The sequence below is a fragment of the Gasterosteus aculeatus genome, chromosome 18 (genome assembly GCF_964276395.1).
Source record: "Gasterosteus aculeatus chromosome 18, fGasAcu3.hap1.1, whole genome shotgun sequence".
Classification (NCBI taxonomy): Eukaryota; Metazoa; Chordata; class Actinopteri; order Perciformes; family Gasterosteidae; genus Gasterosteus; species Gasterosteus aculeatus.
This window is the reverse complement of record NC_135706.1, coordinates 2,848,608-2,913,855: the sequence shown is the minus strand read 5'-3', so window position 1 is coordinate 2,913,855 and position 65,248 is coordinate 2,848,608. Positions and strand designations below refer to the sequence as shown.

General features: G+C 40.7%; 3 protein-coding genes across 4 annotated transcripts; 2 read left to right on the top strand and 1 right to left on the bottom strand.

Annotated features, from left to right (window-relative positions):
- The first annotated feature begins 494 nt into the window (after positions 1-494).
- stxbp6l (syntaxin binding protein 6 (amisyn), like) lies at positions 495-8,525 on the top strand. The gene is made up of 7 exons (XM_040160909.2): positions 495-807; positions 1,353-1,520; positions 2,561-2,688; positions 2,777-3,086; positions 3,175-3,273; positions 6,909-7,021; positions 7,131-8,525. Exons 2-7 carry the CDS (start codon positions 1,367-1,369, stop codon positions 7,143-7,145), a joined length of 819 nt encoding a protein of 272 aa, XP_040016843.2. The 5' UTR covers positions 495-807; positions 1,353-1,366; the 3' UTR covers positions 7,146-8,525.
- Positions 8,526-11,331: 2,806 nt separating this feature from the next.
- On the top strand, positions 11,332-28,233 carry gjd2b (gap junction protein delta 2b). 2 transcript variants are annotated; one of them, XM_078092971.1, is made up of 3 exons: positions 11,332-11,639; positions 17,962-18,355; positions 27,774-28,233. In XM_078092971.1, the coding sequence occupies exons 1-3, from the start codon at positions 11,569-11,571 to the stop codon at positions 27,816-27,818; spliced, it is 510 nt and encodes a 169-aa protein (XP_077949097.1). In that variant the 5' UTR covers positions 11,332-11,568; the 3' UTR covers positions 27,819-28,233. The 2 variants fall into 2 exon arrangements, with proteins under 2 accessions (XP_077949097.1, XP_040015785.1); XM_040159851.2 differs by lacking the exon at positions 27,774-28,233 and having other exon boundaries at positions 17,962-20,577.
- Positions 28,234-43,165: 14,932 nt separating this feature from the next.
- Positions 43,166-63,774, bottom strand: meis2b (Meis homeobox 2b). The gene is made up of 13 exons (XM_040161436.2): positions 63,353-63,774; positions 62,885-63,108; positions 62,213-62,354; positions 62,076-62,126; positions 61,755-61,805; positions 61,487-61,633; positions 58,243-58,357; positions 51,902-52,041; positions 49,554-49,630; positions 48,289-48,347; positions 47,908-47,997; positions 46,888-46,984; positions 43,166-43,948 (listed from the first exon to the last, which is right to left on the bottom strand). The coding sequence occupies exons 1-12, from the start codon at positions 63,362-63,364 to the stop codon at positions 46,926-46,928; spliced, it is 1,167 nt and encodes a 388-aa protein (XP_040017370.1). The 5' UTR covers positions 63,365-63,774; the 3' UTR covers positions 43,166-43,948; positions 46,888-46,925.
- Positions 63,775-65,248: the final 1,474 nt, after the last annotated feature.

The following is a 65,248-nucleotide window of genomic DNA, read 5'->3' as shown; positions in this document are numbered from 1 at the left end:
TTAGTAAGGACTCATCCTGACCTCCCCCCATCGTGCACTGCTCCTCAATAAGAGCCTATTCATGCGATGTCTCATTCTCCCTCGGATGGCATCTTTGAAGGTCATCGGTCTGACTTACTGTCAGGATTTGCAAAGGGAGGACTCAAACGCAAAACAGGTTTCAAACTAAAAATGACATTAATAACTGCTTGCCCTGTGTTTCTGTATCTGCTAAATCTCTAAATAGACAACAAAAACGACTGTTTCAGAGTTGTTCCCGGACTCTATAGGGCCATTGTACATTATTTACGCTTCTAAAAAGAAGCAGCATAAATCTGGGATTTCTGGCATTTGATTGGCTGAAATGCAACATGTCAGATCATTGGCACTAGGGAGTGTTTAGAAATTATTTTCAGAATATTTTGTGATGAGAAATTATATTTATAGTTATTGTGCCTATTCTGTACCTACCATTCCCTTTTGTGATTCTTCAACAATGAACAATTTGAATATCCATAGATGGATAGAAGAGCACAGGGCTGACTACGTTTTAATGGGTAGGGAGGGTCTATGAGACAGCCATTGTCTGTTTTCTGACTCCCAAGCCTTAAACCACGTGCAACCTCCTCAAATGGGATGGATTGTCTTTTTTGCGCTTTCAGAGCAAGGCACGCAGCTTTGTTTGCATGGGGATACATTCATGACAGAATCCTGGGACACAGATATTTCTATAACGGGCTATTGATCTAGTGTTGGAACTAATAAGAAAAGCAGGCAGGAGGCTGCGAAAGAACCCTACAAGAGTCGGAGGAAACGGAACAAGAACAGGTAGGCTAACCTGTCGGACGAAACATGAAGCAGAAATTGTAAAGATGAATATATTTGTATCTGCATTAGCCTCTTCACTATTTGCTCCGATGATTGGGGTGGAAACTGATTATTTATATGGATTATATGGATCGCTCATTGATAACAGAACAAAGTAAATGGTTTAACTCACTTGTCAAGGCATGTTTTCTTCATAACAGTCAGTCATATTACTTTAATATTGTGAGAACTGCAGCCAGAGATGAATTAACATTGATTATGACTTTTTTTATTAAAACGTATTAATTGACAAAACTGTTTTAAATGTGTATATATATATATATATATATATATATATATATATATATATATATATATATGTATGTCCTGAAGTGCAAATCGGTCGTCCGACCTGGCTATAGGGGCGAAAGACTAATCGAACCATATATATATATATATATATATATATATATATATATATAGAGAGAGAGAGAGAGATATTATGCATTATAATTGTTGCTAAACTACATAAAGTCATTAAGTACACCAATGTCCATCCTGTGAAGGTCTCAGGACTACAATGACCATTCAGTCTGCTATCAACAACGAGGTCTTCATTCCTCATGATGAGCGCCTGTTAGTAGCAGTGGAGGTGCGTAGGAGGAAAAGGAAGAGAATGTCTTTCCTGCCTACTGGAGCCAAAGGAGACTACGTCACATTCATCTGTGTTTCAGGTTAAATCTGACTTTTAAAGACTTTCGATATTCGGTGAAAGTTAGATAAGTCTGTATTGCAAATAGTTTGTTGTTTACAGACATACAGCAACGTCATTAAGTTCATCATGTTAGAAAGAGCCTCTCTCTTCAGCAGACCGGTTTGAGGCTAGAGGTTCAACTCCCTAATTCACTGGCTGATGTTATTCATTAGAGCCTAACTTTGAAATTGCGGACAAAATAGAAAGTTAAGCAAAGCTGAATACAAATGAATTACAGTTATTCCATGCGTCAACGTGCAGCCTTTGTACACTGATGTGTGTGTGCGGGCAGATGTGGAACTTCCAGTATTTTTGAAGTGTGCAGTAGGGAATGATCAGCGTCTTTTTGCACCATTCCAGTCAGATACTAGCTTCTGCATAGTCCTTTGTGTTTCTTTTGTATTTTATAAGTTTGCTCTGACACATTTCTTAAGGATGACAAATTTTTCTTTTGGTAACACATTTCATCGGAATTTTCTTTTTTCATGATTTCCTTTATTTATTTACCACCTAGTTATACCAATAGGTCGAAAAGTACAAACGTGATATCCTCGCCATTTGCCTATATATTGATGTTTTATTTAACAGGTTTAGTTATTCAGAGTCAGTATCCCCAAACATCATATCAAATTTCAGGGGTAAGTAGTGGGGAGCTTCAGAGCTAAAAGCTGATGACAATGATGATTCATTATAGGAAGGTCAGTTTAAAGATTCTATTCTTCAGCACTTCTGTACCATTGCAGCTTTCCAACCACCCTACCTCCTGTTTATGTGATTGACCCTTTTGATATTGTATGCTTGCTAAATATGAGATTTTTATTCACCATATATAACGGTTTATATAAGATCGGTTACTGATCAAGTTTTCCCAGACAATTCTTGATGAATTGCCAAGGTCAAAAAAGTCAAGATACTTCAGTATGTCCATCCCTGTGTATTTCGTGCAGTTATTAACTTATATTAATATTATTATTGAAGGCTTTCATTAAGGATATCATATTTTGTATATGATTTACCTAGTGACCAACACAATACCACATCAGCTCCTAATTATAAAGGTGAAGCAGTTTGGCTCCTCTTCCTTCACCCGAAGGTCCCAGTGGACTGTAGAGCAGCTCCGACAAGTCAACGGTATCAACCCCAACAAGGTCAGTAGCATGTGAACATTCTGTTCTTATCTATGGTGGTCTATCAACATATCAATTTTCTTCTCCTGTCTGTATCCTCCTCTTCCAGGACAGCCCAGAGTTTGACTTAGTGTTTGACAATGCTACGGACCAGTGGGTGGCCAGCTCATCAGCAGAGAAGTGCATCTTTGTCCAAATCCTGTACCACGCCTGCCAGACCTACTGGGAGGGGAAAGCAGGACGTCTGGGCAAGGTGGGCCACCAGCGACGAGCTAGTCAGTGTGCTCGCCGTAATGTCGGATGTGGTCCCAGTGACTCCGCACCAGTCTCTGCATCCAGAACCCTCAAGGTCCGACGGCAGAGCAACATTCCTCCAAGAGAGACAGAGTTCATCAACTGCCAATCCAAACTAACAGGAGGTAGTTTGCTATCATTCTGGAGATTCATGATAGGCTGGAAATAATTTAGTTCACATTTAAATGAGCCTGTTTCAATGTGTTATTTCAGATTCCTGCACCATGAATCTGGTCATCTACCGCTGCAAAGCCTTCTTTAATCGTATGAGGAGTAAAATGGTTGCAAACCAAAATCGATCACAAGTTCGAGGTAAAGCAGTGATCAAATGGGGGGATTTAAGTCATGCATATAGTGATGATGTAAGTCCATTACTTATGGTGAATACCTTGAAAACAGCCATGTTATTTTTAATTTGCTTAAGAGAACTCTACAAGCTGTACACATGTTGCAATATCCTCTGTCTCATGAACCTCACATCAGCCCAGGATTTTCTTTATTGGGAAATAAAAAAGAAATAAGCCTTAGGGAGCGTGACAGAGGAGTGATCCGTCTCTCAGGATGGCCAGATGTGTAATAGGTGTACATAATGAACTAAGTAAAATAATTTCAATTTCTTCAATGCATATGATACATTTTCAGATATTAAGGAGTATTTCAAATAATGATGGAGAAATAACTTCTACTAATGATAACAGCCGCAGTGGATATAGTAGAATAATGGTAATCAAAGCAGCAATGGTTTCAGCAAAAGCAAAATAAATGTGAGTACTATTGATAATGATAGAAGCAGTGGGTGTCAGGCAGCACCACGGGAACAGCCACCACTCAGATGTAACCACCATCCATGAAAACCTGTCAGACAAAACAAAACAAATACTCCAGGGAAAATGTCAGTAATGTGCTTTTTTGTCAACAATATATGAAATATCAATGGTAGTAGGATTTGCTGTCAGAAGATGGCAGGAGGAAGGACCAGAGTCCAAATGTAGCCATGATCCATGGAAAGCAAAAGAGAGAGATGAGGAGAGTAGAGCTCAATGTTTTCTAGGAAGTCCGCTGGCAGTATAGGCCCCCAGCAGAATTGGGGCTGGTCCAGGCTGATCTGAGCCAGCCCTAACATTAGCGTCAGCAGAAATGAAAGCATTTAGCCTAATCTTAAATGACTTTAACAGACGGAGGACTTGATTAGGGCTTTTCTAAACAAGTAGGACGACTGTGCTCTCTACTCACCTACAGTTAGCAATTTTATATGGTCACCCCTGAATGGATAGCATAGGGTAACTTATAAATACCTTCTCCCTCAAGCTTAAGAAAAAGCACTCATGCAGCCATTTTGAGTAAATTATAGCACAATCCTCTCACCCAGATCAAGAATTTGGGTATAATTCACTTCTCTGCTGATGAGCTGACCACCCACAAATGAGGTGTCTAAAATGACACATTCTGATCAAAGATAACTCCAAAAGTATTTAGGGTGGTGCTGGATGGCAGGACATCTGCATAGCAAATACAGTGTATGTGTTTTCTGTTAATTTTGAGCAAGGGAACCATATATGAGGTCACTAAAATTGGTCCGAGCACAGAACCTTGTGGAACTCTGTGACCAACATTAGTAGTCATTGAGGTTTCATCGTTTACAACAGAAACGGGGATTGATTTGATAGATATAACTTAAGCCAAGTGCGGTTTCATTAATACTTAATACTAATAGTTAAAAGGCAGGAGATTCTTAATTTATTCTCTAGTAGTTAGAAGCTTATCATTAAAGAAGTTTATGAAGATACTTATTAGATAATGGTCTTAAAGACAGGTTCCGTGGAAATGATTGCGGTTGATTTCTTTACAATTTTAACTTTTTTTACTTTTGTCTTACCAGTTGACTATAACTCTATAACTCTTGCTGCGGCACACACACCTCACAGACCAGAAACTTTCAGTAACACACACACACCCACAAAACACCCCGCGGATTTATTAGAGCAACACGTACTTTAATAAAATCTCTTTCCGGAAGACATAAGGTGATATATCTTCAACATCCTATTGAGGAAAAACACCCCCTTTGACATATATCAATATGGGGGAGTCAAAGGGGGGGGTTTCCTGATGTCTCCCACATTCCTCCCCTTTCCTGCCGTATTTAACATGTCCTTTTGCTGGCGGCTTTCCTGTCACTCAGACTTGGCGATTGCCTACATCTACCTACCCACCCTTTCTCCGAGCACCTAAACACACACACACACACACACTTTATCTTGTTTGCTTATGACTATGTTACACTATTCAGCCGTGTTTGCGTGTGGCCAAACAATACTTTGCTGCCTGTTTGCTGCCTGTGTGAAGTTGTCCAGCTCTTTCCTCACTCCCACAAATATGGAGAATTAGAGACAATGTTAATACCAAATACCCAAACAAGTATGAGCGTGTGGCCAAAACTGTCAGTGGGTTTATATACAATCTTACACAAGACAATCAAATCTAATATTGAGACAAGGCAGTAATAAGGCTGTCATTATCGACATCCACATAAATAATAAATCCCCCACAATAATAACTTTATTGGTTTTAAATGGACCTGTATACAGTATATTAATGCTGCTGTACCAACATCTTTGTCCTCGCAGGATCAATAAAGTAACTGTCTATCTGTCAATACATCTAAACTTAAGAACTCTGACGTAGGAATTCTTAATACGGACCTGAGGCCCTGTACAATAGAATAAAGACAATCTAGGAAAAACTACAAAGATAGTAGTAGGTAGCAGGGCCACGATAGACCAATGGTGTCTGACATAGGTAGCACAACTTATATTTGCGTGTGAGTGTGTGTGTGGGTTAGTTGAACAATAAAGTAAAGGTTAAACACTCAAAGCAAATCCTCTACGCCGCAGTACAATACAGAAACCTGACTGGATTCTGTATAAGGTACATTTAACTTATATTGATTTAAATGAAGTTAGTTACCAACCTAACTTACAGAGATTTAATCTAAATACAACTACTGTAGCATTGAAATTGTCAGTATGATTTGGGATTCAAACTGACATACTTCCTGTCACAGGTTTCCTCCGTACCTTCACTGTATATACAAATGAATCCTCCACTGTTTTGTCCACTCTCCTCTGTGTGGCAGAGGAGGGGAAGGTTCTCTCTGTGATGAGGCGGTCAGATGAGAGGACACTTTGTTCATTTCTGGGCGGTCGACACAATAGGCGGCCTTTAAGAAGACCAGTGCTTTGAGACAGACAGGCAGCGCGGCATTGAACCCACTGACCGTGTCATCGGATGGGTGCTGTGCCTGGCACTAAGTTACGGTTCAACAGCATCTCATGCTTACACAGTCATGCTGTGAAACGCAACTTTGCAATTAAGGAAAGATGAACAAGTTTAAAAAGGAATTTCATTGTAGTTGCACTGCGGTCATATGGTGACAGCTAACCTTGTCCCAAACTGATTTGGAGCAACACCCACTGAACAGTAGAAAGTTTGATCATGAAAAATAACTACAACCCGAAAATATAGGGAACTGTTGAAGTAATAACTGTAGTCCTAACATATTTTGTGATTAGGTTTTACATCTTTTTTATGTCTCATGCAATATTTAGCTCCTCAGAATGTCTCCTCAATCCTCGAGATGCATTTTAAGAATTGAAATGTGCATCAAGATAGAGCTCTGAGATGGAATAACCTCATAGGTGTCCATAGCAAGTTTAGCATGCAGCTCGGCTCTCCTCACTTGCTTGGGTATTGTCTGGCTGGTGCGGCCAGCTGGTGCCAGTAAACATAAAATGAAAATATGAAACATAAATTAAAAGACAGCATATAATTCTGAGTGCTCGCATTAATAAGTATCTTCTTCTTGGATATTTGTTTTCTTCTTTTATGTGTATGAACAGGTCAGCCAGGGCCATGTGTCACATGTCATGTGTCTGTGGGTAATGTAGTCCACAGGGCGAATGTGCTTGGGGGGCAGCATGGAGAGGGACTGACTCGTGCCGAGGACAAGACAGTGGAACTGATGCACAAAGCTCAGCACTTTGCAGACATTGTTCACAAGGTGACATAAATATTTTTTCTATATAAATATATATTTTGAATCATATATGTGATCCATATAGATATATTGACTGTAGTTGTTCTTCTTTAATGTTTTATTTTCACTGCAGATGGCCCTGAAGTAATCAAAGTGGGGTCTGTTGGAGGACGAATGGAATTCTACGGCTATTGAAGATGAATCCCGTAACATGAACACTAACAAGTCTGATGCAGGCTGAGTAGATACAGTGAACTCGTCATGACAGTGTATAACTTCAGATTCAGTTGTATAAACCTTTAATTTAATGTTACTTACCACTTTTTGTCATAATTTTGTGTTTATCTGTGTCTTGTGCGTATTGTTTGTAGACAATGCAGGGTTAGGGTCAACCTGTCACTTTATATCTTGCCTACCGGTCTGTGTCTTTTTAGTCTCTGTCTTCTGGTCCATGTCTTCTAATCTGTGTCTTCTGGTCCGTGTCTTCTGGTCCGTGTTTTGAATAGCTGAGATGTTGATTGAAACAGTGCGTGTAGAATTTGTGGTATCCAATTTGTGAGTGAGGCCAACCAAGCTTAGCGTTTGGCCCAAATATAATGTGTGTGATGTATTAACTCAGTGATCCTGTATTTTTTAACATGTACGGCAAAAAGCAGAACTCTGCTGTTTCTTTGGAAGTAGATGTAAATTGTAGCGCTTACATTTGGGCTGTTTTAGCCATAGATAAGGGCTCTCATCAATAGCTGTTGTAGTTGTAGATCGGCTTATTTGATGAAATCGCACTTTCTTGTTCTTTTGTGTCTAAAATGCACTCATTATGAGTCGGTTTAGATAAAAGCAGCAGCTGAATGACATGTAATGTATCAAACATGGACCAATTAAAATCGAGATATTACTGGACATTTGCGCAACTGACGTCACTACGCCAGCTACGTTGTAAACATTTTACCCCCGAAATTCAAAATGTCCACCGATATCACAGATCTGAGACGAGTTTTAAAACAGTAATTTACGTGTTCACGAGGAAAGAGCAGCGGATGGATTTTATGTACAAATAGTCGACCATTGGTGAGTCTTATATTGAATTGATAAGTGTGGTTGAATGGATGCCGACTACATTGAGCAGTGCGTGTTTTTATTGATGCTGACTGACAAACATAATTGGCCGCTGTGCAATTTATTAGGCGATAAAGTCCGAGAGGCTGGACTTTGTCATCAATGTTGTTACAATCGGTTTCGAAAGCTAGCATCGCCCCAAACAGACTATGTTTGCGATGTTTCTTTCCGGCGATCGGGTGTTAACCTAAACAACAAATCAGGTAATCTGGCTTCCATAACTTAGTGCCTTCCCTCTTATTGACATCACCGCATGTCACTAATGTCCGTAGGACGAAGAAGACCAACATCAAACAGTAATTTCGCTACTCACTCAATTTCAAATATATTTGTTAATCGGTCTGAACTATTCTCTATTGTAACTGACTGATCTAATATGTATTAGTCTGATGAAATAAACTTTTGACCTTTTTGTTGTATCTATGTACATTTTACTCAACCAATAAATGTGAGGTTTTGATATAAACATGTTGCCAGGTGAAGCAGGCTGTCATGACACAATGCCAACACTGAAGGTAGGCTGAGGAAGAGTAGCATATGTTACATACAGCAATACTTTTTAAACATACAATATGCCTTTAGAACTGGGGGGCCGCGGTCCGGATCCGGACCCAGAAGCAAAAAAAAGATGGTTGACATTTTAACGTGACAGTGGACTTTTTGACCGGCGCAGACCAAATGCATTCGAGTTAAACCATCCCACGGGATACTTCAATCAAGAGCGACTCTGCCCAAATGACAAACATTTATTACACATAACAACATTGAAATAGTGCACGATCTTTGGCAATTGAACTCCATCCTAAACTAGGATAATCAATAATCCGGTGGTGGTAGTAAAGAAGGGAGTTGATGAAAACCAAGGCTGCGTGAAGAATGCCTGATAGCTGCTGGAGGTGCTTGGCGTGGAGGAGGGTCGCATCCGGTTTTGCGCTGAAATGACACCTAGCAGCAACAACAGAGAGAATCCCGTTAAAGGTTTGACTGCAACTATATGATTTTAGACACACAGCGCCGCCTCTGTTGGTTGTATACACATGGGTTTTACGCTTGTCTGCAATGAATGGACAGTAAAAGCACTGCTTATCCTACCATTCCTTTGTATTTGATTATGCATAACAGCTATCTGTCTGCTACTATAAACATCACAGAGCGTTACGTCCCAACGCTAACTAGCATCACACTAAGGGGATAGCAGATAATGCTACCCGGGTTATCACTTCGCCTCTGGGAATTTGACCTGATCGTGTTGATAGGTTAGTTGCTTATGTGCATGGCCTACTCTGTGGAAGACCCGGCACGGAACAGATGCCGGTAAATGCTGCGCCCCTTCGTTCTGCTGGGATGTGGAGGGTTGACTAGTCATACCGAGGGTTAGCCGCGAGAAGACCCGGGGCCTATTTAACTGTTCAATTGTTAAAATGTGTTGAGATTTATTCATAATTTGCTGAGACTGTCAATTCCAAATGTGAAGCAGAAAATGGAAAATTCAAGCTTTTCTTCTCGTTAGTTTATTTTTTCTGAATTGAAGCACTTTGTTTGAACATTTTCAAATGTATTATTATTATTATTTTTTAAATGCAGACCTACTTTTAATTAGTTAATTGAGAGAACATTATTTATATTTTAAGTCACATATGCATGTTCAGTTCTTTGTTACGTGACAGTAAATATTGTCAAGAGTTTTAGAATCGTACTGAATTAATTTGATTTGTGTCGTGTATTGACCAAATACAAATGTTGATACAACTCTACTCCTCTATTTAATCACACTAAGTAGTCACATTATGATCATTATGATTTTTCTCTAACTGGACCTCTTCACATTTTAGTTGAATACTCCTGGTTTAGATACAGCTAGATGACAAAAAGAAGAGGATGTCAGTACACTCAAATGGACGTTGCTCTTTCTCATTTACTTTTCAAAGATTTTCAAGATTTTAGGCTGCAGCTATATGCTACATTTTTATTCATATTTCACAAGAATGGGGAGGACTGAAAGCCTGCATAGATCTGTGTTTTATTGACCTTAATGAAGGCTTACATATGGAAGTGTATTTTTGTCTACTATTCGAAGAAGTTAATTTTGTAACTAAAAAGCTTTTCCTGCTAAAAGTGGGTTGGAATACTGAGAGCTAAAACTTGAAATAATTTTTTTAAGTTGTTGAAAATACAGAAATTCGAAGGGCTGAATCAAATTACTAAAAAGTGCTGAAGATACTGAAATGTAGCAGTAGGAGTAACTTTAGTATTAATTCCCGTAGAAATACCAGTAGTTGTTTTTCGTCATAGTAGTAGGAGTAGTAATAACAGTTGTAGTATTACTGTTGTTTGTATACTGTAAAAAAGAATTTGAACAATAAGTCATAGTAACATAGTGTTATTTACTTCTTATAATCATCATGATTCATACAATTACAACTTAATTGTATTACGTTTTCAGTACTCCAACTCAGGTTTTTAAGCCAGTTCAACAAATTGTAAATTTGAAATGAATGCTAAAAGCTAAAATTAATTTGAAAGAATTACCGAAAATACAGAAATGGGAGAAGCTGAAATTTGAAAGAATACAAAAATGAATATTAAAACATTGATTATGATATAGACATAAGAAAAACTTTAATTATTTTAAAGAATTGCTGAAAATACAGAAATTGGAGAGGTTGAAATAATTTAATAAATTTGCTGAAAATACAGAAGTTGCAGGAGCCGAGCAGTATCAATAGCAGTTGAAACACTAGAAGTAATAGTGTTAGTAGTAGTACTAGTATTATCAGCTGTAGTACTGATACTATTAGTCATTGTAGTAAAATGAGTTGTAGTTGCTGTATTAAAAGCAGTAGAAATACTACTAGTAGTAGGGATAGTAATAGTATCAGTTGTAGTATTACTAGTAATATTAATAGTAGTTGAAGTAATAATAGAAGTATAAATACCAGTAGTACTTTTCTTATAGTACTCCCTAGTAAGAGTAAGACTAGTAAGAGTAGTAATATTAGTTGCAGTGTTACTACTACTGGTAGAAATTGTATTTTTGGTAAGAGTCATTTTAGTATTAAGAGCAGATGGAGCAGATCTAACTTTGGGTAGATGGATATGCTACTCCGGACAGTCGTCCTTTGCTGGCCTCTCTAACCAACCGTATTACGTAAATAAGTCTACTTAAAGCTGGATTAGTGTGGAGTGTCACACTGTGCTCCAGTCGGTCCCACCTCTTTCGTTGTACAACACAGACGCTGAGCAGTTCCCTGTACTAATCAGCCTCTGACGTGAGGACAGGAGAGCTCTGGCTGCCCATAGAGTAGCACAGCAAGGGACACAAACACCAAGAAAGACACATTTGTGCTTTGACTGGAGATCGTTGGGGGGCTCGGACACATGGGGGGATTAATAAGATCCACGTTTTTTTCCATCATTATTTTTCTCTGTGTCTGATCGTCTTTGAATAAGCAAAAATGGGGGAGTGGACCATATTGGAGCGCCTCTTGGAGGCGGCTGTCCAACAACATTCTACAATGATCGGAAGGTAAGTGTTGGGAGAAAAGAAAGAAAGGAATGTATCTACTTGTCCTCTTGAAGAAGAGTTTTAGAGTCATGTAGGAGTCACCGATTCATTGGACTGCATTGCACCGATTCATTGGACTGACCAGTGTAACTGACATCTGTCAGTTACACTGGTCAGTCCAATGACATCTGTCAGTTACACTGGTTTGGTTATTCAAAGCAGTTTTGAAACATAAAAAGACTGTGCTTCCATCTTTGATGATAGTGTTGATGAGCTTTATAATTACAGAATGCTGTTATTTCAGCACCAGACAGCTCCCACGCAGCTCAAGTGCCAAATATCTGCCAGGATCTGCTTTCCCCTGCACTATTATTAACACATAGGTCATAATTATTAATAAGACATTATTTCCAAAAGGGTTTATAGGTTGAGAATGTATTCGTGGTTATTAAATATAAAAGAAAATGGATTGTTCTAGTGAATGATTTAAAACAGTCTCCTGTCAATTTGACATAACATGGCGTAAGATAAAATTAATGTTGTTATTAGTAATAATTAATAATGCAAACCAACATATTATTTTAATACATGTTAAATAATCACACTTATTTCTGTTGGATGTTTTTTTTATTGCAGGATATCTCTAAGTGAAAAATTACATTTTAAGAAAACACAAGTCAACAATAACTATCAAATGTCACTCGGAAATGGATCACAGTGAACACTGTTGTGTTGTGACCTAATCAAAGCAGCGTATTACAGCTAACCGGGCAATTTGTGAGTTGCGGGAATTATAGCTAAGACATATAAAAAGGAACAACCATTATCAACTGCATTTAAAGAAGTGTTGATGTTATGTCAGAGACAAAGTGAGTTGTCGAGTGAGAGAGTAAGTTACTGATGGAAAGTAGTCACTGCGTATGGTAGCTCAGGCCATCTGTGTATGGGTGAATGATGACATGTAGTAGTGAAGTGGTCTTAGTATCCTGAAAACTAAAAAATAGATATACAAGTAAAGTAAATTTACCATTCAAAGCGAAAACAGAAGGACCTTCAGTCAGCAACAAGCTCATATTAAGTGGGAGCAAACCTGTGGTCTGAAACCCTGTGCGCCCATAATCCCTGTTGTTTGAGCTAACCTTCTGTTAGCTACCTGTCACACAGTGACAGACGTAGGGCCAGCCCACTGTGACCGGGCATTGCGCTTTGTGCTGGCCAGATTGGTCGCTGCAGCCGCCGAAAGAGTTTCTCATGGAGCCGGCACACACTGGCAGGGTGCGTTACGTTTGACATGTTTGAAGAAATTTAAGCCTCCATTATAGCTCTACATTATTAGATTTTAATGTGATTCTTTACAAAAAGGTTGGCAGGTCATTCTCTCAGACAGCCTCAGATTGGGTGCTGATCCCCTTGATTATCCTCTATGAAGGGAAACAACACAAGAAGAGAAATAGGGGATGTGGATATGTGGATATTTCAAAAGTATTACACAAATAAATTATTGGGATTGTTAAAATACTAACGTTTGTTAAAAAATTGTCATGAACTGTAATTGACTAATTGCAAACCATCCTCCACTTCTTCTAATGTGATCGCAACACATATTCTCCCTCTTTAGCAGAGAGCTTGGCATTTAGAAATGTGCATTTGATTCCGGTCAGGTGGGGAAGTGCACTACATTGAAGTTTCACAGTTTTAACTCAAAGACAGAAGACGGAGCTTCGAACGGAATGTTTTCTTTTGCGCATACAGCTGTGGTACCAGCTGCTCTTTGCCTTGTAGCCTCTTGTTCAGGGTGTTGAGATGATCGGTGAGATCAAATAAAAAAGCCAGGTCTCATGGAGAGGTCTAGTCTTTTCTTTCAAAAACGTGTCGATGTTTGATCTCAGGGAATAGTATCTCTGCAGCATAAGGACTGAGCCAGCGCACTTCACAATGTAGAGTAGGTCCCGTATTCAGCATCAGAGAGGAACACAAATTATTTGTGGTAAAGCCCTCGTGCCTGAATTATGTTGACAGTTTTCACAACGTGTTCAACTAAGAAGTGCAATACAGTGGAAATAGTCCATTATATTCTCGCGACTCTCGCTAATGAAGCTCTGAACACGGGTTCTTCTTAGGGTTTCATTATTAACCAGGAAAACAGGCTACTGTGGGCCGCAGCCTGCGCCGAAAAACAGACCAACCACCAGATCACCAGAACTCCAACAACGCCACCGCGTTCCGTTACTCCAACCCACCCCCAACATCACAACCACACATTCCCAAAGATGATTGACATCCCATCGTGAGCCCTTCACTGACCTTATAAACTCAGTAAATGTGATACCTCGCTCACAAAACATGTCGGCCCGTTACAATATTTTTAGACTTTGATGTGGGCCAATTAAAAATGGATGGCAGGCAGCAGTTGGCCTGCGAGCCGTAGTTTGGACACCCCTGCTTTAAGGACATAGTTATGCAGGCAGTTTGAAACACATTAGTCACACGCTAGTTCTTAGACGTTTGCGTAACTTCGATCACGAGGCAAAATTTCTACGGAAGCAACTTTTGAAAAAGCAACGGGGGCTGAATACAGGTTCTGTCACGGGGGAAGCTCTTGAGGAGACGCAGAGTTGAGGTTCAGCTGACGCTTTTATTGTCCAACAAAAAAACACAGGGAAGTCCCTGGGAACAAAAAACAAAGAGAGATGAATGGGGAAATGCTCTGGCAAAACAGAGAGCTGAATAGTTACCAAAAGAAAAACCAGAATCTCTTACAGAGGAAATAACAAAACAATCAATCAAAAAAAGGCTCTAAACTAAATTAAGGAGCTGTGGAGTGATAAACAGCACAAGGCCAACTAAGGAGACCACGAGGTGGCTCGGTACAAACAAAACTGTGACCTGGGCTTGATTCTTTCCTGAGGCGGGTGTGCAAGGCGAAAGGACATGACACACTGGCACAGGACAAGAGGAGACGCAGACTATAAGTACACATGAGGGAAGTGTGGGAACAGGTGGAAACAATCAGGAATCAGGGAAGACAATCAGACTGACACATGAGGAAGGGCAAATAACCTGAAACGAATTTCCAAAATAAAACAGGAAGTCACAAAACAAACATGGAGACAGGACAAAAACCCAACTTGACATACAGGTGTGACTGGTTTGGATGGGGGACAGGCTGAATTCAACATGTTATGGTGCTTAAACAAGAGGGCTAACACATTGATAAATTAACGCATGCTTAAAGCAAAGACTAAGTATGATACTGTGTAATACAAAGAGCTGAAAAAAGTACTCTGGCATTGTAATAAGTTACAGATGAGTAGTTATCTTGATTAGGATGTAGTAAGTAAAAATATTTACTTAATATGTCCAGTGTGTGACTATTTTTTAAACTATTTCTTGCACTTGAAAATGGAGAAAGCACAAATCGATGCTGTAGCTGGTTTCAACACAATCTTTTACATCCAAGGGTTCTGAGACGTCTGTAAATGAGGGTTCTGACACCCCTGCTGCTATCATTATTATTAGTTCTATCTATATAATACTGTCATCAGAAAACTACATCACCGACTTTGCTTCTTTCCTGAAGGCTTTGTGCTTTCCCTTACAGGTTTCTGTGGATGGTGGTTGTTCCTGCAGTGGTCCCGCCTTACACCTGGTGTACTAATCTCAATATTTGAATAATTTATGTCGTAGAAATAAACGTACTCTACATATTTAAGTTGTTCCTTCTGTACACACCTTCACGTCTGCGGTTCTCCCTCAGGTTTCTCCCAGTTGATTTTTTTTTAGTTTTTTCTATGCCAATGTGAGGGTTTCGGGACAGAGGATGTTGCATGTTTACACTGTAAAGCTCTCTAGGCTAATTTGTGATTTTGGGCCACACACAAAAAAAGATTTGAAATGAAAAACTCTTTGATACTAGAGGAATCTGCCATATCTGCACTTGAGGGGTGTTGCGCACTGTCTTCCCTTTACACAAAGAAGGGACAAGTGACGATGAGAGAGATGGAGCTGATTTCAGGTATACTATTCCAGCTCAAGTCAGATCTTATTACAGAACCTGAAAATTAAGATTTAGAAAAATGGGCTACAAACACATAATTCTAAACTGTTTCTGCACTTTTAATTCCAGTGCATTTTCCCAGAAATATATTTTATTTTTGTATTTGTAAGTTACCAGCGAGCAATTTATCTGTTGAAAAGACGTTTAAAAGATGTCTGTGGCCAATGTTGAAAAGACGTTGAAAAGAGGTTCAAAAGTTTTTTCAACATCTATTTGTAGAAAGTCCATGTGTGGAGAAGTTAACGTGATTTTTAATATTGGCCGTGAACTTACAAATGTGAGCGTTGTTTTTTTCTAAACCTCTAAAATAAGGATATAGCACAAAGTAAAGGATGAAACATTTCCGTACTAAAAATGGAGGATTTTGCATTCATTTGCGTTTATTGGTTCATTTAATATATATAATATAATATCTAATGTCTTAATTGAACTTTGTCTGCATGTTTGTTGTCTATCATTGTGCATTTAAACTAACAATGCTTTAATTAAAAGGACATGTGAGGAACCCTCCAAACCAGCAGCAGGACTGTACGTCCGCTTCAAAGGGACTCTGAATTGTAATATTAACATAAATATTTTCCAAATGTGGATTATTAAATATTTTGTCTCTAAGATCTTACATATGTGGTAAGATTTCACCTATCTAACTGTTGCATCAATGATGATTGTACCATAGATATTAAATGCTATAAATCACTAATGACGTCAGATAACTGTAGCCTCGTTGAACACTATATCATAGACATGAAATACTATGAGGTTAAGCACTAATGATGTCACCTATGTTACTGTAGCCTTCAGAATCAGAGCATCATATATGAATTATTATATAAATCACTAATGATGTCACCTATCTAACCCAAGCCTCTTTGATCACTGGATCATAGACATTTGACCTGTAATTAGTTTGTGCATTTATCTGTACGAAGGCTGCCAGACTGATTATCGTCCTCTCGATGTTTGAATAACAAGAAGAAAACAGTAGGTGTGGATGTGGAATTCAGCTCTAATTTGATATTAACTGATTGTTACTGTATGAAACCTCATCTGTGCTTTATGAAACCTTCATAAAGCTAATGCACTGTAACGTAATACAACAGCCCTGTAATACTGTCGCGACGAGCTATAGTAGTTTGAGTGAGTCGTATTATGCCTATTTCTTAAGTCGTGCGTTTTATGTTTTCGCCAGCAGCGGAACTACTTTATAGTCACTGTGTATCTCATCGTTATTAGCGAGTAAGTTCTAATATCGATCATATTCCTTAAGGTTTTGGAGATGACTCGTATTTGTTCGGTACACACAGTATTGCTTATCTTCCCCCCAATATCTAACGCGGATGATGGTGAAGTAGGTTGTTAAGACGATACATTTGTGATACTCATTCTAACACTTATTGAGTTAAGGAAGCTTTTGATTAGGTTCTCACCCGGGACCTATATGTTTGACCTGTAACCCCTCCGTCGAGTGAGCTCGTCCTTACATACCGATTAGGTCCCTAATGCCCTTGGGGGATGACTGGTACCTCTATGTATCAAGATAAGGGCACTCACCGGTGTCTGCAGGTTTCGAAGCGGTGTTCTTGTCATTCAGCCCCTTGGAGGAGGCCCCTCAGTGCAAAGGAATCACCTGGAAACAAATGGTCTTTTGTTCCCCAAAAAGGAGAACTTTTATTTATATAAAAAAGCGAAAAGGTTTACAAAAATTGAATAGAAAACAATAAAAGCAGTTCTATCTTTCAAACCCTAAAGGGTAAAAAGGCAGTCCATCAATAGTTAATGAGCTAGATTCCCCGTCTTTGTGTGTGAGCAAGAAAACAAGAGATAAGCGCGCTGTGTGTTAAAACATGTTGGCTTATATACTTTTTTAGCAGAAGCAATGCGCGTCACGGGGGTCTATTTTGCGTCGATCGCAGTTTCGGTTCGGAAACTCAATCAAAGCAGGTTTGTGCGTTATTTGCGCTACGAAGCGCTTTTCAAGAAGACATTTTCACACCTTAAAGCAGGTACTTGAAACGGCTTCACACTTCAAGGCAAGTTCATGAAACGGCTTCACACTTCAAGGCACTATTTGCGCTACTAAGTGTCTATACAGGAAAACAGCTTTACATATCAAACAGAAACATTCTTTTTATCTTTTTTTTTTGGTGCACAAAGCAAAGCATTATGTTTTTGTAAGGGGGAGAATGTAGTTAGGCCTCATGCTAATGGATTGCAGCTCAATGTCTATAGTACATATTTTCTGTGTTTAAAACTGTTCTAAATGTTTGTGGCTGAAATGTTCCCCAGGATCCTGCTGACCGTGGTCGTGATCTTCCGTATCTTGATCGTGGCCATCGTGGGAGAGACCGTGTACAACGACGAGCAGTCCATGTTTGTCTGTAACACCTTACAGCCAGGCTGCAACCAGGCATGCTACGACAAGGCGTTCCCAATCTCCCACATCAGGTACTGGGTGTTCCAGACCATCATGGTGTGCTGCCCCATCCTCTGCTTCATCACTTACTCAGTGCACCAGTCTACCAAGCAGAAGGACCGGCGCTACTCAACAGTTTTCCTCTCCTTGGACAAAGGCATGGATTTTATGAGGAGAGACAACAGACGGCTCAAGAATACCATTGTGAACGGGATGCTACAGAACACAGAAAACTCTAACAAGGAAGTAGAGCCGGACTACACTGAGGTAAAGGAAATTCACAACTCAGCCATGCAAACTACTAAGTCAAAGATGAGAAGGCAGGAGGGCATCTCCAGGTTCTACATCATCCAGGTCGTGTTCAGAAACGCACTAGAGATAGGGTTTCTGGTGGGTCAATACGTCCTGTACGGATTCTATGTCCCTGGGGTGTATGAATGTGATCGATACCCTTGCATGAAAGATGTAGAGTGCTATGTTTCACGGCCAACAGAGAAAACAGTGTTTCTCGTCTTCATGTTTGCGGTCAGTGGTATTTGTGTACTGCTGAACTTGGCAGAGCTCAATCATCTTGGCTGGACAAAGATAAAAACTGCTGTCAGAGGAGTGCAGGCTAGGAGGAAGTCCACTTATGAGATCCGGAACAAAGACTGCCCCAGGATGAGTATGCCCAATCTTGGGCACACCCATTCAGGTGACTCTGCATATGTGTAAATGCTTGTTAAACTTCCATGAAGAGGCACAGCTGTGTGGAAAGATACTTATCAAGGCGACAAAGAAGACAACATTTAGTCTTTTTAGTCTTTTATTTGGGGTTTAAAAGGAGAAAAGTCACTAATGAAAAATCTGTTTTATTGTTGTTTATTTCTGAAAAGCGTCAACTGATCCACTACATGTAGGTCTAAACCTAACTGCATTCAGCCACCAGAGTATTTGTCAGCAATGATTATGGGTGATAAATCTCAGCTCATAGTTGGCTTTTCTATTCATCTCAAATTTATTGAATCGGGTCAGAGCTCTGTTAGGTCAATCAAATTATTCACAGTAAACTGGGAACACATTTCTTTATGACGTTGGCTTTTTGAACATACATAAGTCTTCACTACATATGCTGGAACACTGGTAATAAATAGATTCAACCATGGACACATGTGCAGCAGAGGCATATCTAGACTGTTAGTCCACAATGTACATCATGTTCCAAAGCAGCTGCTTTGCTCATTATGCAAAAGGATAGTTTATTTATTTATGTCATATTCACATCATATTGATGGAAAGTAGCAATGGGAGATATTTATCGTCCTTAGACAAATTAAGGTCATCATGGAATATGTTGATTGATGGTTGAAATCCAGTTTCACAGTGTGCAATGTAGGTTTTATCAACTTAAAATAGCGTTCGGGAGTTCAGAAATCTATACGTTTGCGGTTTCAACCACTTCTGTATTATTGAACAGTAAGTGGGATATTTTGGAAGATCTAAGTTTCACAGTCACTGTAGCAATTTAAATGCTAATGTGTATGGCGGCAAATCACTGTCAAAATTTGAGAGCGCATGTCCGTCTCGTGCGAGATATTTGCTCGCTCGCGGAACGTGAACTTCCTCGCTCGCGAGGCTAATCTCTGCTCGCGCTCGAAAGTGTTTTCTGCGGGCTCGCTGTTCTCCTTTTTGACAGTGAAGGGGTGGAGACAATCACCATGGTCTCTACATCTAATTGGTTACAAACCCCGTCTTTGGATTGGCTGGAGTTATGCATTCACACAACTAGCAAATATCTCGCGCGAGACGGACATTTGCTAGCGGATGTTTGATTTACGCGCGCCCATCAACCTGAATTGCGCTCTCAAATTTTGACAGTGATTTACCGCCATAAATGTGGAAACTATTTCAAGTTGTAAACGGCAGTAAATACGATACAACATGAAAAGAGCCTTAACTCTCCCTGCTCGGACAAAGTCATATTCCACACTTGCACACTTAGAATTTGATAAATCCAAGGCTAATCCCAGTGTCCGGTCAAACTCTCAGACATGACAAAGGCCTGAATGGGTGAATTTAGAGAGGTAGACATTGAACACAAGGGAGAGCATTGATGTAAGAATGCACATAGGGGAGTGTGAACGGGAAGCCAATAGTTTTTTGACCGTTTCTCAACCTGATGTGTCTCAACCTGAACGGGCTGAGGCTCAACGTATGGTATACTGTTACATTATGTGTAATGTAATGAATTTGACAAAGTAACCATAATAAATGGATCAACGGTTCGAAAATAGAGCGCATTGGACAATGAATTGTTTTGTAGCCTAGAAAATGTGTCCAAAAAGGTTCTCCCATTTGCCTTAAGTGGCTTAATACATTGGATGGAGTTAACGCCACTACACTACAACTCGAACCACTGGCTTCACTTGTATGGATCTTGTTGGCTGGTCCATTCCAGCTGATCATTGATTCAACAGCTGATAGACATTGGCCCTTTTTCAATACCGAAGATGGCGAGAACGGACTTGCGTAATTGAGAATTGAACTTGATGACGTCACCACGTTAGTTGGTTTTGCTAATACATTTTAATACGGTTTTCTTGACTGTTAAGTATTTTACAATCAAGCTTATGCCGCATTTGTGTACATATTGTAAAGCCCTCTGTGGCAAATCTTGCGATTGTAGGCTAATTGAATAATCGTGGCAAAATCTAACACCGCCACCGCTGCGAGGGCTAGGCAAAAAGCATGGCATAATAACGGTTCGGAAAAAGTATACGGTAGACTAGTTTTAGGTGCCTCATCACTCAGAGTCTACTGTTATATGTCTGCTGGCAGTAGGATTCATGGAATCAGCAGTGAGTGGCAGGTTCCCCTTTTGGAACGGCACAAACCGATCTCACTTGGGCACGTAGCGACATGGACCCGCCTCCTCTTCCTCATGCAAATTCCACGAAAATTGGTATCATCACGGTTTGTCGTAAATGTATTCTCATTATAACAGTTTTGTGCATCCCTGAAAAAGTCTGGAAATAAAAACACAGCAGACTGACGACTATTATATATGTATCATATTTATGCGTATATTCACTTATAGAAGTTGGAGTGTGTGGGTGGATCCAGAAGTTTCTTAAGCGCAAAATTAACAGCAAGGCATGCAGCGGCTTCCCGGATGTCCTCTGCATTTCCGACACTACAAAAATGTACAGTCTACGAGACAGTATAAGAACTCACATCTCATTAATGCACATCACTAATTTGGCTTCTTCCCTGGAGTTTCTGTGCTTTCTTGCCTCACAGGTTTCCATGGATCATGGTTATATCTGGACCTTGGTCATGCCATGGCCCTACTAACAATTACCGCTTCCAACACCATTATTAGTCCCGTTACTATTACTGTCAACAGTGATGCACATCACTAACTTTGTTTCTTCCATAGAGTTTTTGTGAGCTCACCTCACATGTTTTCAGGTTGTGGTTCTATCTGGACCCTGCCATGGCCCTGCTTACACCTGCTGCTGCTGTCATTATTATTATTAGTCACATTACTATTACTGTCCTCATAAACCAATGTTAAAGACTGCTTCTGTTGGGCTTTCTCACTGTAATGACTCAATCACAGACCCAGGTTGCAAAAAACACAAGCAAATTAATTTTTAACTTTCAAAATCGGATTTGCAAAAAATCCAAAAAAGGACAAAACACAGAGGGTCCAAAATCAGAAAACGCTTTAAGCTGTCGGTACTCAAAACATGCAGGTTCAGGCGTAGGTCCTTCCCAAAAAACGATTAACAATCCGACAGGGAACAACAGAAAGACACACCCATGTATAGGAGGGGAAACTAACAAGACACAGGGGAAACAAATCAGGCACACAGTCAAGGAGATGATAGGGGACAGGTGAGTGACAACGGGCCGGGATGCACCAGAGGGCAGAGTTTATGGACAATGACAGAAACACAAACGCATGACGAAATGAAGAAACTGGGGGAAACACGTGGCATAACAAAACACACAGCGATCACAATGAACAAATGTCAGGGATCTTAACTGCATTATATAACAGCAGTATTTGTGCTTTCCCTCCCCACAGGTTTCTGTGGATGGACGTTGTCCCTGCAGTGGTCCTGCCTTACACCTGCTCTCAATATTTAAATAATTTCTATTTTATGAATCGAAGGAACTGTACATAAATGAGTAAGTTTCTGTACACTCTAACAAAAAGCAATCAAATTGAACAATGAGAAATGCAGTGTCGTTATCAACGGGGGGAATAGTAGAATTACCCACAATAATTACCTTGTCCGTATTTAATGACTAAACTTGATAAGACATAAGAAAATTCAGATAGATATTTAGAATACGGACCAGGGGCCCTATACACTTCAACAAAGAATACTGATTAGGTGCTAAGAACCCAAATGAGTCTACTTAGCATCAAAAATGACTGCTACCACCTCCTCTGCCTGTGCTGAGATATTCTCCATTTGACAGTCGGCAAGAAAAATGCTAGATTGACTGAGGCAGTTGAACCGACAGTAGGGAAGCGTTCACTTTTAAATGTAACTTTAAGTAATAGAATTCATTCGAATATCTAGAAATGTTATAATATAGTATAACACATTTATGAAATCAGTTAAGTTATGTGACGTTGGTAATCGATGTTGTGTTTTACATATTCTGTAATATTTTACAGTTCAAATAGCTTGTATTCTATGCAAGAAAAAATAAAAAAAGTCCTTGCGTATGTTAGGGATTTAAGAAAGAAGTGCACCCCTAGTGGTGGATTTATAATATGTGTAATAATGTTTAGTTTTAGAATTGTAGTTTGTGTGTTATTAGATATTAGTTATTACATTAGCATGTTAGATGAAGTGAATGCAATACGGATCAAATATAATTATAGTCATGAGAGTCATTAAAACACTGTACACATTAATATTCTGTCACGATGTAATGTTAAAACCTGGGGACGGATGCTAATTGCCGTCCTTTATGGATTTCTCCCAATTTTATCCCCAAAGAGGGTTTTTTGGGAGTTTTGTCTCCTGTCGGGTAGTGAATGAGCAAAGGAGGTACGACAGACCATATAGAACTGAGTTAAACACAATGTTTAAAATGTGATGTTATTATGCATGCTATGTTATGTTTACATGATGAAGCTTTAGGCCAAAAGGTGTGAATGATCACACCTTTGGCCTAAAGCTTCATCAGCTTCACCATCAGATGGAGCCAGGATCTTATAGCAAGTTTCTCCCATGCCGTTTCTCTGTCTTTTGCTGCAGTAGTGGTGTTGCTTTTCTTTCTAATTACGGGTTCATACTCTTTGTGCACTTGCATTAATATTTCCACCTCAATAGGGGTGATGTATGCAGACAGATTGTTTGTGGTTGTTGCCATGGTAAATCGTAGTATCCATTCATGCTGCCTTCATACTGTGGTGGTGCACGCGCTCAACTCTGAGTCAACCTACTCCGACCTACTTGACCCCTGGGGTCCGTTTATAGAAGCAGGTTTAGTGGTTTAAGGTTTGTTAACCCTAAGATGAGGGAAAATCTGGCTGTTTCAGGAAAGGAGGTAAATAAATGTGTCGCGTCCGTGTCGCGTACAGATCTTGCGACATGCCGATCACATCATAGGCAGGTGGCGACAGATCTTGCAACCTGCCGGTCAAATTATGGGAAGGCGGCGACGGATCTTGCAACCTGCTGAGCGGATAATGGGAACATGGTGATAATCAAAGAGGCATGGCAACGCTAAAACAATAAAGGGACAGATGTGTCGGCCGTGCATAAACAACGATCGGGCGAACGGTTTGGCCGGGGTGAAGGGGGGACTTTTGTCAGTTCGCTGGTGCTCTCTCTCCGCTGGCTGTGGTCGGCTATTAAGACATTGCCCAAATTACCCTCTTCGACTTTGTCAGTCTGGCTACAGTGCTGAAATGAACACAGAGAGTGACAGCTCCGTTGAGCCGTGTATTCCTTTGGACCTCAGTAGTACCGACTTTATGAATTTCTTCAATGATAAGATTCTGACTGTCAAAGAGAAAATTGATGGTCTCCTGCCTTCAACCAGTGCAGTCCTGCCCTCAGATGTGGGAACCTTGGATGCAGTCTAAATCGTCTACTTGTCTCTTGGATCCGATTCCGACTAAGCTGCACAAGGAAGTTTTTCCTTCAGTTAGCAGGTTTTTATTAGATATCATGAATCTATCTTTTTTGACAGGGCATGTATCACAGTCCTTCAAGGTAGCTGTAATGAAACCACTTCTTAAGAGACCTACTCTAGCTCCAGAGGTGCTAACTACAGACCTATCTCTCATCGTTCCTTCCTCTCGAAGATCCTTGAGAAATCCGTCGCAAATCAAATTTGTGACTTTCTACAAAACAATGCTTTATTCAAGGATTTCCAGTCAGGATTTTGAGTGTATCATAGCACAGAAACAGCAATGGTGAAAATACGAATGATCTTCCACTTGCATCGGACCAAGGACTCATCTCTTTTCTTGTCTTGCTCGACCTCAGTGCCGCATTTGATACCATAGACCATTGTATCTTGTTGCAGAGACTAGAACATTTGATTGGTATCAAAGGAACTGCACTCAGCAGGTTTAAATCCTTTTTTTCGGATCGATCCCAGTTTGTGCTTGTAAACGGAGAATCCTCGAAGACCACCAATGTTAGGTCACTGTGTCCCACAAGGTTCTGCACTTGGACTGATTTTATTTACTCTCCATATGCTTCCTTTGGCCGATCTTATCAGGAAACACAGCATAAACTTCCATTGTTATGCAGACGACACTCAACTGTATCTGTCGATCAAACCAGAAGAGACCAACCAGCTTGTTAGACTTCAAGACTGGGATACAGCAAAACTTGGATGACCGGCAACTTCCTGATGCTAAACTCAGAAAAAACAGAAGTTATCTTGATAGGCCCAGAGCGCCTTTCAAGCCAGCTGTCGCGTGATACAGTTTTTATGGATGGAATTGCTCTGGTACCCAGCAGCACCGTCAGGAATCTGGGAGTTCTCTTCGACCAGGATATGACCTTCAACTCGCATATAACGAAGACTTCAAGGACTGCCTTTTTTCATCTACGTAATATATAAAACATCAGGAACTTCCTGTCTCAAAATGATGCAGAAAAATTTGTTTGTGCGTTTGTTACTTCTAGACTGGATTACTGTAATTCTTTGTTAACAGGCTGCCCTTGTAAATCTCTTAAGCCTCTCCAGTTGATTCAGAATGCTGCAGCACCTGTATTAACAAGGACTAAGACAAGGGATCATATTACTCCTGTATTAACTTCTCTGCACTGGCTCCCTGTTAAATCAAGAATATAATTTAAGCTACAGGACACTTGCTGGTGAGCACCGTCTTATCTTAAAGAGCTTGTAACACCGTATTGCCCTGCGAGGCAGCTGCGCTCCATAGATGCTGGGTTACTTGTTGTTCCTAGGGTTTTAAAAAGTAGGATAGGAGCCAGAGCCTTCAGTTATCAAGCTTTTACTTCCCCACAGGCTTCTGTGGATGGTGGTTCTATCTGATGGTGGTTGTACCTGCAGTGGTCCTGCTGTGCGCCTGGCTTACTACTCACAATTACTTGAATAATTTCTGTCATAGGAAATGAATGTATTATATTATAATCATTCTGTACACATGGCATCCATTTTAGTCTGTCCCTCCTCTGACGTTCTCCCTAAGGTTTCTTCTCTTTTTTCCCTTTTGGAAGGGTTTTTTCATTTTTTGGGGAGTTTTTTGTAGGTGGGTATCCGTAGATGGGAACAAGCAGGGGTCAGAACCCGGGTGGAAATCAGGGAGGCAAACAAATCCAAAAAAGGAGCAGGCAGGGAATCTGGGGGCAAAAGTTGGGGGCATATTTAAAATGAATTGAATTGAATTTCTAAAGCATCGCATTAAGACATACATCACTTTATTTAAGACGCGGTGCTACTTGTAGGTTGCTGTGTTGTGCCTGATTCTCAATAAAGTTAGAAAAAATGATTTACGGCAAACCCATGGTCGTGAAGATACTCATTATCATGTCATTTGAACGAGGAGGAGGAGGAGGCGGGTCCCTGTCTCTACTGAAAAAGGATCCTTCCACCGACCACCGGAAGAACCTACCACCGACCAATGCAACCTGCCGTTCCGAAAAGGGAACCTGCCACCGACCACCAGAATCTGCCGTCCGGACAAAGGAACCTTCCACCGACAACTTTTCGCAACCGCTGTCACTCCGTTTCAGAGCGAGGCACACGTTTCTCACAGCTCTGCATACAGCAGCTTTACTAATATTCTAATGTTGTAGGAAACTGCAAAAAAAGTAATACTACACAAGAATCCGCTCGGATGTAAGAGCATGTCCACGGGACATTAGTTATATGAGCACGGGTGAGGTTATGTACATATTTGATGGACTGTGAAGAAAAATGATACCATTCAAACAAGCAGTTTTCTGCAAACAACAATATATCTAATCGGGACCTCAATAATCTCTCCCGACGTGTCTAACACCCTGCGAAGTAAGCCACACCGAAGTTTATTGATTTCCAAAACATGAAGATTTGCATTTGTGACTGCCAATTCAGTTTCATGTGTTCCTTTTCTCTCTTCAACTTTTACTCTTGAACTTCCATGAGATGTTTCCACAAGCACAGTCCACCAGAGCTGCCTTGTCGACCTTGTAATGCGTGCAGATGATGTTGACGAAATCTTTGATATATGTGTCGGGTTCGGAACTTGACGGGACATTGGCATTGATTATCTACCACCAGACACTAGCTTGCTTAGGCCAGTTCTAAAGTGAAGCTCGACTCATTTGGAAACTATGTTAGCTAAAATAACCTAATTTATATTATGTCTTTAGACTTATACATTTCTTTTGCACAATTTCTTTTGTTGTACAGTACAAATTTTGCAATATGATCTAAAGATTATTTGCAGCTTTTATACATTTTGCATCATAAATCAGGCAATAACTGTGACAAGTCAAAACCTCTCTTGTATTCAGAAACCCATAACAACACAGCTCTCACACTGATGAAAAAAACATTAATATGATCACTTTTGTACATTTATCAGGTCTCTTTCACCAAAAATAATCACTTCACTACTGTACACATCTATTATGGCAATCACTCAGTCACTAAACGCAAATAGCAACACTGTATGGTACCTCTGTCAGACATGGATGCCTTTCCAAACCTAATTAGAGTTCCACATTTTTCAAAACACTAAAAAGGAAAAGCGTAAGAGATGTCCCTTAAATGGCTGGTTGAATCCCCAGAATCTCACCCGAGTAGTGTGAAAGCCCTACATTTTACCATATTTGACTATTATTTTGCAGAGGAAAGTGGAACATTAAGATTCCACAGCCAAGTATGTTCCAAACAAAGTAATTTGGGTTCTTGTTAATGTCATGCATCAAGTTGGATTTACGTTAAAGTAACGTGTTGGGGATAAATGAGAGTCTGTGTTAATAGGGACCTGTAAGTGAAAGTGAAGTATATGCTGGTTTACAGCTATTTACGTTGCCATCTTCCACTGCGGTTACATATCATGTCACGCAAACGGATTCTTATGTCCCACCAGGAGGACATTGGGTTGTTGCTGCAAATTATTGTTTTATTGATTTTAGCATGGTTTGTTTTAATGATTTTAACATGGTTTGTTATGATTTATTTTAATAATTGATGATTACAGGAAGCGCTGGCAGTGAAGCAACTGCCCAACAGAATCGCAGGATGACAGGACCTCCCCTCCCCAATTATTTCAGCAAAAGAGCATAAAGCACGACATGAGAAGAAGAAAAAACGAGGGGAAGGAAAACGGCAGAGGACGAGCAGGGCAGTATGCGAGCAGGCCAAAGGGAGGAACAGGGCACCGCACACAGCAGAGAACGGAAACGAGCGGAGCAGAGCACCCGGGGAAAGTGACGTGGGACCGACAGATGGTGTCCATGAGAGTTTCAATGGCCCAAGACAGATGAGCGGCTAAACCAGCTTGACTTGACAAAACCTTTCGATGGCCAGATTTTTTCTAAAGAGTTGACCTCTTTAATTTCTTTTAGTAATTTTTTCCAGCTTGGTTTTTAATATAATTGCAGTAAATTTGGAGTATTTTATGGGTTTTTAGTTCATAATAAAAGGATCTTTTAATCTTGATTTCATGTCTTGTGATCTATGCTAACTTTTTCCCATTTTATATAAATTTGTATTCGATTTCAATAACTGGATTTTAAGTCCCCGCCTCACAGGGCTGACATATGGACCATGCAAATGGAATCATACTCTATTTGCCATAACTGCAATCCTTATCTTGGATCATACTGTGGCCATTTGCAGACACATTGCATCACTATATCCACTACATAACATTAAATGTGTTTTCCTTTGATATGAGGTCATTTGAATTAAAAATAATGGTAAATGATTCTCTTATTAATAGGATATTTTGGCTATTTTTTTTATCAGTGAATCATAATCATCATAATAAATCATAATAAAACAAATTTTGTATGCATACCATACTATAGAATAGATAAAATAAATAATGGGGCTTTCTCTTCATTCATAGAGTCATGAACCAATAACCATCATTTTTATTTTGCTTTCAGTGTAAGAATAGACACACAGTTGGGACGTACTGGCGCAGGGGGTAGAGTGGGTGTGCTGGGAACCACAAGGTTGGTGGTTCGAGTCCTGGCTGCCCCATGTCTAAAGTTGAAGTGTCCCTGAGCAAGACCCCTATTTGCTCCCTGGGCAAAATGTGAAAAAGCCATGGGTTTAAAGTGTAATGTTAGTTGCTTTGGATAAATGCGTCTGCTAAATGAACTGTAACGTAATGTAACATATGTGTCAGGCTTGATATATCACCAGAGGGCAGTATTATGTCACTACAGTTTTTCTCAGTCATTGACACACAAAAAGCAAAAATTTGGCACAACCTGCACTTCAAGTACCAATCACTCCCTAATTTGCCACTACTTCACACTCCCTCATTAGACTTTGACTTCCCTTCTTCACACTCTGATGTCAATTCACCTTGTTGTCAAAACACTTCTCACAATGTTCAGTTGTTCAGCAACAACCTAGCACACACAAATATTCAAATATCTAAACATGCAATTCTGTTGAGCAATTTGCAATAAGAACTGCACCATAAAAACGCATTGTTTTTTCTTGGTGAACAATGGCGCACTTCGAAGAGATCAACAACCACAGAAGGAGAAGCGTACGAGTGAGAGCAGGAACTGGAGGAGGGCAAGGAGGACGGGGCAAGTGGAAGGAGGAGTAGAACGTAGAGCAGTAGGAGGACGGAGAGAAGGAAGGCCTGAAAAAATAGGGCTACAATGAAACATTTTACAAAAGGAGAAATAGCTTCTCCGGAGTCATTGTCGTTCATATGGTGTGTTCCGTTTGTATGATTGTGTTGTCAATTTTGCACTGTAGTGTTCTCTAAACACTTGGTTGTGTGCAGCAAATGCTTAGTTGTGGGTACTCACTGAATGGTATGTGTATATCATTTGCTGTGTACCAAATGAAAACACTTCCATTTTGTGAACAGTTAAGAAATGTTATGGCAAAGGGAATGTAAAGTTATGCATTTTGTGTGTGAGGTTTCCAGTTCGCTTTTGAGAAAGTCATTATTCTTTTGAGGAACGTGCGTTAACAATTGTGAAAAAACTGCTGTGCTGCCATATCAAACAAATTTCTGCCCTTTCCGACCCTAATTAAAATAAGTTGTGAATGTATTTCTTTCAGCAAACCCCAAACAAATTCAGTTCACTTGCCTCTTGGAAATCCCTCCCGTGTCCAGACTGTGTCACTGTTGTCCTTCCAATTAATTCTTACACTAGTCTCACCCCCTCCAACATGGCAGGACAGAGCAAGTTGTGATGGATGTGACAATAACGGGAAATCAAACCAGGGATATGCAACGCCCCCGTCCAATAGTAGCATTTGTCACTGCTCTGGTCATGCAGATTGGGCCACTTTTGTCCCTTGACTAAGATTAATGATGCCAAAGACTGGGCATGTCTTTGTCTCCCTGTGTAGCTTCCCTGAGCACAGCAAACCTTTAATTGAACGTATATCAGATACAAAATGCACCCCAATGAAAATATTGTCTATTGCTTTCTCTCACATTAAGTGGTCCATGGTAATGGAGAGGTGTTTGTTTTCAATATTTTTTTCACAAGAGATATTCTTAAAACAATAGCACATACATCAACAAAGGGGGAAAGAGAAATAATATACTGTACTCAAAGTTTGATTCAAGATGTTTTATGAAGCACCTGCTGAGTATTTGGACCACAGTCCAATATACTAGGAGGACCACATCCAGGTTTGTAATAAAGGAATGTAATAACCTTAAACATCATGCACAAAAAATGGATTTTCGCTGACATATGTGGTACCCGCAGCATGCTCAGATGGATGGGGGATTGGGCCGTTGTGTAAGACTTCAGGGATGCAGCACATTCCCTTGGTCATCCATCATTCCCTGACACATCCACTTATAACAACCACACATTCATACAGAGGCGATCTCCAGATCAGCAATCTGGAAAATCCTAGACTACAAAAGCCTTGGATTATCCCTGCATCTGTCTATAATCTGTCTGTGTATTACACATTGCATATCACTTTATTCTGTTTGAACCAGTTACACACTAATGTTGAAAATTATTCTACTAGTAAAGTGCACAAAAATACAAAACATCGCCCACATTTGTACCACTATAAGCACAGTGTCTGATCACACTTTTTGAAAAATACACACAGTGATTTGCAAAACAGATACTTATATAGAAGACACCACACAAGGCCGATGCTGCAGACTGATGAATATATATATTTTTTTCTCCATATACTCAAACTAGTCGACATGGAGATTCACAACAACAAACAAGTCCCAGTTTTCATGCATCAGACAAACGTAACATTGTATCCAGTACAGAAAAAAAAAAAAAGCTCAGAATACAGTACAGAAAATACTACACTCTTCGTCTAGCTGGACCCCCCTCTCAACCTCACTCTTCTCCTTCCTTCCATTTTGGTTGAAGGTCAGAACTCACCTGCTGCATTTTACAGTGCTTACAGTAGACCTGATTGGTATCTCAACAATCTAGCAATCATCCTTTATGATGACAGTTATAGTGATTTAATATTAATGATAGTGATAGCAGCAGCGGTTGTCTGCAGGGCCACGGCAGGGGCAGCACCAGGGTCCAGATATAACCATGATCCGTGGAAACCTGAAAGCACAAAAACACTGGGGAACAAGCTAAATAGTCATGTGCATTAATGATATGTGAATTCTTATAGAAAGAAAGCGAGAGGAGACGGAAGAGCTTGCTGTGTCCCAAGAAATCCCTTGGCAGTCGAGACCTATAGCAGCTTATCTAAGGGTGGTCCAGGCTATAACCCTTACCAAAGACGAAAGCTTTAAGCTTTATCTTAAATGAGGTGACTGTCTGCCTCACAAACATAAAGTGGAAGCTGGTTCCACTAAAGAGGAGCTTGATAATTGAGGCTCTGGCTCCCATCCTACTTAAGACTCTAGGAGCAACAAGTAACCTAGAAATTATGGAGCACAGCTCTAGTAGGGCAATATGGTGTTATAAGCTCCTGAGGTAAGACGGCGCTTGACCAGTAAGTACCTTGAATTCTATTCATGATTCAACAATGGGGTCCAGCAAGTCAAGAAAAGAGTCATTTGTCTGATGCAAATAGAAGATTGTTTGTAATTTTCACCAGTGCTGTTTCTGTGCTATGATGCACTTGAAATCCTGACTAAAAATCCCTAAACAAACCATTGTTATGGAGAAAGCCACACAACTGATTTGCAACTGAATTCTCGAGGATCTCGGTGAGGCAGGAAAGATCAGAGATAGGTCTATTGTGAAATTGCAAAATATATTTTACAACTATATCTCCTTGCCATGAACCAAAACCATACTCATAATTTATCAAGGAGACCGATAATGGAGGAGTAGTAGAACAACTAACTTTGAATTACGGTCTGAGCACATTACTTTTACCAGATATGGAGCAAAGAAAGTTAAAACTATGCAGTAATGAGGACCTTGTGTTTGAAAACGTCTTTATGGAATTGAGTGTACCAGATGAACCCACATCAGACAGCTTGTGTGTAAAAGATCTGGGGCGTGAGCTCCTGTATGTACAAAATGTTTTTTTGTCTTGTATGTCGTTGAAGAAGCATTCAGCACAGAAACTGACTGAGGTGACTATTGGGTAAACTGTTCTCTTTGTCACGTTTGGGTTCACGTCCTGTTTAATTTTGTCATTTTCTCTCACTCGTGTCCCCGGGTAACTTCACTTCCTGCCTTGTCCTGTCATCCCCTGTGATTGTCTCCACCTGTGTCCAATCACCTTCCCAGTGTATTTAGGTCATGTGTGTCTCTTGTCGCATCGTTGATAACAGTCAGAGGTCCATGTCTGTGTGTCCCTGGTTCCTGTGTGCGTTTTTTGCCCCTTGGCCTTTTTTGCTTTTTGCTTTGTGCTTTTGACTATTAAAGTCTTTTGTTTTCTCGAAGTCTGCGTTTGAGTCCTGCCTTCCCCGCATCCTGACACTCTTGCAATAAACTAGACAAAATACATCTTTGAATCTTCTGAAACAAAACATTCTTCTCCCGATGAACGTAGAAATCTTCCATAACAACTTGCTGTTATAGAAACGGGATCGTTTGAAGCTCCGTCAGGACTCCAAAGGAGGCCTTGGTAGTGGCCACTGATTACCAACACGATCCTGCCCCATAACTCGTCAGACTCAGAGAGGGGACCGGCAGACAAAGGAGATCTGATTGGCTTCACAACAATCCAGATAAAGAAATATTTTTGAGGGGGAAGAATGTGAAATTCTAAATGTAGTCATTGCATTCTTAGGAGTAAACCTCTCAGAGGTCACTCCACAAGTATGTTCAATACTACATCAAACTGAAATTAAAACTGTTTTTTCCTTTTATGGGTATTATTTATGGGTCGACGATGGCGGAGGGGTAGAGAGGGTGTGCCAGGAACCGCAAGGTTGGTGGTTTGAGCCCAGGCTGCTCCATGTGCCATGTTGAAGTGTCTCTGAGCAAGACATTTAACCCTAATTGCTCCCTGGGCATGTGTACAGACCGTAAAGCCCTCCGAGGCAAATTTGTAATTTACAATTTTGGGATATACAAAATAAAATTAATTGAATTCATGGTCCTGTAGACATTAATGTTGATCACATAAGTGATCCCGACCTTTCAGGCCATACCAGCAGAGTTATCGATTAGTCACCAAAATGATGAATCAGAAGCACTTTTTCTTTGAGGTGACATGGTTTCCATTTACAAAATTGATTGCCATTAAATGCATTACATACATTCATGTTGAATTGTTAAAACTTTGGTGATCATTTAAATCAAATTTAGAATGCACCCATGCCTACATTTTTAGCACTAATGGGAACTAGATTCATTTTTTATAATGTACTCACACTTACAGAACTGCAAGCAACTCACAATTCTATATTGTTTATTGTGCCTTTGTTGTATGTTCTAAATGTCAACCTTGAGTCTACTTTATTCCCCCCCAGTCCAATCTAATGAGCATCATCTCTGTCTAGGGATGCTGGCTGAGGCTCCTTTGTGTGTCTGGACAGGTGTCTAACTGAATGATGAATGACCCTCTTTCTCCCCATGTAATTGGCTCCTTGCTGTTTGGCCTTAGACTAGCTAGATGTCTGGTGGGAAGCCATCTCTGTCTGTCAGTCACCAACCTGCTGCTGTCTGCTTGGACCTGTGATAGCTATGCTAATGAAAAGTCCTTATGCGCCATTGGCTGAGTCTCTGCTGGTCCAAGCTAATCCATTAAAGCCGTGACAATCATAATCTTCCCCTAAACACAGGGTTCCCAGTGTGCTAAACGATATTTGACTGTTGCTGTTGGTGCTGCCAGGCACACTGGTGAGGTGATGGATGAGCCTGGCCCGACCCACTCATCGATCACCAGCAGAGTTGTGTCTGAGTGCAGTATCAATAATTGAATGATTTTGGATAGGACTTGTCCCCCTTTGCATTTATATTACTGTTTTGACAGTGAAGTTGTTTTTGTCATAAACCTCCCTTTTTTCCTAATCTATATAAACACTAGACTTATTCAATTTATTTTATTTTGTAAAGGCAAAAATTCGTCATTTTGGTTACTAATCGATAACTCTGCTGGTAGTGCCTGAAAGGTCAAGGGATCACTTATGTCATCAACATTAATGTCTACGGGACCTTGAATTCAATTCAATTAATTTTATTTTGTATAGCCCAAAATCGCTTATTACAAATTTGCCTCAGAGGTCTTTACAGTGTGTACACATGTGACATCCTCTATCCCGAAACCCGGGGTGAATAAAGGGAAGACACCTTTAGAGAGACAGAGGAGGATCCTCCCCGGGACGGACAGACTGCGATGGGCGTACAGAATGAACAACGTAAAAAAGACAAATTATTCAAATGAACATTATGCCATAATATGTGTTCAGGGTCATCTCCTGGTCGTCAGTTGAGAAAAAAGCTCTTATACGCTCTTCCTTTAAGTTTATTTGCCGTTATACTGTTAAAAAATCCTGGTTTCGGTGATCGACTATTCCGCCTTCTAATGTAAGACACACACGTGCGATTATCCTGATGACTGACATCTGGTTCAAACTAACGAGACAGCGCCGATCCGCCTTCGAGGAACCGAGATAGCCTGCTGTCAATCATCTCGGTAATTTGAGCTGGATAATCGGACATTTGATCGATTTAGTTGAACCACGTACGAGGAACCTGGCCCTGATCTCTCCTGATATTTGGTAACACATTTCTCAGAGAAAGCAGACGGTAGTTCTGCAGTCTGGGTCTCTCACAATATCCTTGTTTTTTTGGACCATGCTCATGGTTTTGCATCCAGTGGAACTTGTATGACGTGCCTTTTCAAGTAAAATATTATTTAGTCCCTTTCGTTAATCAGCGCGTGAACGTGGTAGCTGCGCCATCACCATGACAACCACGCACACAATTAATCGCTCTGCGTCAACACCATGACAAAAATACTGACACACACTAATCTCTCTCTGCCTCTTCCCCACTCGCACAGGTGATTGATATTAGGTATTTAGGGAGTCTGACACATGACAGCTATTGGCTGTGTCTCATTTAGTTGGCTGCATCCTCATGAGCCTGGTCCTCATTCGTCGACCTCATTAGCTGCGACTCGGCTGTCTCATTCCGTCAGCTCATCCGTCAGTGGTCAAGGTGCCAATTTGTAGGACACATAATGCAGTGTGCGTTGACGAAGATTTAATTTATGCAAGACGGAGGCAGGTGAGCTCAGCCGACAGCAGCGGAAGCGTAGTTCACTTTTATTTACTTTTAATTACTAGTACTATAATTAACTTGATAGATATCTACCGATAGAAATGTTAACCAAAAAGCGCAGCGCACGTTCAAGTTCAATTTTCGAAACTTTTCAGAAAACCACTGGGTAACATTACATTACAGGTCATTTAGCTGACGCTTTTATCCAAAGGAACTTACTTTGCATTTTTAACCCATGGCGTTTTATATTTCTGCACTACATTAGTTACAGGTGCCCCCAAAATAGACCAAGATGGAGAAGGTACCAACTTTTAATTGCCATTTCATACCACAGTTATATGACCTGAGTGATGTGTCAACAGCAACATACAAATAAAAGAGTCCATCTGGGAACAGATAGGTAGATCTTTGGGTTTTTCTGGTACCGGTCTATTCTCATTCATATAACTCATGTTACTGTACATACATTAATAGCTAGCTATCTACCTAGCTAATGTTAGGCTAATGCTAGAGAACCATGATTGGTATAACGAGAGTAGTCTTATGCCTGGTTCCTTTTTATCATTGGACCACCATGGAGTAAGAAGTGGGTGTATTTGAGAGGAGAAATAAGGAGAGCAGTGTAAGGCCAGGAGTGGTGCCGAGGGGGGAGTCAAAAAGAAGTTGAAGTTTCTTGACATCCTATAATTCCTAGAGCCATTCAACCAGGACAGAGAGACCACCTCCAACTCTGATCAGCCTGCAACAGTTATTCTTAACATTTTTTCAGCGACAGGACAGGTACATAGGTTGGCTATTAGGAGTGTGTATGTATGGATCAGGGTGAGAAACTAACTCACTAATATATTGGCAATAAATATTTCTGATAATACATTTTATTTATAGCGCATCATTAACAGATCTCAGAGTGCGACAGAGATGGCAAAAAATAGCTAAAACATAAATGTTCCTGATAACCCCTCATTGGTGCTGGCAAGCTTGACCTGAGCTGCACGGCAGACAGGGACCTGCCAATACCCGCTCCGTATTGCATGCGTGGAAAAGAGTAATAGGTCCTTTTTGGTCAACTTGTTGAGGGGCCAGAAATCCACACAGAACCGCCACACATCCTTCTGCCTTATAGGAACGATGACAACCGGGGAGGCACAGGAGCTGGTGGACGGCCTGGACGACCTGGCCGGGTCAAGATCAGTGAGGGTCGCTCGTCTGAAGTGATTGTGCTAACAGCCGTAGAGTTTGTTGTTTCATCCGTCATTGACAAAATGGTGTTTGTTGTGATACAGCCAGGCCGTGGTGGCTGCTGCAACATCTGAATGACATAGCCATCAGGAAAAGTGAGAGTCCCCCTTTTTCGGTTTATGATGCAGTCCAAAGCAACAAGAACATCCAGACACAGTCATCCAGGTCAGGAGGTGGGGCCACAAGGACCTGGACTCAAAAGCAGACTCAAGGCGAGGTAGTCGGGTTAAAAAAAAACTTACTTCAGGCAGGGGTTCGGCACAGGAGTAGTCAGACAAGGCAGGTGGTTTAATCCAAATCGGCAGGGAAAGAATCACGGGTAGACAGAAACTGGTCAAAACACAGGCAGACTCTGGTAAATCACTGGTAAGCTCATGAACAATTAGAGACAAACTGACACAGAACAAGTAGTCGACACAGACTAAATACTCAGGGGAACGAGACACGGATGGAAACAATAAGGGCAGACCTTGCAATCCCTGAGGGCCGCAGCACACAGGGAGAGAGGTGTCTGAAACGAGAGGCAGGGTGAATGACAGAAAACAGACAGTGACCTACTACTACCCAGAAAGTCGGAGTGTTGGAGCACCCCCCTAGGCTCATCAGGGAACCTCCGTTGGAAGACCCTAATGAGGTTAGGACCCAAGATGTTACAGGCTGGCTCCCAAGACCTCTCTTCCGGGGTGTATCCCTCACAATCCACCAGATACTGGAGGCCCAGGCCGTGGCGCCTGTCAGCATAGGTAGGCCAGCCATCGATGTGGTGGCAGGAAATAAAGGGCTCTCCTTAGCTGGCTTTAACCGGGCTACATGGAGTCATAGGATGCACTCTCTTGGGACTTGGAGCCTTATGGACACAGGGTTAACCACCTTAGAGATCGGGAAGGGACCCACAAACCTTAGCGCCAGCTTGCGGGACTCCACATGAATAGGAAGGTCACGTGTAGATAACCACCCCCCTTTGGCTGACCCGATAGTTGGGGGCTGGAGTCTGTTGCAGATCCGCCGTCCTCTTGAAAGTTTTTGAGGCTGGTTCCCAGATGCAACGGCAAGAGCAAGGGCACCCTAGACTCCCTCTCTACAGCAGGAAATAGGGGTGGCTGGTAACGATTGGAACACTGGAACGTGGAGCGACCAGAAGATATAGAGGGGAGCGTGTTGTGTGCATATTCAACCAGAAAGTGAGGTTTTGGAACAACAGACAGCGAAGGCCGCTCTCCAGCTCCTGGTTCAAATGCTCCGTCTGCCCATTGGATTGTGGGTGATAGACGGAGGACAAGCCGACCGTTGCTCCTAAGAGACTGCAGAACTCCTTCCAAAACCGAGACTGGGTGGGTGCCCCGGTCTGACACCACATCTGCAGGGAAACCATGGAGATGGAAAACAAAAGAAAGTACCGCCTCTGCCGTTCCCTTGGTGGAGGGCAACTTAGGCAGGGGAATGAAATGGAGCATATTAGAGAACCGGTCCACAACCATGAGGCGTTGCCCTCGAACCTGGGAAGCCCTGTGACAAAGTCCAGCGAGATGTCTGACCAGTGGCGGTGTCTGACCGAGGACGTAGGAGGCCGGGAGGAGGTAGTCGAGGAACCTTAGAGCATGCACACACCTGGCAGGCCGGCACATACTCCCACACCTCCCTCTCCATCGCGGGCCACCAGAACCAGTGCCTTACAACAAACATTGTCCTCTGGACCCCGGGTTGGCAGGAGACTTGCGCGGAGTGGGCCCACTGGATGATCTCCGACCGGAGAGAAGAACGAACAAACAGCTTGCTGGGAGGACAAACATTAGGGACAGAGACGCTCACCCTCTCCTCAATGTCCCAAGTGACGGCCCTGACTAGGCAAGACGAGGGCAGAATGCAGGAGGGACACGTGGAACTCACACTTTCACAAATAGTTGGTGATCAAGAAGGCGCCAGAGAACCTGCCTGACATAAATTCGGTGATTCATGACAGCTTTCACGACTAGTTATTTGTAATGCCCACTAGGGGTGTTGAAAGCAGTCTTCAATTCGTCTCCCTCTCTAATTTTGACCAGATGATAGACGTTTCTTAAGTCGAGCTTAGTAAAGACCTTAGCACAGTGGTTCTTAACCTGGGTTCGATCGAACCCCAGGGGTTCGGTGAGTCAGTCTCAGGGGTTCGGCAGAGGTCAAGACACACACCCGACTCATATGATTCGTGATTACGCGCCCCGCTTGGCCATCATTGGCTGGAGGTGATCACGCAACATCGCTTGGCCTATCTGTGCTGCAGGGAATTTGCCGCGCTCAGTAGTCAAATTGTGACTGTCGTGATGGTACGTCGTGTGATTTCTTTCTTAATATTTTAATCCCTTCATACTAACTATGTCGAGCAAAAGAAGAAAGTGGTCGGACAAATATGTACAATATGGATTCACATGTTTAATGGAACGTAATGGGAGTCAGCGTCCTAACTGCATGATTTGCAATGCCAAGTTGAGCAATTCTAGTCTAGCACCGGCAAAACTAAGAGAACACTTCCTTAAGCTGCATGGAGATGGACAATACAAGAACACAACGCTCGCTGAATTCAAGGTGAAGAGAGCCAGATTCAATGAAAAGGCTACTCTGCCTGTTCTCGGCTTTGTACCCATCAACAAACCGATCCTCACAGCATCGTACGAAGTTTCTTACCTGATCGCAAAGCAGGGCAAACCACACACCATTGGTGAAACACTCATAAAACCAGCTGTGTTGAAGATGGCGAATATCATGCTGGGAAAAGCGGCTGAAGTTCAGTTATCCCAAATTCCTCTTTCAAATGACACCATTAGCGACAGAATAGAGGACATGAGCAAAGACATCTTGGCTCAAGTAGTTGCAGATCCGATTTCAAGCCCGGCAATATTCAGCCTTCAACTGGACGAGACCACAGACGTTTCCAATCTAAGCCAGCTTGCTGTATTTGTGCGCTATGTGAAAGACAACGTGATAAAGGAAGATTTTTTATTTTGTAAGCCTCTTACGACAACAACTAAGGCAGCCGATGTGAAGAAACTTGTGGATGACGTCTTCAAAGACAAAATCTTTCGTGGGATATGGTTTCTGCAGTTTGTTCGGACAGAGCTCCAGTCATGCTGGGAAGAAAGTTTGGTTTTGGTGCGCTAGTGAAAGCCGATGCACCACACATCATTGTTACTCATTGTATTCTGCACAGGCATGCATTGGCAACAAAAACCTTGCCTCCAAAACTGGCAGAAGTATTAAAAATTGTTTTAATGGTTTTGTTCTGATGTTGATGCACGGTTCATTTTGTGCACCAGTAAAATATATACCTATGTTTTGAATTGTATTTTTCCAATTAAGAAGGGTTCGGTGAATGCCCATATGAAACTGGTGGGGGTCAGTACCTCCAACAAGGTTAAGAACCACTGCCTTAGCACCTTGTAACAGATCAAATGCCGATGAAATGAGAGGAAGAAAGGTACCTGTTCTTGACTGTGATGTTGTTCAACCCTCAATACAGGGGCGAACGGTCTTGTCTTTCTTGCTGAGTAAAAACAAACCTGCACCCGGTGGGGATGATGAAGGTCTGATCATACCTGCCACCAACAAGGCCGTCACATCATTGTGACTATGTGTCTCAAGCGCAAACAGGGAATTTTCCCCCTGGGAAAAGAGGATGCAGGGAGCAGATCAATGGCGCAATCATACTCCCAATGTGGAGGCAAAGAAGTGGCAACTCACGCCAATAAAGCTCGAGACAACAACATTCCTATTATGGTTTTATTACAAACAAGGACGCAGGCTACTGTGGGCCTCAGCCTACGCCGAAAAACACTCCCTCTCGTTAATCCCTAACATACCCCCGGTTCTCAACCCCTCAACCCGCCCACAAACATCAGAACATATTGGCCACGTTCTCTACCAATCCTAGGCACCCTCACTTGTGCCAGCTATCCCCATAGGTCGATGATTGGCAAGCTTAAGAATTCAGTAAATGTCACAACCTATTTCTTTTCTCGAACGCTGATTTCAGTCTGTTACAATATAGTTAGAAGATAACATAATGCAACAGGGGAGCTTTGTGCACATCCGAGTGCTGGGCCATCATGTTCTTTTCCCCTGGGCATATAGTTTTGCCCCAAAAGTCACCAGGACGTCATCTTGAGATTCACTGCCTGCGCATACAGGTGCAGGGTAACGAAACGAAACCACAGTGCTGCACTGCCACCTACTGGGTATTGGTAGAACATTCACACACTTCTCAGTGTTCTATAATGGATTACAAAAATCAAAGAAAGTATTTTATATCAATATAAAAAGAATAAACTGAATGTGACCATGATTTTATGTGCTTTACAGGTGCACACGGTTCCCCCTGCAACTGAATACCATTTTTATTAATTTTCCATTTGATCTTCAAAACAGGTAGTTCAACTTAAGTTATTGAAGTTTGAGGATGAAAGACCTCACTCCATCAGAGTGACCGTCGCACAGTTACATCTGTATCAGCGGTTGATTTGTATACGGTTCCCATTTGACTGTGTTTTTAGTGTTGCACCGTTTTTCCTGCTCTCAGCAATGAGCTCAACACTACAGTGTTGTACTGATATGAATAATGGCCAAATCCATCCAAATAGAGTCGCTGACTTATCTTTGAGCATTAATTTGATGATCACAATAAAATCAAGATTGATCTTTATTAATCCAATAGTAACAAAATAACATGTTTCCAATTCTTTTAGTACGTGTCTTTGTGTTCCCTTATGAGTATAGTGAGGATGTGAACATCTGTTTTCTTAAATATATGCGAGTTCTTCATTTCTTATGACGTTCTCTATAGTCCTTATTTTTAATCTTAAAGGGCTTTTTGCTATATTCCTGTAATAATGAAACGTTTAAGTGTCAAAATTGAAAATGCATTTCTTCTGCATGTTCTGCACCCTTCTGTTTTATTATTTATTAGGATAATATTGATGTTTAGCCTACTTTTTGAATTGTGAAATAGCGTCATGGCTTTGCTGGAATGCCCTGCTGTTGTAAGGAGGGATTCTGTGTGAAAAACAGTTCGTGCGTTATGCCATGCAGCTTTCTGCGGGAGCCGTGACCTATATTTCAAACGGATAGGCGCTTGTTTCAGGCAGCCTTCAAAACGCATTTATCTTCAGTGCAGTCGGCAGGCTGAATGAATTCGGCCAGTTGGATCGCTGCCAGACAAAAAAAAGGAGACCATTTCACACTTGTTTGTCTTTATACTGCTTCACATGAGCAATAGTCTATTTAAGATTTTGCTCCGTGTTGCATATGAAAGGATGAAGGTTACTTTCGAAATGAATGTTCAATTTGTAGCATTTTCACCCGTTAAAAAAAACAAACACGAAGTTGTTCATTCTGAGGAAACATAATCTAAGTGTATTATTATCCGTCCACTGAAACGGGGGCTTCTGCTATTGGCAGGGAGAAGAAAATATTAACCAGCAGTGCGCAAGAGGTGAAACCCAATAAAATAAGCCTGTAACATATTCAATTCGACTGTATGATGATATTTGCTGTTTTTAGTATTTATCCCTGAGGTAATATGTGTAAGGGAAGACGTTTATTATCTTTACTATGAGCAAGTGGAGTCGGATTTGGATGAGACCACACAAGACGCTGCCAGGCTCAGAATCTGGTCCTAAACATGATTTACTTTGGGGCATTAATGCTTGTTAATGTCAAAGGGTATTTGATGACCGCCGGACAGCACCTTTAAAAAATAAAATGATTCTCCCTTAGTTAGAATAATACATCATAATGATCGTTATTATTGTTTTTTTTACCGTTATTATAATCATTATGATGTCGTAAAATTGTCATCAATAATTTAGGTAGCAATTTTTTTGTCAATTATCAAATAATATTAAAATGTATGAAGGATCACGAAGGCCCATTTAGGCCTTCTTCGGCTCATAATGTCTGCGGTGACGGCGGCTCTCCCCGCAGAGGAAAGGCTGACAGTGATAAATGAACACGAGTTCCACCGCCTTCATTATCTGTGTTTATTATATTGTCCTGTAAAGCATATGTGGAGGAAGAGACATGAAAAATAAACAAGAGAAATGAGACGGGAAAATACCCTGTAAATATATACATTTAAAATCGTCAGTATTTCTTGAAAACGAAGGAATTTAAACATTTCAATGATTAATCGGTGATTTTGTTTTAATTGATCTTATTTGCATCGAACCGTCCCAACGGAAGACTGAATAGAAACCACAAGATTTAGTGAAAGCTTCCGGTTGCCGCATCCTCCGACTTCTCGGATGTAGTCTCCAGGCCATCCATCATTCGCATAACCGTCAAACCTTTAGAACCCCTCAATCCCGTCTCATATCGAACCAAAGCTGCTACGTGACCTGCTCCACCAACTACCGTCGTTGTTTAAACCGTTTTCTTTCTCTTCGGGTGTCCAATGTGGACCCGCAGGAAAATCACGTGACGAAAAGCATCGGGATCAGGCATTCATTTGCTTCTCGTATTAAAACACCAATCCTTGTTTGGTCTTGCTCAATTTACTCTTTATTTTGGTTTTATTGCAGATCTCCTCTCTGTGTATTGCTGCTAAAACTATTCAAAACATTGTCAAAAAAATGATCGCATTCGCAATTAAGTCGTGTCTTGACAAATCCAATTTATAAGAAAAAGTAGGCTGAAATAAAAATGAATTGCAGTGGATGAAGTACATAAACACATATTCATATATTTTTTATTCCTTTTTAACATCGTGGCTTGAGTTTGGATCAATTGTAAAAGCTCTAACATCTAGTGATAACACGCACAAAGATAGAAACAGACAAATCAAAAGCATCCATCCATATAGCACAACAATTATAACATTTTAATTTTTTTTTTTTTTTTACAAAGATGTGCAGTGTCTCTTGTTTTGTTTATTGTGTGTGTGTGTGTGTGTGTGTTTATGGTGCACTATGTCTTCGGAGGAGGTGGGCATCGGACGTGTGAGCCGTCCTTCGGAAATAGAAAAAGAAGAGAGAAATTCGTCTTCCCCTTTGGTCCGTCGTTTTAGAAAAATAAATAAATAATTTAAAAATAAATGACGAGTCTTCATCGCGAAGTGTCGTGCCACTGGGCGAGGGGGCTCAGAGTCTGTTCCGTTTCCAGTCCAAAGCTTGTCTCCGTGGCGATGTGCCGCGCAGTGCGCGTTTAGGCGAGGTGAGTTGCGGGTGCAGAAGAGGGTGAACCGTCAGGCGGGTTGGAGGTGGTGGCTGCAGAGGCGGCTCCACGGCAAGATGAAGAAGATCCCTGAGTCCACCATGGAAGCCTGAACACAGACAGAAGACAGAGATGAAGGTTTGGGTAAGTCTGCTTTAAGGCTTAACTGGCAGCTCCAAAACCCCAAAATAATAGCCATCAAAGTCAGCAATTACGTGATTGTGTCTTGTGCAGTTTATGCACCATTTGGTGTGTAGAGCAGATATTACAAGGCCAAGCAATCTGATGAAAACTGAGCATCTCCAGTTGTCCCATGTTGTGGTAAAGAAACTGGCCTTCACTTGCTTAAATCATCTAGTATTTTAACCCTGAAAGGAATCTGGCAACATAATTGAGAAAAAGCAGTTCTAGGAAAACTATGTATCTTTGCCATCATATGAAGGACGATTTAGAGGCTTTAAAAAATATGCTTGTTATTTTACTTGTCACATACAAATACCTATTTCAAATGTTAGGAAAAGCAACATCTTTAAAGCAGCGAATAGAAATAACAACCTTGTTGGTTAAAGGAAGACCTGCAACACTACAGCTTAACATACGACAAGCTGGAGGATCATACAACAAAATATATACACATCATTCTAAGCAAAATAGTCCTGTTAACTTTGCTAACAGAATTCCGTCCTTTTCTAAAATATTATTTTAATTGGGATTAGTTATTATTATTTTATTTCATTTATTTCATTTATCACCGGTTATGTAAATCTATAATTCTGAACATTTGTTATGTTCACATCATTGTAAAATACGGAATCCGAGGAACTGAACCCATGATGTAACATTTTTCTCTCCTGTATGACTTTTTCATTATTGACTTCAAATGGAATCGTTTGTCTGGTTAGTGGTTTTATCCGTAAGGTGAAGGACGTTAACAAAGGGAATCCTAACTCAAGGTGCACTTTACCAAAGCTTCAAACCTCTTCTTAAAATATTTTTTTGTGGACTGACTTTCTTCAGTTGTCAGAGAGATATTTAAATTCATTTGTAGTGATTTACAGAGACCATGGGCCTTAGAGGACGTTTTATTCAACAATTCCTCCATCTGCTAATTAAGACTGTTTTACCTGTTCATTTTCTTAGAAATGATCATACTTTAATCTTTGCTTCATCACTTAATATCATTTGCATTTTCTCTTTGACATTAATCTCAAAAAAAGTTATTTTGGTGTCATCCCTCCACCGCCAGGCTGCTTTTTAAAGAAACTTCCAGATATTCTTTTACAAAAATGTGAAGTATGGAATAAAATAAATGGTGAACTCCGCTGTATTGTGCCACAAAGTGCAGAGTAAAGCAATGTAGATAGCTATATATTCCATAATGCTTAATGTTGTTATGGCTGTAGCTTTATCATGCAGTCGTATGTCGTATCACTCCAAACATGGCTCTCTTCCTTCCCGTAGTCCTGGGAGATTTACAGTCAGCATACGGTCTCTTGCTTCGGATCAAATTAGGGGAAGTAAAAACATCCGGCTTTACTGAGCTATTCAACTATGATCTGCCCTGATAAATGATTATATTAAATACCCAAACATAATAAATTATATATATACGGCCAGCATTTAGAAGTATTTATTCTTTTCTTTTTTAGATGAAGCATTGCAATGTGCTCTTTGAACTTCATTAGCAAAGCTTGGCTAACTCTCAGACAGGGAAGAGGGAGCTGTGTTTGTAAAAATTGCACAGAGTGAAAAAGAATTAGGCAAGTGCAGCTCCTATTTACATATAAAGAGCTATATTAATCAAGGTAAGTGTCATTACAGTGTGGCTCATTGAGCAGTGGAGAGTGGGTGTTAAATAAAATTCTCTGCGCTCGGGTGCCTCCGGCACGCCATACGTCTTGATTTGAGAACTGTCAGCAGTGGAGGGGAGCTGATGGAGGCTGGAGGAGGGGGAACGGTACCCCGACTCCTAATCGGATTTGCAGGAGACAGTAGAAAAGAAAAATGGAGGAAAAGGAGGATAGAAATATGGAGAAGAAAAGAGGAAATGTTGTGGAAATACTGACTTAGATAAATAGGTTTCACATGCTGTGTTTAAAAAATAAATAAAAATATTAATATTAATAATCATAACTAATTTTTATTTTCTGTCCAGTCAAACGTTGAAAACATTCTCTCATTCAATTCGATGAGGAAGTGCTGTGTACAAACCTTTGACTGGTACTGTAGCCCATCATCTATATACTATACAAGTTGATAAAACAGTATCAGGACCAAAATTCTCGTATGAAGAAAAGTAGTTCCTAAAAATCGTAACCGTTTTTTTTGGCCGTGTTGTACTAGCAGGAACAGGTTGACGTTGGTAGAAACAATGATGATAACATTCCCAGATACAGCTCCTCTTGTTCACAATTAGACAATCAAATAACCAAAGAATTGTAAGATGACTATTAATGACCGAGAATTAAGGCCATAATTATGACATTAAATAAAATTAGCGAATAAAATCCCCAAAAGCAGTATGCTCACAGGTAAATGGCATGCTTTAAAATGTAACTGTAACAACAAAAGGACGTATTGTATTGAGAAAGATTTCTAGAGCAGTATGAGGCTCTCGTGCACAATGAACAGCAGCTGCTCTTCCTTTCTGATCTTCATAATCACTTTTTCACCCCTCCTCTTGTCTCATATCGATTCATATCCAAAAGCATTGACTGTCTTTCGGCGTTTGTCTGTTTCACTAAAAATAAACCAATGTAGGGCTGACAGTGAACTAACTGGTGTGTATCACTCGTTAGTATAGAAAATGGAGCTACTGATCAAATGACGTCTGTCTGGGAGTGAATGACGTTGTCATTTTAGCCTCTTGACCACTCAAATCTTTCTCACACTGATTCTTACTCTGAGCCACATTCACACATGGAAGTCACTCCAGCAAAGGTCCAGGTGGCAAAGTAATTTCTACATCGTGCAGGGAAGTTAGGAAAAGAGCATATGCATGAAAGCAGAAATGAGTGAATGAATGGAGACAAAGACAGGACCACTTACTTCCCCATATGTTTCTGGCTTGCCTCAGTGGAGTGGATTTACATGTAATGCCACTGCCCGTCCATGCCCATGTTCATACCCATACCACCCATCGGCCCTGGAGTAAAGAGTAGAAGCAAGATTACAGATCAGAGACCTCATGACATGGCAGACCATCATCTATTACAGCTTTTGTCTAGCAAAGGATTATGCACTTGATAAAATACCGTAATAACAAAGATTATCGATTATGGTTATCGTGGTTTTCGTATTATGTGTATTGAAGATTTTTTTTTTTACTTTACCTTGAAGTAGTAGCAAACTGCCACTTTAGTTATTTTTTGTATTTTCTTATTTATCTGATTTAAAATTTGATTTATTTTATCTGACTAAATACAAATAAAATGTCCCACCATGATTCAGACTGTAACTATTTCTTTTTAATTAAATCTTACAAAAATGCTCACATTCATTTATTAGTAAATCTTATACAATATAACCTATTCTCTGGCTTCACCTGCAGCATCACCCCATGCATCATAGCTAAGAAATAGCTGGTGTTCAGCAGTGCAGAACCCCAGGAATAATTTTCCATTTATAAACGGGCAGGAAAGATCACTCCAGCCACTTCACACCTCGGACAGAAACTATAACTGTCCTCCCTTCTGGTAGGTGCCACAGAGCGGTGTACACCAAAACCACCAGACACAGGAACAGGCACCTCCACCTGCACTCGCATCACCTCGTTCTGCACTTCCATCTACATTATTTTATAAGTGTGATATAGTGTGTATATATATACAGTAGTACACTATAGTCTCCATTGACACCAAGTAATACCACCTGAAAATATTGTGGTCAACTGTGAAAGGTTTCTCTCAGATAAACACAGCGTCTGACACCTGCATGACATATTAATGTATGTACATGTGGGCATATAGCGTTTTGATTTAAACAGCCCACCGCAAATGTAAAATAATTATAATGATGTTTCCCATTTTCTCCCTTGCTGGTTTGATAAATGTACAAGATCTTACTCACCTCCGGGTCGGAGTCCCATGTGCTGCTGCCCGTCAATAACAAAGCCTCCCATTGGCTGGCCATCAGGACTGTAAGTTGAACCCTGACTCACTGTCAGATGAGAGGAAAAGCAAGATTTTTAGTGAGCAAACCAGAATTCTACAATCACTGTGCTTCACAACATGCTGCACACAAATCCAGCTGTACATTATGCAGCACCTTTATGCAATCCATTCTCCTAAAGCCATCAGGATGACTTCTCTAATATATAATTGCCACAGTGGATTTAACGCGTTATATCAGTAAGGCACCACTGTTTGCGTTTAGTTTCAACTGATCAGTCTGGAATGGAAGACAGTACATACAGTAGTACATTCAACACTAATTGAACTGCAGCTTTACCTGCTCTGTTGGACTGGTCAATCATAGGTTGGACTATTCTCCTCCTTGCATTGATGAACCTGGAAAGAAGAGCCATATTACTTGATAACTATTTGATGAACAGTTAAAGCCTTAAAAAAGCAATTTGCTCAGGTGTCATACTGCATACTGCAAACCTTAATATGGAACTTTGGTGACATGACATGTTAAATTCACTTTATGAATGAGTTCATGGTATAAACAGTATTTAAGTCTCAAATCTATTGTGTGCAGAATATGTTTACAGTATTGGCTTTATCATTAGTAAAATTATTAACATAATTCATGGCGTTATTGAAAGTCTTTTCTCAATTCCCAATTCACCACTTAATGTTTGTATTGGATAAAATCTGTGGTTGCCTTTTCTCCTGGATTTAGGGTTGGCAATAGCAACCTTTTAGTGGATTTCAGAGAGTGGCGATGTAAATTGAGATGATGTCATCTCAATAAATACAAATTTGTCCTGCACAGGTTGCCAGTAAAATTATTACAAGTAGAAATGCATTATCTTAATTCAATTTCAATTGTATTAATTCAATTTTTTTTTATTGAACTATTTAACTAAGCTAAACTGCATTGGCAGCTTGGCCTTAACATATTTAATCTTTTATGTCACGTGTAAAATGAGGCTCTTAGAGGTGAAATATACCATCTTTAAATCCTTGAACAAAAACTGTTGTTTTTCCACAACATAAATTACCTTTTATACTACCCTTTATTCAAACCTCTGTAGTCACTGGGCTTAGGCATGCATGCCATGTGATTTTTAAGGTATGGTAGGTGTGTGTGTGTGTGTGTGTGTGTGTATGTGTGTGAAATTACATGTTCTATTCTGTTTAATATAAAGAATCAGTGCAAAGCAGTTCATAACATAAAAATGTGAAATTTAAAGACACAACCTTCACAATTCAAGATACACAAAGGGATAGAGTTTCCAAAAATGTAACAATGAATGAATATTTACTTGGATTTAATATGTATAGACTTAACAAACACTAAATAAATAGCCCTGATAATAATTATAGACCTGTAATATCAGGTGTGGCAGAAGAATAAGTCACAAGATATCCAACAGTATGTGTAAGTGCTCTGTGCGCTCTGATTTGACTCACATTAAAGACTTATTAGAAGATAGAAGATGTAGTCTAAAGTCAAAAGTCATTCCTAAATTCTCCAAAATAAAAAAAATAAAAAGATACAAGTACAAGTACAAATTGTGTGTGCCCGTGTGACTTAAAGTAACGTACCAGTTGTTCACTTGAAGGATGGTGAGGCCTGTGTCTTGTGCTAGCTGCTTTTTCTGCTCCTCTGAGGGGTATGGGTGCTGTGAGAGACACAACGTTAAGAGAGCATTAAACAAACGCATATAGATCAAACGAATGGCAGAATTATCTTGCAATTATCCACAGTGTAGGTTCTAGTACTTCAATAAAAATGCTAGGAAGTCTAATCATATTCTGTGGCAGTCTCTACCGTGTACAGTTATTCCTGGAAGCAAGTGCTGACCAGAGATTGTCCCTCCAAACACGTTATGCTGGAAGCGCGTGCCATTCTGTCACAGTATTTAACATTATTTGACATTGCTTGACAAATGATCGGGTGGGAGGTAAAGAGGAACAATGGTGGCTTTTGTTTCCAGCCCCGATAAGGTTAGGCCCCGTCACCCCGAACCCCCCCCCCCAGCCTTGCTCTGTCTCACTGTCCTCAGGCCCTGATCCCTCCGTGTGTTTGTGAGACAGTGGGAGGAGGGCGGCAGATGGTAGACAGAGGTGATCCTTGTACTGAGAGCAGGGTCGCGGGCTAGTCCCCATTCTGCTGCTGTCAGGCCAGCAGCCATCTCCCGTGGTTATCGTTGAAGGATGAGCTTCCAAGCACTTCATTTTTTGCTGCCTTTCAGGCATTGTGCAAATGCACAGACATGCAAATATATCAAATGTAATTAGAATTCTAGATGTAGACACTTATTCTACATTTAAATACAGATTAGCTGACATCTTCTACTACTAAACTGTACCAACAGATAAATATACACATGTCAACATGCACAAATATGCATAGAACAATAAGTAAAAACAGGTTAAAAAGGGACCGATGACAAATTTGCGCACACACACACAAACATCTGCGCATCTGCACTTGAGATGCACAATCACACAGGTTACCATTTGGAAACTTGGGAAATATTAGACTTCATTGTCCAGCTCCGAGTTAAAATGTTGAATTTGCTGCTTCCCTATTAGCTAGGGGCCCGCCTTCTAACTGCTGAGCTGTGGAACTACCTGCAGAATCAGGGACATCTTCTCATTCTTCCCGTCTCTTCCCTTCTATCTTGAGGGTCCCACCTTCAATTTAATTGGCCCTTCCGACATCTGACAGAAGATTTTAAAGCTTCCACTCTCCAATTGCATTGGAAAATATAGCTACAGACAACCACTGCATTACTTTCATACTGATGAGGCAGGATCTATCTTTATTTTTTGGAATCAACTGATTTATAAATATTTGGATGGAGATTGATCCCAGCAGATTCTGTAATATTGTCCAATAATGAACACAAGGGGTGAGACTTAAGGCCACAACGCGATAGTTGGTGTTATAAACCTGCTGTAGTTTGAAAACATTGGAACAAAAACCTTTTGTTTAAAGGAAATGAGATTTTTTTAATAATTAGATTGTGGGAGATAACTACGTTTTCACTTATACATATACACAGGCAATTAAATGCAATCAGATTTTGGCTGACTTTGACACAACAATTGTGACCGTCATTGTATTTTAGATTTGAACCCCAAACTCTTTGGCATCAATGATTGAAAGCAGCAGTCGCGGCCAGGCTAATAATGAATAATATAATTAATCAGAACCTTTCATAGCGGCTTTCTTTATAGCTTCCTCAGAGGCATCTTTAAAGAGTCTTCAGAATGGACCACAAAGCAGGAGACTATGGTTAGTGGGTGGACAGAAACATCCCCCCTAACGGCCTTCCAACCGCGAGCCTCACACTGCAACGTCTGACAAAACATAATCCCGCTCCTTTCACACCCTAGAGGCTGATGAATGCTTGATCGCTTGGCAGTTCCAATAGGCCTTTCAGCGCCCAAAGTCCCTTTGCACACTTTCATAGGCACATCCTGCCACGGCAAACACTTGTGCTTAACAAATTAGGACTGAAAGGGAATGGGGAAGAGAGAGGGGATAATTCAATTATCCTACTTTTTTCATCTGGAAAATCTAATGGTTGGCTTTGGAAAAGAACGGATTTCCCGAGTACAGCGCCTGTATGGGCCTTTTACAAACGAAACAATTGAGAGACCGATGAGGCAGCAGCCGTGGTATCTTTTGGACCTCCCATAAAAGGTAAAACTCTCCAATTACAAAAATACTGTCATTGCCATGTTCTGTTCCAATGGAACAGAGATTAACTTTTCAGGAGGTCTTTGGGGAGCCTAGCCAAGGCTCTTTCCTGCATTTTGGTGGATTCAGAGACTGCGGTTACACAACCGTTATTTCTGTGTCTTAAATATATGATGCCACTGCTGCAAAGAAAACATTTTGTGTTAAAAATCTATAAAAGGCCAAAGCTAGATTCCCTTACTGTTAGGTGCTGGAAGAGCCAGGCTCTCATTATATTTGTGGCTACTTTGGGGAAGATGCCTCGTTTCTTCTGCCTCTTCTTGTCCTGGTCATCCTCGTCTCCTGTGCCTGGTGATGCCAAGCTGTTGTCGAGGGTATCGCCTATGATCAGAGACAAAAGAAGGGTCCTTTCATTTTATCTTGTCACCTTCACAAAAACATGTTCCAGAAGTTTTGACTGAAGAAGATTGCACTACTCCGTGGAACAGCAGCACCAAATTCTTCCTCTCGCCTGGAATTCTCAGACATTGAATTGAGTATTATTTCAATCCGAGCCACATGTTTGACAAGAGGAAGTTACAGTAGGAATTTTGTGCCTGCCATAAAATGGCAGCATCCAAGTTTGATTTCAGTAGGAAGCTGGATCAAGGCAGTGGACTTCTTTTAAGCTGAGATTTCCGCTCCTGCTAGCTCACTCGCGCCATCTTGTAGCACAAGGGGCCCCCGTTCCCTCTCAGCCATTAATTGTGCATCAGCCGAGATGATTTACTTTTAACAGTGGTGGTTATTTCTCTTGCCCTCGAGGCAGAGAAGCCTTGAAAGCTTGCCTGGAGGGCATGTGAATAATGCATCTGAGAGACTCCTCCCCCGAGGTGGAACGCAAACCCTACTTTTCTTAAGATTTACCCAAGCATGTCTTTTTGTTTTTAGAGACGCATCAATCAAACACGCTTATATGAGCCATATTCATGAATAAATATTTCAGCTAATGAATATTGACATTAAACAGGATGTGTTTTAGGGTTTTAGGCTATGGGGGTTGTGGGAATTTGGACGGATGGTGTCCAGCTCTAAGTCATCAGCAGGGGGCAGGGTTCAAACTCCCTCTGCCCATTTTGTCCCCCACCTCTCCTACATCCTTTTGTTTAAGTAACTTCTTTCTGGTCCAATATTTCCTTGGGTTGTGGACAGTTTTAGATTGAGACATCATCTTCCCACGTACCTAACAAGCCACCCAGATACAGAGACCAGCAACTCTTAAATCGTCAAATTTGTTTGACAATTTTGAAAAACATTAAACAGCTTCTAGCAATTTCTGTGAGACGTTGATTTGTCCTTGACTTCGTGGTAAGGACAAACAATCTTCAAATCAATCAACAAATGAGCTGGTGTGAGCACAACGTCGAGTTGACTTAAAGAAAAAAAAAGTTTGGGCAATTCAGTCTGAATATCAGCCTATAGTATTCAGGCAAAATGAACATGAACATAGTAAAAGCAACCAAATTATTTTTCAAGATCCCTTTTTTTATAACTGATATGACTGGTTCTTCTGTATCTCTTGAAATAAAAAGTGCAAATCCATTCAATATTTTAAAAAAAGATATAGGAAGACATTCTGTTCACCCCCCACCCTTGACACCCCACCCTAGTGCACCTCCTCTCCTCTCCTCATCCAAATTTCTTCTGCTCCGGAGAGGGTAGAGCCGCAGGGCAGATCCTTTGCTACACTAATCGCTACTGACTGTTCCCCGGCAACACAGCCAATCTAACCAGTGTGTGACGGGGGAGTCTCAAAGTCATACACTCGTGCAAGTCTCCCATGCCTACCCTTCATCCTACCCCAACCACTCCACCCCAACTCCACTGTCCCTGCCAGTGTTGTTGCAGGAGTAGCTTGAGTATTGCCCCAGGGCTCAAAAGAAAACACATTGAAAAACAGCACCTTAAGATATGAAGAGTCTTCTTCTTTTTTCCAGTGCCTTCTACATCTGGTTCTCACATTTGGGCAACTCGGTTCTGCCTTTGCTGTTGTTGAGTACTTCTTAGCGCGTACCATTTAGGGGAAACCAGCTCAGCCATATTTGTTTTCTTCTGATATATTATGTTCCTGCATTTGGTGCTATTGAGAAATATTGGGACAGTAGACATTTCCATCAGGTTTGAAAGCTTTTCTGTTGGGCAGGCGGTAGACGTGGAGCACATAGCAAATTGAAATATGTTCAAAATTACTAAAATTATTGTGGCTGATAAAAAGATGGATTAAAGCGTTGGCATTTTTGTGAGTACTTTCAGTCTCTTCCATTACTACATTATTGTGTCTTTCTTCATTTTATTATTTAATAGCAATGTTCTTTCTAATGTTGCATCAATGTATGTAGTGCATCTTTTGTATATGTGGTGATTACTTTGGGTTTGATAGTCTCAACGCTTTTTTTTGTTCAATTTTCCCTCATGCTGCTTTGGGGCACCGAGCGCTGGCCGAAGCCTTTGAATGACGCGTCCGTAAGACAAAGTACGAAGCGTCTAGCAGAACTGATTACAGCTGCATCAGTGATGCAAAGCTAGCATATCCTGTCTAATGAGCTCAGTGGGGCCTGGTCAATCATCACCGACACCTCGGGGCTCCTCCCCTTATTAGGCATGATACACAGCTTTAAATGGATTGGTCTGGTTCCAAGACATGACGAATTCGCCATCTGAAGAGCTGAACTATTACAAGCTCTTCATGGGGAGATTCAATGTTTCAATGCTGTTTCAAGCGGATTGGTTTACCTTAATTTAATGTTTTAACTATGTTTTGCTTGCTTTGTCGCACTCTGAGATCAGTTGATGAAGACTGTGCTATGAATAGAATGTATTATTGTTATTATTACTGTTGCCATTACTCTCTGAATAATTCTACATGAAAAGTTGTGCAAGTGAATGAAGAAGATTTCTGTGGATGCTGAATGTCTTTTCTTTTAATTATTAAGTAATTTATTACATGAGGTTAATGTGTATGTTTGCAGACACAAACATACACAGTAGATGCTTGCAGGACCTACCATCCAGGCAAAGAGGAAACATTTTCAGGGTCTGATATGGTACTAAAAGCTGACAAGACTTTGTTTTTAAATGATTGTTTTGGAATAGAAAGGAGTTCAACCGCATATCTCATAGAATGTTTCAAATGTAATTGTGGTCTATGAGGAGCATAACATCAAATTCTATTCACCTAATATATTATATTAGGGTTGAAATGGATCTCAAAGCCTTAACTATATGCGAGCAAAGAGGACTAAGTTAGAAAATCAAGATAAACTGGCCGTTAATGAGTAAAATATGCTAAAGTCTCAGTACATAAAATACAATTTTTGTTAATGTGTTTTCAAGTAAATCCTTTCTTATTTTCTTCGAGCCAAACGTGTAAACTTTAATTTCCCTCTTCATCAAGCATTCACCTCTTCCTTGTCCCTCCACAACAATTCTGACATCCGCATCGTGACAGATGCTAAAGGGACCATAACCTACGGTCTGCGATGTCATAGGCATGTCAACACCTCGACCTCCTCGCATTCCCGTCTCCTGACTCCAGGTTCTGGAAGTGGCATCCTGTTTCTCAACAGGAGTGTGCACGATATTTTTGTATGTTTTTATATATCCACTCCCACTGCCTTTTGTTTTGTTTGGGTCTTTGTGATGGACATTTTAAGCCTCCTTATTGTCCTCCCTCTTTCAAACATTCTTTAGAAAGCTCAGCCCCTTTCCATGTGGTCAACAGCAGTCACCCCGGGGGGGTTGAGCTATCCAGGAGAGGTCTCTTTGCATATCACACAGCTCACAAGGCAACAAACAAAACCTCAGAGCTTCAAGAAGAAGACGCCGCCACGGCCATATGGATAATCTACCTGTGGTTAGTCAGGGCTGGAAGCGACATGACCACCACTTTAGTTTTCCCAAATGACAGCAGATTTGAAAATGTTCAATCAGACTGTGGAATACTGACACCCCACCGCACAGAGCAGGACTCATTTTGCTATATGATATATGTGGACAATGAGGAACTTGGGAAGCGCCACAGCCCAGTGTGCCTCAGACCAGCCCACTTTAAAACAAAACCTTTGATACTGGGTAAATAGAATTATAGCTTATCTGATACGATGTTCGGAATTTCACTACTACACATGTTTTCTTTTCAATTCTGGGCATTCCAGCTAAGCTATTTTCATATAATTTCTCGACGCCTGTGTCCAAGTGAAGCTAATCATGGTCCACTCACACTCTGGCTACATGCTGTTTTGTGAATGATGTTGAATAAAAATGATTTATGTCTTATTTCAAAGAACAACACAATGGCTTACATGATCTATTTGTAACATGATATTTATCATACTTGAATCCCAACAACTGTGTCACTGTATTGACAGGACAACACAATTCCTTCCTGTATCCTGTTGGAATTATTCTATTTTAAACTTTCATTATTATTCTAAAGAAGTATTTAAAGAACCGTATGATCGTTTTTGACATTTCTCATTTGAAATTTGAATTTATTTATAAATGATTTAATATATGTTAGATTGAACTCGCTGTTGTTCCATATAGTCACAAATATAGTTAAAATATTCAAATTAGTGTTCTCTCTATAACCCAACCTTGTAGCGATGTCTAATATATTTTTGGGGGCAGAAGCTAAATATATTCACTCATTTTAATCAACAAAATACAGTGAACATATTGACTTTTAAACTATCCTCTTCGCCCACGACACCAAGAACGTTATTCCTTGAGTTGGAAAAATCTGCCAGTGAGAAGACTACAGGGATCAATTATGGTTCCACCATTGTGTTCTGGCAAGAGAAATTGTTCGAGTATAGGTGCATGTTGTAGCTGTCACCTCAACATGTAATTGCTGCTCAATTTAGTTACCTTCTTAGTCTTAACCTTGTTAATGTTAAACCTGACACCAGGATTGGATTTATTAGTGATAATTGGGATAAAGGCAGTGCATACTTTCAAAAAAATGCAAAAAGGACTGCTGGACTGAGAAGGGACAGGAACCTTTGTTGGTTTGTGTCACCAATCCTTCCAATTGGAAAGTAACATAACTTTAAGGAGACTTGAATTATTATGAGATAACGGCTTTGTCAGTGTACCTGAAGAACAAGGTAAGCATTTCTTTTATAACTGAACTAATTATGAACCTGTTGGCCATCTACCTGCTTCAAATGGTTTTTCCCTGGCATGAGAATAGACTGGAAACAAGGCAGAAAGGCCCCCGGGAGAAGCAGCAGGTAGCATGCAGCATATCCTGCAGGAGCAACGACAGCTCTGATCATTCTGCCTTCTTCTTTTCCTTTGTTACTCATACATAAAGTACCCTGTTCCTACACCCCTCCAGGGGGCATTCTGCACTCCCATCCCCTATGCATTCCCTCCCAGGTCAAAAGGGCATGAACCATGGGTCCCCCCCACACTGTTGTTTTTTTGAAAAGCCCCAAGGAAAGTCAATACAACATTTCTGGATCCTAAATGCTTGAGTAAAGATTTACAAAAAACAATTATGTCACGTGCTCATTTATCTTAAGTATATCATATCAATGTCAAGAGTCTTGACGTGTTCCTGATCTATGCTTCATTTTTTGAGTTTCTCTTGTAAAGCATCCTCCTATTGTTCTTGGCATTGCTTTCCTCCTCGATGTCTAATGGGCAGAGGGTGGAAAGTCCATTCTATTTTTACTGCGCCCAAGGTGACAATAACAAAAACAAGCCATAAAACCCTTATGGCCTCCAATTTGCACATCAGAAATATCTTTAAATGCAGGAACACAATAACAGCTGACAACAAGAGTAAACTCAGAAGAACCAAGCTGACTGACCTGTAAACTAAGAACCTACACAAAAGTTAGGGAGCCCCAGTTACAGTGGGTAATCAATATTATTGGCCCTTTTAATGTTCTTCTAGCCAAGTGAATGTCTAAGTTATCCACATCTATGAACATTGTATCTGTATAATACCGTTGTAATTCTGAACTTACTCAAAGCTCCAGCTAGAGTTTTAAGAAAAAATGTGTAATTAAATAACCTCCCGACTAATTATATTTTTAGTCAATAAAATGTAATACGACAAACGTCTAAATGAGTTTGTCCTTGATACAACAAAGCAACCCTTAGCGTCCGCATGAGACGTAAAACCATCCGTGTTGTTAACGGTAAACAAACAATAACCTCTACCCAGGAGATGCCGCGAGAGAAATCAGGTTGACTTGTTTTTTATTTGTCTGTAGCACCATGAAGCCGATTGGTTCATACTGAAGATATACATCTTGTCTAACAAATAAATAGTTTCATTTAATAAAACAAAATACTCAATTCATTTTCTTAAGCACCTGAAAAGCTGTTGGCGAACTTAACTCAAATAGGAGTACATTTGTTGTGAAGATTCTAGTCATGATGAGTCCTCACTAAACTTACTGTTTGTGTTTTTACCCCCAAACCCCCCCTAGTAACCAGTGCAGCGGTCCCCATGCCCCAGGAAGAGGTCACGGAAAAGTCAAACCTTTGATATGAAAGAGGACGAAGGAGTCATGCGGGCGCTCTTACCGAGTTCACTGGTGTTGTCACCACTATGAGAGACGTGTCCCCCACTGGACGGTCCCGGGGTACCGACAGAAGGTGTGGAGTGGGTGTCATCCATGTCTCTCCAGGACGCTGGGTTCTGAGAGGTCAGGGAGAGGTCCGCACACCAGGGTACAGGAGATAAGGAAACAGAGAAGAAGAAGAAGAAGAAGAAGAGAGAAAAAAAAATAGATGAGAGGGGTCCGTTAGGTCCAGAATGAGGTCCATTATGCAGTTTCCCAAAGACACAAAGACAGCCGGTGGAATGATTAGCATAGTAAAGCAGCAACCATTTGTTAAAAAAGAAAACATTACCATCTTGACCAAGAGGAATGTTAAAATATAGTTGCAGAAACCGTTTAGATAAGATTTCAGTAACACAGTGGCGTGTGGACCCTCCTGTCCTTGCGGTTTCTATGAATCGTGCTCGGAGAAACTGTGTATTTATTGGGCAGATTGGTTTAGCCACTCATCAGCCGCGAGGCCAAACCAAACAGCAAAGCTGCCTCTTCAACCTCTCTGCGTCAGCTGTTTGCCGGATGGTGATCGGATGAAGAGCTCAGCAGATGACAACAGGAGCGGGGACAATGGCGCAGTGTGCACGAGCCCTCTCAATGACGGCCCCGCTTTTCTTGTCGAAGCCACCAATAATTACTTGGTGCTCCTGATTGCACACATCTACTCAAAGAGGCACTGTGTGTTTCCATGTTTATCAAGCTAATGAAGGTCTCATTTCCAAACCACCACATTTGTTAAAACGCAATTAATCGTTTGAAGTGTACAGCTAAGACTGCGAATCCCATATAGATGAAAATAAGTCTTGTTGTTGAAAGGGAATAAAGGCTGTTTGTTTGCTGGTCAAACTGGGAAATATTAAACAGTTATCAATCTGTAAGCTTGGCTGAATGAATGAGCTATTTTTCCTGCAGATACACGATAATCTGCAAGGTTTGCGTTCAAGTTAACACACAGCATCCATTCCGCAACATGGTTGTTTAACTTTGCGCCAACCACATTGATCTCTAAATTACATTGATTAGTATGAAGGTAAATTCTACAAAACTGACTTGGGGTTGTGTGGTGGATTTAGTGTTAAAGAGATCTTGTGTGGTAACATCCTTGTCTTGCATTGAACCATAGATCGTCAGTGAATGCCATCTCTCCCATCAACTCTCAAACCTCTTTTTCCCAATAAAGAAAAATGGTAAAGGTAAAAAATCAGGAGTGGAATGCAGAAACACAACCAGCTAGCCAAAAAGAAAATAAGAATCCAATGGCAGAAGCAAGCCTTTAAACTCAGACTTCTTTTAGGCCTTTTGAATGATAAACAGATTGTGGTACACTCAGCGGTTAACATGCATGTACTATACACAACTGTGCATGTCATTGTACTCAGAGGACAGCTGCACATCCATTATGCAGCAGGCATTACAGTAATGTGGGTCCTGTCCCATCAACTGGTGGCCTCACTCGCAGACTCGCACAAAAACTGTTTTTTGATGCTTAGTAAAGAGGGAAAGATATTAAGAATTATATTCTCAAGAGGAATTCATGAAGTAAATTAAGTCGATATTTTTCACAAAAGAAAATATACTTTAAATGTTTGCAAGGTAAAAATGATACAAAAACAACATTTCCTTCATTATTGTTTGCCAAATATCCCAGATATATATATATATATATATATATTCATTATACCAGCTACGTATAACTATACATATAATATGTATGTGTATTGCGTAAAGGGGTCAATCTTTTTTTGCATCAAGAAGCATGTACAGTACAACTCAGCAGCTACACTGTAACTTCAAATAACACCCGAGCTTCCTTTTTAATCAACACAGGTGCCAAAAATAGGGAGCAGGGGGGCACCAAACAACGAGCTCCTGCCTATTGGCTGAAAACACCAGGCTGATCGCTGCTAAAACCAGACAGCAAAAGATTTGCTTTCAACTGCATATTGGGCGAGGAAGATCATCATCTTCACATTTAACTGTTTTCCTTCATAAATAAATAGTCAAAAAAATCTAAAAATACAATTTGACGGCCAAATCATGACTTAATGAACAGATCTATCTATATAATTAGGGGAGGACAGAGGGGAAATAGGAGAGCATACATATCCATGCAAGGACGTGTTGACATTGATGCAAATACGTAGGTTTATGTAATGTACTTTCCATTTCTCCTCATGATCATTGTAGGTTGACTTTGTTGAAAAGAGACACATTTCTCATATTTTAATAAAATGCTGTAAAATAATGTCATAGTTTAATGCAGAAGTGCAGGAATTAGCCAATAAGAAAAGTTACTACAGTGTGAAATACTTTTAAAATTACATTAGCATGAACTAAATATAAAATATTAATAACAAAAGTACTCACAATACAGACTGATATATAGTTATTGTTTGATAATAAAATTGCATGTTATTATAACCTAATAACATTCAATCACTCTGTCACAGCTGAAGGAGGAGCTGATTTTAATGATTTAGTTAGTTGAATCTACAGTAATACATAATCAGGTATTATAGTGGTAGCATATATTCTGTATCATTAATCTAAATCTGTACATTCATTAATATGTTCATCTCATAATCATGTACTAGTAAGCGGTATTGAGTAGTTACATATAACGTAAGTTTGAAAATTAAGTATTTTCTTTCTACTCAATGTATTGAGTATATAAAAGCTCCACACTACAAATTTGTGTGAAATCACAATTCAAATGTATTTAGAAAAGACCATTTTTACTTAATCTTTCCAATGATCAAAATTATCTTAAATCCATTAAATTTAATTTGATGAATGGCGGAGTGGCGGAGTGCATAAAAGAGTAAACGAATATGGCTTTTTAGAAGAAAAAAAATCTCCCCTAAAGACATCCAATGTCCTCAAATGCCACACATTCCCCTGCTGACATGCCATTAAAACAGACAACCCTCTGGTTCAGCAAAGCCACCAAAACTTGACCACACTGATTAACTTTCATCCAGTTTTTTGGATTCTGTAGATCAGTTTAAAGGCCTTTTGTGCACAAGCAAACTAAATTTAAGTCAGATTCAAAACAAAATGCTAAATTATTGGCCCTGTTGATAAATGCATGCATTGGTTTTGCAGCAACTCGTCAACTCTTAACCTCTGAAAATGAGGCAAAGACTTTGTCGATACATTGAGAAAGACCAAACCGCCATTGAGCAGTTCTCAAGCAAGGAGGATGAACTCACATGATCTGCGAGGTTGGTCGAGGATCCGGAGAGGTCGTCGAAGTCCGACTTGCAGACGTCCCGCTCCTCGATGACCAGGTCGATGGGCATTTTGCCCTTAAGGCAGCTGATGTACCGGTGGCAGAAGTTATCACAGAGCTCATGAACCTGCCAACGCAGTATTTCACTTAGATTATTTGACTTTGAAAACAACGGTTTATTAATTAAAACAATTACAATGCCGATACATGTTTGAATTAGATCTGCCACGTATCCATCATCGGCATACCTTCTCCAGTTCCAGCAGATGAAATCGAAGGACTTGAATCGCTTGAACCATCTAAAACAAATACATTTTAAATCACCCCTCCCAAAAATGCATGATAAGAGAACAATATAATTTCAGAGACGCCCAGGGTTCCATAGTCATAACGATTGTGTGCATTTGCAAATTACCAACGTAATACAAATATTTGTCTTGCATTACAAAGATGAATGTGGAAAAGAGGCTGGTATATGTTTGATCTCGCAACACATCGCATAAAGAGGCGGAGAAAGAGTCGGAGTAAGAAATTTGAAAGAAAGGTGAGAAAGAAATCGTCGTTCTCACCAAGTTATCAAGCTCCGGGTTGGAAGAAAACAGAGGTTTCTCTGCGCGGATCTGAGGACGACAATGAAATGAATCAGTTGGTGTTTTCAAACTGATTTGGTTTTTCTAGTTTGGCCCTAGTTCCTACTTGGTCCTACCTGTTTTGCAAATACGGCTATGTCTTCATTGAAGGAGTCGGACGAGCAGACGTCTCCCCCCGCGGCCCCCGGCTCTCTCGGCGTGCAGGTTGCCAGCTCGCACTTCTCAAACACCAGAGCCAAAAGAGGGAATAAAGGGTGGCTGCAACACAATTAGAGACCGGCCCATTTAGTTCATCATTGTTAGGCCTGATCATGAACTACAGTTCATCAAAGCAGCGACAGATAACAATTCATTTTTAGCTGGATGAATTTAACAACGTACTGGCATTTAGTAATCTGCAACCAATATTGATGTATTCATCCTTAATTCAAGACAACAACATCTGTTTCCAAAGCAAACCACCTGTTCTGAGATTTGAATCGGTTATCCGAGCAACAAGGGGATTTGGTCTCATTTGAAGCAGCAAAGGAATACATTAAAAAGTTCAAAAATTCAAACTGGATCAAAAATCATTTTATCCGCCTACTCCTGAGGTTAAAAAAAGAACACTATCTCAACGTAATTTCGGATCCGTATTACATTAAACAAAATAAATGTGTGTGCCTTCCCGTATTTGTGCCCCAAATGTTTCTCTTCCACCTCATAGTACAGATCTGCAAACAATCATATTCATGAGAAGAAGAAGAAAACAGTTGTCAATTAAATTGTTCTTCTAGGCATATCCATACCCGTAGATTTGGTCCTTGTCTCTCTTTAGTGCATCGTTGACAGCGCTGCCCATGCTGCTGGGCATGATGTGCGGCGCGTGTGCACCATAGTGCTGCGTTGGGTGCGGCCCGTGGTTCAGGTGGTGGACCTGAGGTAGCGGCCGCGGGGCGTGCGGGTCTCCATACATCGATGTCGGGACTCCAACTCCATCCAGCGCTCCTCCGTAATGAGACAATTCGTCGTACTGGGGTGAAGTTGGGGATGGCATCAGGAACCAAAACACAGGGCAATACTATTAGTAATGGAATGTTCCATTATATTCATTTGGGATTATATAGGCTATATATATAGGCTATATATATATATATATATATATATATATATATATATATATATATATATATATATATATATAAACGAACTCAATTAGTTTTTATTAGTTATTGCATTAGTAACAACTCAACAAAAATGCGTCAAATTAGATTTACCCTTTGCGCCATCTCCGTAAGCAATTTCCAGAGGATAAAGCCGATTTTGGTGTTGATAAGCGGTTAAATCGATGACTTTTAAATCCAAACGGGAATTATAATCCTGTCCTGTTTTGTGGCATGGCACAATCAATGAATGTGCAAAGTGATAAAACACTGTCTCTGTCCCGCGTTGCAAAAACGCGCACTGGCAACAGGCAAACTCTTTTTCTGTAGTTCTTCAACGGGAGAACAACGAATAATCTGTCAAATGTAAGTGTCTGATTCCGGGCATCAGTAGTCCCTTTCACAGGAATGCACCTCGGTCCGTGGCCAGTCCTCTGCACTCAGTGCGTCCCCATGTCCGCGGCTCTGCGCGATGCGCTCACTGTCTGCAGGCTGCAGGGCGGGGGAGCGCTTTATAGGGCTGCTGTGAGATGTGCGGGGCACGCTGATGACGGAAGGTGGGGAGTAGGGAGGGTGCAACCAGCACCCAATAGCAAGTAGTAATAACTACTGGCAAGTGGCTGTGTTTTAAAGCATCGTTTCCGGTCATTACAGTGGCACCTCGACTCTGTGGCAACTCTGTTTTAGTTTGCTGTCACGGCACCCGACCTACCCACCAGCTTCCACTTTAGGAAACACTGTAGTTTTCAGATGCAGCTCAGAGAGACGGGAGAGAAAAAAGCGGAAAGAAAGTCGACAGTCCACGACTCACTCTTGAGTTGGGAAAGCAGCGATGAGGATCACGGAGCTTTAGAGCTCCATGGATTCGATTCATATGATGAAAAGCAATATACATGTGTTGTTTGAAAACAAACTGATGTAATGTCCATTTTTCATTTTAAAACATGAACATTATGTAAATAGTGATTGGTCTTTATCTTTATATATAGTAAACACATTTTTCCTGGTGACTACTATTGCCTACTACTGCCACTCATCTGACTACTATTGGCACTAGCAGTTTGTGACTGACAACAAGGACCTGCCTGTCTCGGTCCTGATTGGCTGCGACTGTCCGGTCTTCCACCGGCAGTGGAGGAAAGCTCAAAGGAGGCCCCAACGGGGGCCACGAAAACCTAAGTTAAAAATTGAAGATACAAAAAACTTCTAGATGAATGTTGCCAAACCCTGCCTTCCCCTCCAGTGGTTGCCGAGGCTTTGGCAGGAGACTTCTGAGATGGGGAATCCGAACTCGGGGAATTGGGGGATTTGGAACTGCACCTGGGGCCAAGTGAAGACGAGGACGTCCGCTCTTGAGAAATACCTCACCTGAAGGGTCAGTATCCCCGAGGGGACCTTGGTGGGAAGCAGGGTAACCCCCTCCTACCCTCATTTTGCAGTAAAGAAGGGCCTCTTATATCAGGTAGTGAAAGATACAGGTACTGCAGTTAGCCCACACTCACTTGCTAGGAGCTCACTTAGGGGTAGAGAAGACCAAGGGAGGGGTATTGCATAGTTTCTTTTTGACCAGGAGTTCACAAGTGCATCAAGTTTCCCTGATTGCCAAATCACAGCACCAAAACCTACTTACCGGAACCCCCTCGTCCCCTTACCAATTAAACTCCATTTGAAAGGATAGGGATGGATATTGTGGGCCCACTCCCAAAGAGTACTCGTAAGCAGACATCAGTACATCCTGGTCCTAGTTGATTACGCCACCCGTTAACCGGGAGCCGTCCCCTTAAGAAAGGCAAACGCTAAACAAATAGCCAAAGAACTCTTCCTCTTCAGCAGCCGCGTAGGGATTCCTAAAGAAATTCTTACAAACCATGGCACCCCCTTTATGGCCAGGGTCACCGAGGAGTTGTGCGCTCTTCTGCAAGTAAAACAGGTGAGAACCTCAGTGTACCACCCCCAGACGGACGGCATAGTGGAGAGGTTTAACAAAACTCAAAACCATGCTGAGGAAAG

Excerpts from the sequence above, each read along its gene's own strand:
- stxbp6l (XM_040160909.2), top strand. The coding sequence starts at position 1,367 with ATGACCATTCAGTCTGCTATCAACAACGAGGTCTTCATTCCTCATGAT. Across the intron at positions 2,689-2,776 it reads ACGGTATCAACCCCAACAAG|GACAGCCCAGAGTTTGACTT; the intron begins GTCAGTAGCATG and ends CTCCTCTTCCAG. Across the intron at positions 3,087-3,174 it reads CCAATCCAAACTAACAGGAG|ATTCCTGCACCATGAATCTG; the intron begins GTAGTTTGCTAT and ends GTGTTATTTCAG.
- meis2b (XM_040161436.2), bottom strand. Across the intron at positions 61,806-62,075 it reads ACCCGGAGCTTGATAACTTG|ATGGTTCAAGCGATTCAAGT; the intron begins GTGAGAACGACG and ends TATTTGTTTTAG. Across the intron at positions 46,985-47,907 it reads CATGGGACTCCGACCCGGAG|GGCCGATGGGTGGTATGGGT; the intron begins GTGAGTAAGATC and ends TCTTTACTCCAG.
- gjd2b (XM_040159851.2), top strand. The coding sequence starts at position 11,569 with ATGGGGGAGTGGACCATATTGGAGCGCCTCTTGGAGGCGGCTGTCCAA. Across the intron at positions 11,640-17,961 it reads CATTCTACAATGATCGGAAG|GATCCTGCTGACCGTGGTCG; the intron begins GTAAGTGTTGGG and ends AATGTTCCCCAG.